This window comes from Monodelphis domestica, chromosome 1, assembly GCF_027887165.1.
Source record: "Monodelphis domestica isolate mMonDom1 chromosome 1, mMonDom1.pri, whole genome shotgun sequence".
Taxonomy (NCBI): Eukaryota; Metazoa; Chordata; class Mammalia; order Didelphimorphia; family Didelphidae; genus Monodelphis; species Monodelphis domestica.
Window position 1 is genome coordinate 89,280,313 of NC_077227.1, and position 72,089 is coordinate 89,352,401.

The window sequence follows — 72,089 nt, forward strand, 5'->3', positions numbered from 1 at the left end:
AATATTCTGAGGAGTTCTTTTTTTAAAAATTAAATTATATTTTATTTTTTAGAAAATTTTATTTAGTCAATTTAGAACATGATTCCTTGGTTTCAAGAATCATATTATTTCCGTCCCTCCCCTCCCCCCATCCTTTCCTGTAGCTGACATGCAATTCCACTGAGTTTTACATGTGTCCTTGATAAGAATCTATTTCCATGTTGTTGATGTTTGCACTAGGATGATCATTTAGAGTCTACATCCCCAGTCATATCCCCCTCAACCCATGTAATCAAACAGTTGTTTTTCTTTGGTGTTTCTACTCCCACAGTTTTTCCTCTGAATATGGACAGCATTCTTTCTCGTGATTCCTCTGAGTTGTTCAGGATCATTGCATTGTTGCTAGTAGAGAAGTCCATTACATTCGATTGTACCACAGTGTATCAGTCTTTGTGTATAATGTTCTACTGGTTCTGCTCCTTTTGCTCTGCATCAATTCCTGGAGGTTGTTCCAGTTCCCATGGAATTCCTCTAATTCGTTATTCCTTTTAGCATAATAGTATTGTCACCAACATATACCACAATTTGTTCAGGCATTCTCCAATTGAAGGGCATCCCCCTATTTTCCAATTTTTTGCCACCACAAAGAGCACAGCTATGAATATTCTTGTACAGGTCTTTTCCCTTATTATCTCTGAGGCCAGATTTGAACCTAGGATCTCCTGTCTCTAGGCCTTCTTCTCAATCCACTGAGCCACCCATTTTCCCCCAGGAATAAATATTTAAAGAGGGATTTCTCAATGATTTCCAGCAACATGGCTACATAGAATATTATAATGCAACACTGAATTGGGAGTTGGGAAACCAGGGGTTCTAGTCCAAAATATAGGAAATGGGTTAAATAACTTCATATCTATGGATTTGTTTCCTCATATATCAAAGAAAGTGAGTGTACTAGATGAGTGAATGGAGAGCTTTCCATTTATACTATTTATATAATTTCTAAGAAGGGGAGAAGACAGTGCTTTAGAATTAGGCAGACTTGGGTGGCATTGTGTAGTTTTGACAGTGAGAAACAAGGAAGACAACAAAATCATGTCATAGAGCTCATTAATGGAAGAAAAGTGAGAGTCAGGGAATTGCAGCAAGCTTAAGGCCTCAAAGCATACAGGTCATGTTAGCTGCTAGTCCTTTTACTGTTGTCCTTTCAGGACAAAAATAAAATTGACTGATCACAGTATTATTTCCTTAGAAGATAATTTTTCTTAGTACTTGTTTAGGTTGTAGTTTAAAAAGTTATTATTTGACTTTAGAGCAGATAACACTGGCATCTTCGTAGTGACCGCAGTTGTGGGAGAACCAACCTCTGTGAGAACAGTCAATGAGATTATATTCTTTCCCTGTACACTGGACATCATCTAGGGCAATGGGTCCTGATCCTTGGCCAAAATAGGCATTTCCTGGGGCAGAAACAGCTGCCCCACAGCCAAGTTGTCTACATACTACTTGGGCATCCTGCAGATCCCAGTCATCATCACAGATCGTCCCCCACAGTCCACTGTGATAAACCTCCACCCGGCCTTCACATCTGTTGGAGGAATCTACTAGTCTCAAGGTGCCATCTAGAAAAGAACAGAAATAACTATAAATAACCTAATGAAAAAAAATGCTCCAAATCACTTATAAGATAAATTCAAATTACAGTAACTCTAAGTTTCCATTTCTTACTTATCAGATTGTTGAAAAAGACAAAAAAGAAAAATAGTAGTTGTTGGAAGGAATATGGATAGATACATTAATGAACTGTTGATAGAGCTAAGAATTTCTCTATTCTGGAAAGCCATTTCTGGAAATGAATTCTGGAAAGCACTAAACTGCCAAACTCACTAAACAGTATTCCCCTTGACCCTGTTACCTCACTACTAGGCATATATACTCCAAAGAGATTTAAAAAAATATGGAGTAAAATGATCTGGATATACACAATTTTCAGAACAGCATTTTTTAAAGCAAAGAACTTGAAACAAAATAAGGATGTAAGAGTTGAGAAATGACTAAATAAATTATGTTATGTCAGTATAATAATCATATAAACAATAATGAAAAATTCAAAAGAAGCCGGGAACACATAAATGATAATAATAATAATGATCTTTGCTAGATTGTGATCTATGGATATTTGGGAACATAAAACAGTAATTTTTGCATGATTTTACATGTAGTCATTTTATCTAGCTGCCCCCCCCCCCCATACCAAACTGCTTTATATTCCATCTAATTCTCTATCTTGGCTATCTTCCTTTCTGTCCTGTTGTCATGTGTGTATCCCAGCCCCATCCACTTTTTACCTTTTGCTCTGGGCATAGAAGTCATCCTTGGTACCACCATGTCTAGAAAGGGTGGAAGTGATTGTTCTATGGATGAACTCATCATCTCTACAACTCTCCAGTCTAAAACTCACTTCTCGAACCATTGCACTTTTATCTGTGTCCCTTTAAGTTCCTTAAAGGCTGGAACTATCTCCCTTTTGTATTGACAGTTCTCATTCCTTGAGACTCATTTACTTTTGTCCCATTGTGAGGTATATATGATGATTTTCATAGGAAATAATCAGTTCTATCAAGTTTAATCTGATCCCCGAGATCAAGAGTCCAATGACCATTACAAATTAAATCTTTTGGACTTAAACTTTGACTTTGACCTGGTTCAGATCAAAGTGATAGTGTAGTAGTAGTGATAGTGTAGTAGTAGCATAAGTGGTGGTATCATATCCTTCTGTTGGAGAAAGGAGATCAATGAAGATCAATCACATTTGGAGTCTTTGCTTATCCTATTAAGCCCATTCTTAAAAAAAAACAAAAAACTCTAAGGGATGTGGTTCCTTATATTTACTTTTCTATATTCTTCTTGTGTACAAGAAAACTTACCAAGATATCACCTTAGGTACTATTAGTCTAGTGCCTAGCACAAGGAAATACTGATTAGATGCTTTTCCATTCATTCACACAAGAGAAGATTGGACTTACCTTCTGTAGGAGGAATCCCTGTATCACATTCTGTTGGAGAAAGGAGTCAAAAGTGAGATCAATTAAGAAGATACAAAAAAGGATTCCTCTTGATAAGTCTGAAAATGTGCCCAAGTGCCTACTGACCCACATGGAGAGAAATGAGCATATGGTGTTTCCCCCTAGAAGAATATAAGGTTCTTGAGGGCACAGACTATTTCTGTTTCTGAAACCTGAACAGTTACTCACACAGGCTTAGGACTTTCTCCCTGTTGTTGACTGGAGTACAGACACTGGAATCATGATTTAGCTGGTATAGGAAACTCTCAAGTGTGGGATCTCTTTTGAACAATACAGACTGGCACATTCTTGGCAACTTCCATCCTCTTAGCTTGGAACAGTGAGAGCCTCTGCTCAGTCACATGGCCAGTATGTATCAGAGGTTGGTGCCTTGAATTTGGGTGTTTTTAGCTTTAAAACTCTCTCTCTCTCTTTTTTCTACTTCACCACTCTGATTTTCATTTATTATCATGGAATTTGGAGAATATAATGTCCCTATTAATTCTGAGGGTGTCTAGGAGACACAATGGATAGAGGGCTGGTCCTGAAGTCAGGAAGAGCCATCTTCCAGAATTCAAATCTGGCCTCAGACACATATTAGTTGTGAGACTCCAAGAAAGTCACTTAACCCTATTTCCCTCAGTTTCCTCATCTGTAAAATGAGTTGGAGAAGGAAATGGTAAATTACTCTAACATCTTTGCCAAGAAAACCCCAAAAAGAGTCATGAAGAGTTGGACACAACTGAAAAACGACTAAACAACAAGATTAGTTCTCATTTCATGAGACCCATTTACGTTTGGCCCATTGTGAGGTATTTGTGGTGATTTTCATAGGAAATAATCAGTTCTATCAAGTTTAATATGATCCCCGAGATCAAGAGTCCAATGACCATTACAAATTAAATCTTTTGGGCTTAACCTTTGATTTTGGCTCTTAATAGAGCCTAGACAAGCTCTTAAGACCTACCTGGTTCAGGAGTTGTAGTGATAGCTGTAGTAGTAGCATAAGTAGTGGTATCATATCCTTCTGTTGGAGAAAGGAGATCGATGAAGATCAATCACATTTGGAGTCTTTGCTTATCCTATTAAGCCCATTCTTTTTTTTTTTTAATCACTATGGGATCTGATTCCTTACATATACTTCTCTATGTTTTTCTTTTGATACATAGTATACAAGAAATCTTACCAAGAAATCACTTTAGGCACAATTAATCTAGTGCCTAGCACAAGTAAATACTGATTAGATGCTTTTCCATTCATTCACACAAGAGAAGATTGGACTTACCTTCTGTAGGAGGAATCCCTGTATCACATTCTGTTGGAGAAAGGAGTCAAAAGTGAGATCAATTAAGAAGACACAAAAAAGGATTCCTCTTGATAAGTCTGAAAATGTGCCCAAGTGCCTACTGACCCACATGGAGAGAAATGAGCATATGGTGTTTCCCCCCTAGAAGAATATAAGGTTCTTGAGGGCACAGACTATTTCTGTTTCTGAAACCTGAAGAGTTACTCACACAGGCTTAGGACTTTCTCCCTGTTGTTGACTGGAGTACAGACACTGGAATCATGATTTAGCTGGTATAGGAAACTCTCAAGTGTGGGATCTCTTTTGAACAATACAGACTGGCACATTCTTGGCAACTTCCATCCTCTTAGCTTGGAACAGTGAGAGCCTCTGCTCAGTCACATGGCCAGTATGTATCAGAGGTTGGTGCCTTGAATTTGGGTGTTTTTAGCTTTAAAACTCTCTCTCTCTCTTTTTTCTACTTCACCACTCTGATTTTCATTTATTATCATGGAATTTGGAGAATATAATGTCCCTATTAATTCTGAGGGTGTCTAGGAGACACAATGGATAGAGGGCTGGTCCTGAAGTCAGGAAGAGCCATCTTCCAGAATTCAAATCTGGCCTCAGACACATATTAGTTGTGAGACTCCAAGAAAGTCACTTAACCCTATTTCCCTCAGTTTCCTCATCTGTAAAATGAGTTGGAGAAGGAAATGGTAAATTACTCTAACATCTTTGCCAAGAAAACCCCAAAAAGAGTCATGAAGAGTTGGACACAACTGAAAAACGACTAAACAACAAGATTAGTTCTCATTTCATGAGACCCATTTACGTTTGGCCCATTGTGAGGTATTTGTGGTGATTTTCATAGGAAATAATCAGTTCTATCAAGTTTAATATGATCCCCGAGATCAAGAGTCCAATGACCATTACAAAGTAAATCTTTTGGGCTTAACCTTTGATTTTGGCTCTTAATAGAGCCTAGACAAGCTCTTAAGACCTACCTGGTTCAGGAGTTGTAGTGATAGCTGTAGTAGTAGCATAAGTAGTGGTATCATATCCTTCTGTTGGAGAAAGGAGATCGATGAAGATCAATCACATTTGGAGTCTTTGCTTATCCTATTAAGCCCATTCTTTTTTTTTAAATCACTAAGAGATCTCATTCCTTACATGTACTTCTCTATATTCTTCTTTTTGTACATAGTGTACAAGAAATTTTGCCAAGAAATCACCTAACTGGCAACCTTATCTGTCAATAACCTAGCCACAAACCATATAAAAAGGCAAACAAGCAGCCAAGTTAGATAGGCTAGAGCAAGTCTACATGTAGTTTACTTACAAGAGAGACTTTTAGGCCCTCATTCAGTGTTTATTAACATGTAAGCCAAGGTAACTTTAATGGTAACTTCTCTTTGCCCTCCAAACCTTCAGTTCTGTTTTTCCTGAAGCTTTAACAAGTTTGTTTTTCTATTCCTCAGGTTACAGGAGATTTACTATTCTAATATTATTTAAATAATATATAATAGATAGGAAATCTTTCAATTTTGACTTTGTATCCCTAGTTGGTGCCTAATAAAATACTTGGTGAATAAATAAATGGAAGGGTTTAGAACTGAGAAAGAGACTTAGCATTGAGGAATGACAGCAAAAGAGAAGAAAGTGAAATTAAAAGGCAGCAACAAGAATTCACACCCTACAGTACTTTGGAAACTTTATTGTTAAGGATAAGCAACCCTGCCCACTTCAATAGCTCCTGAAGCTGTTGTCATCTAATTACCATGGAATCTTCAAGAAGTAGTTCTATTAGGTATCCTTTGCTCAAGAAGATAGGGAAGTGTGTAAACGATTTTGGAAAAAAATTCTATGCAAAAATGGCTAACATTTTGAGAAAAGAGGGTAATTTAAAGGGGAAAACTTCAGTTTAATTAATAATTTACCAAGATTTTGTTTTGTGCCAATGGCTATGCTGATCTAGAGACTCAAATACAAAGAATGAAATAGTTCCCTTTTCTTAAGGAATTTACTTTCTCTCATGAAAGTAATAAATAGTAAAGCTGGAAAATTATATTAGAAGCATATTCATAAAGTGTTTTATAGGGCAAATGAAGGAGTTGATATTTTCTCTTAGAGACAGTGGGAACCAGGAGAGTTTGTTGAATAGGGAAGTGATATGGCTAGATCTTAAAGAATATCACTACCAAAAAAAAGGAAAAAAAAAAGAATATCACTACCAGCCATGCAGAGAATAGATTGGGATATGAGAGATTAAAGGCAGAGACTATATGAGCCCATTATAATAGTTTAGGGGAGATATAATGAGGGCAGAAATTAAGATAATGGTTTTATGTGAATAGAGAGAAAGGGTCAGATAGGTTAGATATTGTGTAGGATTGGCTAACTGGATATGTGGGCTAATTGAGAGTGATATTATTAAAGTTATACATCTATGAGACTAGGAAAGTAATGGTGCCTTTGATAAAAATGTGTAAGTTTGGAAGACACATGGATTTTTGGGGAAAAGATGAGTTATGTTTTGGGTGTGTCTAGATTGAGATACATCAATAATAACCAGTTGAAATGTCCAGTGGGCATCTAGTGATTTGGAATTGAAATTCAGGTAAGAGGTTGAGGCTGGATGTATTGGTCTACCATTTATCTGCACAAAGATGATAATGCATGGGAAATGATGTTATCAAGAGAGAATGTAGAAAGATAAAAGAAGAGTACCTTGGAGAGAATCTTGGGGAAGACTCAGAGGTAAGGGGTATAATACAGATGATGAACTAGCAAAGGAGATAGAGAAGTAGTCAGACAGACATAGGAGAACCAGGAATGAGTTATGATGAAAACTCAGAAAGGGAGATGATTCAGAAGAGAGGATAGAAAACAGTTTCAAATCAGCAGGGTGATCAAAGAGGATGAGAAATGGGTTATTTCATATGGAATAGGATTTTTCAAAAAGGATGTTATTGGAATTTGGTTCCTAGAAGCTTCTTAATTTCATTATTTGCTGTTTTGATAGCATTAGATCCACAAAACCAAAGAATTTTGGAAGGGATTTCTGGAGCTATCTAGATCAATCCACATACCTACAGAGTCCCTGCCATAACATTATGGATGACTAGTGTCATATATAGGCTTTGATAGAAGGAAATCTCATTTCATTTTTAATAGTTTTGATTGTTAGCAAGTTTTCTTTCTACATTAAAGCTTAAAATTTCATATTCCTTCCATTGTTATCCTTCTCTATAAGGCCAAAAAAAAAGACGTCTAAGCCTTCTTTCACTTGATAGACTTTTAAGTATATGAACACAGTTTTCCTGTCCTTCTTGAGTTTTCTCTCTAGGTTAACCATCCTTAATTCTTTTAGCTTATCTTCATATAATATGGTCCCAAGGCCCTTTATTTGGTATCTATCTTATCAGTATCCTAACTATATTATCTCAAAAAAATGATTTTCCATATGTGAACTAATCAGTGTGTTATTTTGCTATACTCTCAATACCTTATTCTTGAAGGTATACCTCTCTTGGTACAATTCAAGACTGTATCTGTTTCTTATTTTATTTTTTTGGGTGGGCTGTCATAGTAAACTGTCGACCCACATTGATCTTGGAGTCCCCTACATCTCTTAGACCTTTTTTTTTTGATAAATTGATATTTAATGATGCCTCCTGCATCTTGTATTTTTGCAGTCAAATTTTTCTATCCAATTATAGAACATTAAATTTATCTCTTTTAAATGTTGGTTGTAATAAATATGCACATGTCATTTCCCAGGGAGAAACTCTATTCCATGATGGGGAAAAGACGTTACCTGAACAGATGACACTGGCATCTTCCTTCATGGTGGTTACAGTTATGAGAGACACTATGGGGACACTGCCAAAGATAGCCTTCGGTTCCTTTACACTGTACTTCATCCATTAATATGGGTCCTGAGCCCTGGCCAAAATAAACATTTCCTGGGGCCAAGGGAGCTTCCCCATAGCCCAATTGTCTGCAGACTACTTGAGCATCATTCAGGTCCCAGTCATCATCACAAATGGTCCCCCTACATTCCATTATTATAAATCTTCACTCGGCCTTCACACTTATTGTTGGAACCTTTCAATGTCAAGGAACTATCTGGGAAACACACCAAAAATATATTGATTGTTTGAGTTGCTGTCCATTTTTTGCTGCTTTAAAGATCAGTAGCAATATTCTTATAGGGAGTTTTGTGCAGGGTGCTATTTCCAAAAATCTTATCTTTAGGTTAATTAATTTTATAATTATTTTAGCCCTTTGTTACATTTTGATTGATGAGATATGGCTTGGGATATGGCCACCTGCACATGGAAAATGAAGAGAATTCTTCATTTTCTAAATTTAGCTCCAGTGAAAGGGGAACACAATGAACAATAATAAGTGATTAAATCAGTGACACATTAAAAAAAGCAAGAACAGATAGTTATTCTACTACTTATCACATCAAGATATCAGTCCTGGATATTTCTTACCTTTGTGGCTAGTACTATAGGAAGCAGAAAACCCTCGATTTGTGATACTGCCATCAGTTTTAAATAAAACTGTCATTTGGTGGGTGCTTGATGTCAATGTCCTAATGGGACCTTTGCAGAATCTTCCAAATGAAGCACCATCCAATGAACCATCAAAAACCTCAATGTAGTCATAAATACATACATCTTCAAGTTCCAATCTGCAGAACAGAAAAAGGAATGTAGGAGAAGAGTAGGGTTCCTTGTAATATACTTTGACAGCACCTGTCTTTATGATTCTCACTCTGACACTCATTGTACTTGTCTTCATAACAGGAAAAAATTATGGGAATTATCCTATACCATAAAAATAAGAACCTGTAGTTTAATGGAAAACATTTTTCTAACCCCAAATATATTCCCATAATCTGTAGATTTAGAAGGAAACTTTTCATAGAATGCTTCCAAAATTTGGTAATGAGCTGAAAATACCCCTGACTTCAGTGATTCTCTGCTGTTCAAAGAACTCATTTGAAGTAACAAAAAATCAGTCAGATGATTAAAGTATATCTTTGGACTCTTAAGAGTCAAGAGAGGCCAAGTCAACAAATTTAATAAGTACTTATTAGGTAGTGAGATATTAGTAGTAGGAACAAACCTTATAACTAGAAAATACCTACAAGCCTGGTGCAGAATTCTGAAATATTAGAGTAAAATATGGGCCTGTGCTTTTACCCATAAGCCAGAGTTTTCTTGACTGAAGAAGTGAATTGTTACAAAGCAGCTCAAGTTCATAAGTATCTGTCTACTAAGGGGAGGTGGTACAATGGGGTAACCAAGGACTTACTTACTGTAGATCATCAATGACCAGGCTGATTTGGAAATCAATGTCGGCTTTGATTTCCCAGATGCAATTTAGGAGATTGGGGTAGTTTTCAGGATAGTTTGGACTGGTAAATGATCCACTAGGATTGACGAGGATACCCCCACAACTGATTTTACTGTCTGTAAAACAAAAAAGAAAAAAAAGATCATTTGTGGAGACTCAAGAAGTTAGACTTATTTTTCATGGTAGTTATTTATTTTTAGAGTTTTTTTTTTTAGTTAATGCTATATTATTGGCATTGTAGGAAGCCCTGTTGTCCCATATGGGTCACTATGATTATGTTCTTTGATGCTCTGCTCTGAATCAGCACTAAATTGATGCTACTATTGCTGTGGTATGCTGGAGAAGAACCTTTGCTCCTCTAACAATAAGATTCAAAGATGGCCTCATATAATGGAACTGGTTCAGATTCTCAGCCTATAGAACTCTAATCAAAATGACCCTTATCAAGTTGGAGAAGACTACAATGCAATCAATTTATGTTCTTCCATTTTGAATATAAAGGCTCACCAGCACCTACTATTGTGGACAGTCAAGAAAGAGGATGTAAAAAGATACTTTGAAAAATTCACAGTGCAACATAAGTAGCATGCACAAGAGCATTATTATTACTTCCCTCCCCCATTTCCTACCTTTAGGTTGCCCCGAGACCTTTTCTGCTAAACATGCTAGAATGAGAAGGAAAAGAAGGACGAGACTTCTTAATGTCACCATGTTGTCAATGAATTGTTCTGGGCTATGCACACCTTTTATACTCACACTGAATTTTCCATCCTTGGAATTTATGCCAACTATATATTTTTTTTTATTAGTTTCTACTTGACAATTTTAGATAACCAATGCAGTGGGAACAAGTGAGAAAACCACAGATGTGCCCGATGTTGAATAGCTCATACTTCTTTCACATGCAGGTGGACATTATCAAAATCCACCATCCAAATATACATATTCAGAATTTCTATACTAAGGAGACAGAGGAAGAAAGGGCAAACTTTTAAAAAATCTTTTGGATCATTTCTTTCAGGAATATCAAAAAACCCTCTGTAGTTCAGAAGGTTAGATTCTTACTGGAGCTGTGGTCAACGGATCTAAAGTTGCAGTGATGGGAGTGGGAAGGAAAAGCATGGAGAAAAAGAATTAGAGGTCTAGAATATCAGTGTTAGAAGGAACTTTTTAATTTTTATTTAAAAAATGTTTGGAAAGGACTTTTGATATAATCTACCCCATTTTCTTTTACAAACAAGGAACTCAGGCTGTGAGCAGGCACTTACTCAGGTTCACATCAGCAAAGACAGGCTTAACATCTAGGTTTCCTAATTTCCAGGACCAGAGCTTTTTCCACTGCTAAAATTGAAGGCTAGAGGCAGCTAGGTGGCTCAGCGTGTTTTAATAATTGTTAGTTATAGTTCCAAATTGCTTTCCAGAATGACTGGATCAATTAAAAGCTCTACCAACAATGCATTAGTATGTCTCTTTTCCTATAGCTTCTCCATCATTTGTCATGTTTTTCTTATGTTCACTAGCCTGATGCAGGTAGGGAGGAACCTCAAAGTTGTTTTAATTTGAGTTTATTTATTTATTTTAATCTATCCTATTTATTTGTATATTTATTTATTATTTGCTAATTTACTCTCATTTATTTACTAGCATTTATTAGTAATTACTAGTTGTGCGACTATGGGTAAGTCATTTAATCCCGTTTGCCTTAGTTCCCTCAGCTGAAAAATTAACTGGAGAAGGCAATGGCAAACCGTCTATCTTTGCTAAGAAAATTCCTAAAAGGATGACACAGAATCAGAAATGACTGAACATAGTCGCAATCCTTTCTGTTGCTTATTCATCATCTACTCTTTCCCTCTCCGGTCTGAAAGACAATTTCATCCAGGCTTCTGGAATTTATTTATGTGACCTTTCCTATCTAGGTCCTGTATCCACTTGGTATATTGTGTGAGGTGTGGGAATAAAGCTAATTTTTGCCAGACTGCTATCTAGTTTTCCCAGGAGTTTATGTCAAGTAGTGAATACTTCCTTCCTTCAGTTATTGAGATCTTGGGGAAATAAGCAAGACTCAAGTTTTATATATACACACACCTTTTTGTCCAATGATACCTTAATTTAATTAACAATAAAAGAGGGATTGAGGGAGTTACCTGGGTATTTTAATATAACAAATAGACAAATTTGAACTTAAAAATTATGCTGCTATATTTGTTTGCTTTGGCATGTTTTGCAACTAATCTGATCTATTTTTTACTTCAATAATTACTGCTTTTTTGTATAGTTTTAACTTTGATACTGATAGACACCCTTCTTTCCCAATTATTTTTCATTATAACCCTTGATATTTTTGACCTTTTATTCCTTCACATGCATTTTATTATTTGTATAGTTCTATGAAATATTTATTTGGTAATTTGTTCAGTATATTTATTAAATAAGCAAATTAACTTAGGTAATATTGTCATTTTATTATAGTTGTTTGGCCTACCTGTGAACAATTAAAATTTTTGTAATTATTTTGATCTGTCTTTATTTCTTCAAGGATTATTTTATAGCTAAATTACTATAGTCCCTGGGTGAATCTTGGTAGGATACACTCTCAAATATTTCATATCTTCTGAGGTTATTTTCTCTTACTAGGTTTTGTTGGCTATATTTAGGAATGGAGATGGTTTATGTGATTTATTTTATATCCTGCAACTTTGTTGGAATTAATTATTTCAGTAATTTTTTATTAGATTCTCTAGGATTCTGTGGTTATATTATATCATATACAAAAGCAATAATTTTTCCTCTTTCATGTTTATTTCTTCCCCTACTTTTTTGTATTATTGCTGCAGTTAGCATTTCTTGTACTATGTTAAAAATCAGTGATGATAATGAACATCCTTGATTTACCTTTGATTTTAGTGGAAAGTTCTTTAACTTATTCACAGCACATATAATAATTTCTTTTGGATTTAGATAATTATTTTATGTTTACAAGAAAGACCATTTATTACTATGCCCTCTAGAATTTTTAAGAGAAATTGGTGCTGGATGATTGAGTAGCTTTTTCAATATTTATTTAGCAGTAATATAGATTTTATTATTTAAAATTATTAAACTTTAGATGACTTACATGGTTTGTTATTTTTATATTCTTCCTAATGTTGAACTAACACTATTTTTCTTGTATAAAAATGAGCTGATAATAGTTCTTTCTTACATGTTATTGTAACCTATTTGCTAATATTATATAAAATTTTGCATTGATATTCATTACTTTATCTGTTTGGGCTTTTCTTAGTTTAGATATCAAAATAATTATAAAAACAGATTGGGAGGTTGCCCTCTTTCTTATTACTCCAAATTGTTTATGTAGTATTAATTAATTATTCTTTTAATGTTTGATATAATTCACTTATGAACTCATGTGTTCTTAGAACTTTTTTTCTTTGAGAATTCATTATGACTGCTTCAATTTTTGGTAATTTTAAAATTTTATTTCTTCTTTTGTTAATCTATATATTTATATTTTATGTAAATTTTAATCAATTTTCTCTAAGTTATTCTGTTAGGATATGATCAGGCAAGATAATATCTAATAATTATTATTTCTTTTAATTGTTGTGTTCATTCTCTCTTTTTATTAACATTTTAATGTGAACAGTTTGTATTTCCTTTCTTTAGATCTGTTATTCATTTTAGTAATTTTTTTAAGCTCCTGATTTTATTTATCAATTCAATAGTCTTTTTGCTTCACATTTTAATCAGCTTCTCTAATTTTTGGAATTTCTGCTTTGCTATTTAGTTGGGCATTTTTATTTGTTGTTGAAGTTTTTTTAATTGCTTGCCAAATCCATTAATTTATTATTTTTCTCTTTTGTTGATGAACATGTTTACAGCTATAAATTTCCACCTCAGAATTGCTTTAGCTGTATCCCATAATATTTTCCTTTTTTCCTTTAATTTGTTCTTTAATCCACCAGTTCTTTAGAATTATGTTATTTGATCTACAGTTACTTTAAAATTATTTATTGAAGGACCTTTTATGGAATAAAATTTATATTGAATTGTAATTAGTAAATGTGCTTAATTGTTTTGCTTTCTAAACTTTTTGGTGAGATCTACATGCTCCAATACATGGTCAGTTTTTAAAAAAATACCTCTTACCTTTTGTCTTAGATTTGATACTAAGGAGCAGTCCTAAGGCAAATGATTGGTTAAGGCTAGGCAATTGGGGTTAAATGACTTGCCCAGGGTCATACAGCTAGGACCATGTTTGAATCCAGCTAATCTTAACTCCAGGCCTGACTGCACTGAGCCACCTAGCCACCCCATACATGGTCCGTTTATGTAAAGGTTGTCATTTGCAGTTGAGAAATATAGATAATTTTTTGAAAAGCAAAAAAAGAAAAATTTTAGATACAATCATCTGATCTGTTTTTACTCAATTCCTTAAGGGCAAATTCTAAAATAATTCTAGCCCAGGTACAATTCCCCTAAGAAAAAGAAAAGGTTAGATAAAATTAGATTTTTCTCTTTGCATCTGGGAAGCAGTGTAATCTCATGCAGATTTTTAGGTTTCCTGTAATGCAGCATAGATCCTGGAAATAGGATGGGAAAAAGAGCATATGAGCCCTTGGCACCTTGGAAAAGAGGCTTCCTGGGTCTTTGGGTTTCTTGTAATTTGTAAACTTCTCGGATTGTGCTTACACAACACCCAAATGGTTATTTGATTCAGCCAGTTCAGGGAAGAAATCTAATCAATTTTGTGATAGTTAGCAGTAATGGTGCTTTAAGGTTTGTAAAAGCCCCTTGCTTTATTTCATTTGATCCTCACAAAAATCTTGTGAAGTAGAGGTTATTATAATATTTTATTACTTAATATAATATATTTTATTATTTCTATTTTAGAGCAGAGGAGAATAAGACTGGGGAAATTTAAATGACTTTTTTAGGGTGACAGCTAGGAATTTCCCTAGGCAGACTATGGACTGAGGTTTTTCAGCATGTTTAGAGTATTATTCCTACAGCCATTATCAATTAAATATCATTTATTGAAAATAAGAAAAAGAATATTTGACTTTAAGTGAAAAGAGCTTTGGGTTTAAAACCAGAAGCTGTGATTTACTGCTTGGTGATTTTGGTGAAGTCATTTATCCATTTTGGGATTGTTTAGTGATTTTTTTTTGTAAAATATGGGAATTGGAGTAGGTGGTAAGTGTTATTGATTCCCATTCACTAGGTCTATTCAATTAAGTCTTTTAAAAAACACTTATTTTCTATCTTAGAATCATATTCCATTATGTACCATAATTTATTCATCCATTCCACTGCTGCCTATCTGATAGGTATCAGATGGAACCCCAGAGTTGTTATAATTCGAATTTCTCTATTAATGACTTTGAACATTTTTCATATATATACATATTGTTAGGTAGGATTTCTTCCTTTGAGAACTTCTTTATGTTGCTTGATCATTTCTTTATTGGTGAGTGACTCTTTTTCTTACCTATTTAAATCACTTCATTAAATATTTCATATATTAAACATTTATCAGGGAAATTGTGGCAAATATTTTCCCAGTTATTTATTTTCATCTAATTTTAGTTGCATTGATTTTATTTATCCAAATCTTTCATTCTATATATCAAACTTTTTGATATGTTGCTTTGCTAATATTCTATGTCATATTTTTACATTAATATTCATTTGGGATATTTGCATACAGTGTTCTTTCTCTGATTTATTGAATTTAGGTATCTGGCATCCTAGGATGGAGCATTACAGACCTCAGAGCTCCTAGACCTAGGATATGGCTGTCTAAGAGCTATAGTACTATGCTGATAGATAGCACACTGGTCAGTGCCCCTGTTCTCTACTAGTACCACCCCCTGAAGTTCCAACATCTCTGCTCTGGGGTTTTCTGATCACTCTGGATATTTTTGACCCTTCTGATGTTTTCCCAGAGGCTAGTGAATTTGCTTCAGTGGTTCCCTTTCCTACTGCCCTTTGCTGGAGAGGATGCTGGAGAGGGAGAATTGACTTACTATAGTTTTTCATTCTATTTCTTGATCATTATTCAGTTTGGTATGAAAATTTAGTATTTTGCTAGAGAATAGGTAATGGGAACTGGGCAACATACCTTTTCTTCAGGTGGCTGTCAGTAATCTTTCTAATCAATTCTGCTACCCTCCTTCAATTTATAGGTGATTTCTTACCATTCACATGCATAGTAAAGATTGTTATTTACATATATAACACACATATATACAATATATATATATATATGGTATAATTTGCTACCTTTCTACTGCTCTTTTCTTCTTTCATGCAGCAAGTCCTAATCATAGGTTCTCATTCTTTCTTTCTTTCCTTTTGTTCTCCATTTCATGGTCTATCCTCTGAAATGGAACTAATTCCTTCCTAAACCTAACCTCACTCTTAATCCCTGCCTCCTCTCTCTGAGTTCCAGTCCAATTCCCTGTTGGGTGTAGTATTTATTTCTACACCAAACCTTGTTGTATACTGTAAATAAATACTTGTTTTCTAGTTCAGATAAAAGGAAATTTTATGTGTAACCCTTTCCATCCCCCCTGTTATCCATGCTTATGGAACTTCCTTCTCTTGTATCTTACTCCATCTTCCTCTTTCTTCCCTAGGATATTCTTTTTCTCTCATTTTTAAAATCTTAAAATAAGAAAAAATACAGACAAACTGCTTCCAGGTTCTCTGTCTTATCTATTCCCTCAATGATCCTTGAAGCTATTAGAGTCCTTAGGGATCCTATTTTTCCTCTCTCTATTAAAATAGAAATCTATTAATAATCACATGGTCTCTTCTATCTGCTCAAATACATTTACATTTCAATATTTGACTTGTTTCCTATGTTTTCATTTCAAACTATCTACTCAGCACTGATCTTTTCTTCAGGAATAATTGGAAGACTTTTATTTCATGTATGATACATTTCCCCCTGGAAGATAATAGTCAGCTTTGCTAGAGATTTTCATTTCATATAAGTAGATTTTTATTTGTCAGATATTATTGCTATTATTGGCTTTGTCCTTTCCCTTTTGTAATTATGTGTTTTGAAATCTCCTCTTCTTTATAGTAATAACATTCAAGTTCTGTGTGATCTTGGTTATTGTTCCTTGTTATTAGAACTCTTTCCTTCTGATAGCTTTTTTCTTTGATATAGGAGGTCTGGATTTTGTTTCTGATGTTTTTGTTTTGAGTTTCTTTCAGGAGGTAACTGGTACATTCTTTTTATTTTTTACTTTGTCGTCCGGTTTTAATAAATATGGGAAGCTTTCCTTCCTTCTTTTTTTAAAAAAAGCTTTTATTGTTATATTTTGTTTATTTACATAACACATTTATCCTCAGTGTATCTATATCTCTTACATCATCCTTAGAGAGAGCCATCCTATATAATATATAATATTGTTGAATAGAAGAAAAAATGAAGAGGAAAATAAACATCAAAATATAAACTCAGCAAAAAGTCTGAAATTATATGAAACCACATTCATGGACCTCTGCAAAAGGTAGGGGGCATTTCTTCATATCTCCTCTCGGAAGTATACTTGTTCTTTATAATTTTGTCACATTCACTTTTAGGGTTTTTTCCTTTTAATTGTTTTGGTTACATGGTTCTGGTCATTGGGTATATTGTTTTCTTAGTTCTACTTTGTATCAGTTTACACAGATCATGCTTCTCTGTATTTATAACATTTATAATTTCCTAGGATATTGTCAGATAAATCATCACACAATTTGTTAAGCTTTTTCTAATTGACAGATATGTTCCTAGTTTCCAATTTTTTGCTGTCATGAAAAATTCTGCTATAAATAATTTGTGTATATGGGGATTTTCCCCTTATCAGTTGCTTCTTTGGAGTATAAACCTGGTGATAGAATCTTTGGATCAAAAGGTATGGAAATTTTATTCACTTCATTCTAATAATTCCAAATTACTTTACAAAATCATACTCTACCAACACTATACTAATGTGCCTGTCTTCCCACAACCTCCCTAACATCAACTCTTCCTGTCTTACCATCTTTATCAGTTTGCAGGGTTTGAGGTGAAACCTCTGAATTTTGATTTGTATTTCTCTTAATAGTGGTTTGGATCATTCTTTCATATGCTGTTAATAGTTTCAAATTTGTTTGAAAATTATTTGTTCACATTCTTTGATTCCTTCTCCACTGGGGAGTATAAGGGGTGAAGAAGGAGCTCTAATCTGACATCGGTTAGCTTATTTCATTAGTTTAGGTGCTAAGCACTGTTTTGCTGCTGAAGGATTATAAATTCTTCCAACGTGTTCTAAATTTGGCACCTTGGGACAAAGACCATGTCATCCTGCCTTAGTTATAAAGCCTTAAAGAAACCAAAGGGATTAGGATAAATCTATTTAGATTTTAGGTTACAGTCTTGTCTGAGAAATCCTCCTATTGCCAAATAGAACATATTTGAAGCCCATAAATGAGCAAATAGTAAAGCAATTAATTTGAGGGCAGAACTATTAAAGATCCTAGAAAGATGAGGTAATTGTTGCCTTTTGAGGAAAGCAAAGGTCTGAGACTATGAATGCTCTGTAAGGTGAAAGCCTGAATTATAAGGATCAGTCACTTAATTTCCCTGTGGTGGCTTCTAAATGAGGACCAGGGGGCAGATGACAACCTATCTAACTAGGACTAATAAACTACTATTTTCAGTGTTTACTAAGATAGGGCAGAAGATTTTTAAAAGCACCAATTCTCCAAGGAAAAGGCATGTACCCATTAATGATTATTAAGAAGCTATTAGTATTTTCTTTACCTTTTGGATTAAAACATTTCACAATTGAAAAACTTCACTCTACAATGAGGTTTAGGGGCAGATTGGAACAATGAATTTAATTTATTCATTAAGATATCCTATTTTTTAAAGGTTCTTAGATTAAAGAAATAGCAGGACACCCTGAATGAAATGAAGTCTTTCTCTGTAGATTTCATTCCCCTCATCAGTGGTTAAGGTTAGGGTTAGAAATCGGTGACGTATTTAGGGTTAGGGTCATGCCAGTAGACCCTAATGTGGCACCTTGACCTCATATTCTCCTTACTTTTCTCTGTCCTTGTGGTTTCACATTTGGTGCAGTGGATCATTCAAAGTCTGAGTTCCTTTAAATTAAAAGCATTCAAATATCCCCAGGTAAAATTAGTCTCTGAAGTGGTTAGCAAGCAGTTCTCAAGAAGGTAAAAGGAGATAAAAGCTATCAGGAAGAAAAATAGAAGCAGTCAGCAAGGAAGCTCTCTGAGATCTAAGGAGTTCTGTGAAAATCCTCAAAACCTCTTGTATGTTCCTTGTCCAAACTTTGGTCAATTGGGCCCCAAATCATTCCCTTTATGGGCAAAGCTAACTAAAATTCTACCAGGTCTTCTTCATAAAGTTACTCACAGCAGCCTCATTGATGCTCTTGGGTCATGAGTGGCCTTTCTAGTTGCACCAGTGTCCTGACCCACATCTTTCTTTCATGATCTTAATTTTCTTCATTTTTTGAAATTCTTTGTTCTTTCTGTTATTCCTTCTCTGTGTTTTGCCCTCAGTTTCCCATATTTCCTCCCTATTTTTACCTTTCCTGTTCTCTTTCTTTCTTTCTTCAGTAGATACTTTGGCTGGAAGGGACCTTAGAGATTCAACTTTCAATAATGTAATAAACATTATTGTAATATAATATAATTTTGAATATCCTACATTATTGTAAAGATGTAATTTTGAATATCCTACTCAATATGGTGTAATTCTAAGGAAATTATTTGGAGGCCACTACATTTAGCATAATCCTAATGGTTATTATTTTTCATTTGTGCAATTTTAGATCTAAACTACATGCCCTTTTTTAGCAGAACAACAAAGGCTGAAAGACTGAGTTCCAGAACTTCAAGAGGTAAAACCAATTTCTTGCCAACTCTATGGGGGTAAAATCAAGCCTGCTTTTTTTTTTTTCAAAATAGGTAGAACATTTATAAAGGGGACAATATTTTCATTAAGGAAAAAAAACCTTGCTTTTCTTCCATAATCACCAATAACCTTGTTGTTTGTTGTTTTGTTGTGGCCCAGATTTCTAGAAAAAAAATTCAACTTAGCTCTACTTATTGTTATTTCTTTAATTCCTCTCAATTCTTAATATTTTAAGTCCTCTAGATCAAGGGACCAATTCTTCATAACCATTTTTATTGACTCATGTACCCTTTCGGCAATTGGGTGAGGTCTACTAGATCCTTCTCAAAGTAATGTTTTTCAATGCATAAAATAAAATAGAATTACAAAAGAAATCAATAATATTGAAATTATTATATATTATTATTTATATGTATATACTCACACATATATTCCAAGGTTAAAAGCTTCTGCTCTAGACTATCTGTCTTGAAGGGGACATGTGGATAAGGTTTTTATCTTTACCAATCCCAGTGTCTCACCTATTCTGGGCTATCCTCCAAGAGTGCAATTTTGACCCTGAGGCTCGTAACTGAGGAGGGGGTTGCTTTTAACATGAGGTAATAATTAGTGTCCATTGGTATGCCTTCCATTAACAATAGACACAACTAGCTCTTGGCAAAGGCATTTACTAAGCTGATAAAGTAAAAGTGGTAGCTTAAAAATATTTTTCTTTTCAAATATTTGGAGCATACTTTCTCCCCTAACATATTGTATCTATAGTAAGATTGATTTCAAACTTAGAGGATATTGGTTGTAAGACATATAGGTAGACTTCATGTGTGCCAAGATAACTCATAGCTTTTCGTACTCTCAAGCCAATAAATTCTTTTAGACTTGATAGAGTAGCCCCTCTCCTTTGGAATTTTGGAGGATTTGTCCCAGAACATGGCCACTCTGCTTAGACCATACCTTCCTCCTCTTACTAAGTGTTCTAAGAGATATGACATTCCCTTGGTCCACTCCACTGCTCTTCCCTTCATTCTGGAACACCTGCCACTCTGAGCCACCTGAACAATTGTTACTTATAATATCAGGATGAATGGTCCCAGAGTCACCTTTACTATTTTACTTGGGATAATTTTAAGGACTTTTAATTCAACATAGAATTCAGATAGGATTGATTGTATTGATTCCAGAAAAAGATCTGGAAGAGGCATTCAGTCAGAGAAGGGAGTGAGAATTCAAGACCCTAAGTCTTGTTTCCTATATATTTATATAGAAGATGATGACTTATTTTTTAGATTTCTTTAACTTATTAATCTTTCCTTGTATTATTTTATCAACTTTCATTTTTCTTGGCAGGAAATATTAATAACCATATGGGATAATTTATTTATTTATTTCTGAAAGTTCATTTAATTAATTAATTAATTTAGAATATTTACCCATGGTTACATGATTCACCCCCCTCCTGTAGCCAACAAGCAATTCCACTGGGTTTTACATGTGTCATTGATCCAGTCCTATTTCCATATTGTTAGTATTTGCACTAGGGTGAACATTTAGAGTATATATTCCCAATCATATCCATATGGGATAATTTAAAACAACAGAGAAGGGATTCAGAGATTATAGTCTCAGATCTGCCAATAATGAGCTGAAGGACCTCACCTCTTTGGTCTCAGTTTCTCATCTTTCAATTAGAGGGTCAGACTAGATAATGATGTAGAGATTCCTTCCATTTTTAACAGTGAGCAACTATACAATTTCTATATATTGAAAAACTTGTGTTCCTCAGAGTCAGATAAGCTGTGGTGGAATGGAGTGGTCCTGGAAATGAGAAAAAATCAGGAGGAAAACCCACTAAATCAAGTGATGAGGTTCTCTACTGTAATAAATTTGGAAGTTTGGGAGCTGCAATAAGCCTAAGATACCAAAACACTCAAATCATCTCAGCCTCTAGGCTTTTATATTTTAATTAATCAAATTTATTTTTTAGTATCAGAGACAATTTTTAATATGTATTTCTTAAATTGTGGATTCAAAATGACTATATAATGGAGCAGATGACACTGGCATCATTGAGGTGACTACAGTTATGGGAGAACCAGTCTTTGTGAGAACACTCCCTTAGGTGGGATTCATTCCCTGTACACTGGACATCATATAGGGAAACTGGTCCTGAGCCTTGGCCAAAATGAGAATTTCTTGGGGCAGAAATAGCTGTCCCACAGCCCATTTGTCTGCAGACCACCTCAGCATCCTTCAGGTCCCAGCTGTCATCACACACCGTTCCCCATTGTCCATCATGGTAAACCTCTACACGACCTTCGCATCTGACTGAGGAAGCTGCCAGTCTCAAGGAGGAATCTGGAACAAGAATAGAAATGATTAATATAAAATTACAATTAATTGAAAAAGTATTGAGCATTAGGGGACCATGATGATGATCAGCAGTTGATCAAAGCTCTCTCCTCAAGGTTAATAGCCAACAATATCCAGTGTATCTTCATAATAACTATTATGTAAAGGGAGCAAGAATTGCCCCCATCTAGAAAAGTAAAATAACTTGCCCTGGGTCAAGCAGCAAGTTAGCATTAGATGAAGGACAAAAACCCTATTTTTTATTCTCTTCTCTTATCATTGCATTGCCTTCCTCCCAGATCAGACATAGGATAGAAGCAATATACTCTTTTGGTGAATATTTACATAGTCTCGAAACCATGGGCTGAAGACCAGGGTAATGTGATTATTTTTGGAGGGAAATTCTCTAATGGTTTCTATGAAGTCCTTTAGAACAGGAACATGGGACTATTTAATTCTAGGACAAATAGACCCATCTATTTCAGTACTTCTTGAGACTGTCCCTAATAACACTCACTGAAGTTTATAATAATGACCTTGAATCTTCAAAAATGTTGAGATTATTTTCAGCATCCTTTTCTTGAGATGGCAGGGAAGTGAGTAAAAATGTTTGGAAGATTTTTTACTCCAAATGGTTAAATGTAAATAGGGATAGAACACTTAAAAAAGGAAGATTTAGTGACATGGAGAATTCACTTAGATGGAATAGCTCATTCTCCAATGATATAAGGTGTTAGTAAAATTTTGTCACCAGAATTTTCTTAATCCATCTTAAATTAGATATTCCAGTTTACCTTCTTTGTAACATCACATTCACAGAATCACAGATTTTGATATTTGGAAAAGGCTTTCAAAATAATCTAATTCATATCCCCAAAAGAATTTGCGCTGTAACACACCTGATAAATATTCATGTATCCTTGTCTTGAAGACACTCAATAAATACCCACTTTTTTTAGAAGTAGCCTTTCCATTTTTGGATAGCTCTGATTTTTAGGAAGTTGTTCCTTATGTTAAGTCTAAATTTGGCTTTTTACAACCCCTGTCCATTTGCTAGTTCTGCCCTGTGAAGCCAAAGAGAACAAATTTAAATCTTATCTACAGGACAGTCTTCCAAATATTTGAATGCAACTGTCATTCTCTCCCTGAGTCTTCTCTAGGTTAAACACCATTTCTTTTCAACTGATCTTCAGGACTTCCGGTTAAGATGGCGGCTTAGAGAAAGCTAAAGCTCAGATCTCCGGAAAACCCTTCCTGACCGATCTCAAACGATAAGCTCCTAAGGCGCCGAAATTCAAAACGATCAACAGCACAGACCCTGGGAACCCTCCTCCTGGACCTGGACCCGGTTCAAAAGGTACGGCTCCCCTCAAAAGCCAGAACCCGAGATCCCTCGGACCTCAGGGGTAGGAGCACAGAGTCCAAGGCTCCCGGAAGCCGCAGCCCTGCGGGGCTCAGAGAGCAGAACCCTCAGGGCCTTCTACAGTCCGGGTGAAAGTTACTGCCTGGGGCTTCCGCTGCAGAGAGCTGGTCGAAACAACAGCAACCCTCAGGGCGGGCAAGACAGCCTCACTGGCTGGATCCTGCTATCCAAGTCTCAGCGAAAGTCCCTGCCCTCAGAGCTTGGGCTAGCTGCAGCCCATCCCCCCGCAGGCTGACGAAACAGCCTCACGGCCAGCGATTCTGAAGGCAACTTCCGGAAAGCGAGCTAGGGGGAGAGTGTGGCCTCGTGGTCTGACCCTTCCATTCCAGTTCCAGTGAGGCATATTCAGTTTAACCCAGGGAAAGCTCATAGAACCATCTGCCCAGGACTGCCTCTGAACACCAGACAGAGACAAGAAAAACTAATCCTCCACATTCAGAAATGGCAAACTCCACAGAACCACAGAAGCCCCAAAATACCAAGAAAAATAAGAAGAAAGGGGCGACTTTGGACACATTCTATGGAGCCAAAATACAAAATACAGAGCAGACAGAAGATAATATAAAAGAAAATGCTCCAAAACCTTCCAAAGGAAATGGAAACTCTCCACAAACCTATGAAGAATTTGAATCAGAAATGACCAAAAAGATGGAAGCCTTCTGGGAGGAAAAGTTGGAAATAATGCAAAAGAAATTCACGCATCTACAAAACCAGTTTGACCAAACTGTAAAAGAAAACCAGGCTTTCAAGGCCAGAATCAGGCAGCTCGAAGACAACAATCGTGTAAAAGAGCAAGAATCAATAAAGCAAAGCCAAAATACCAAGAAATTAGAAGAGAACATAAAATATCTCACCGACAAGGTGATAGATCTGGAAAATAGGGGGAGAAGGGATAATTTAAGAATAATTGGACTCCCAGAAAAGCCAGAAATAAACACCAAACTGGACATGGTGATACAAGATATAATCAAAGAAAATTGCCCAGAGATTCTAGAACAAGGGGGCAATACAGCCACTGACAGAGCTCACAGAACACCTTCTACACTAAACCCCCAAAAGACAACTCCCAGGAATGTAATTGCCAAATTTCAACTGATCTTCATTTGATATAACTGGAGGTTTGCCATCATTCTGATTGCCTAACTTATTAATGTCCATTCTAAACTGCATATTCTGAACTGAATACAATTTGCCATATGTGTCCCAACCAGTGCAGAAAATCGGCAGGACTATTTCTTTCTTAAGTTTTTTTTTTTATGGAGTCTGAGATTGCATTGGCATTTTTTTGTTCACCATCTTATATTGTTGGCTCACACTGACCTGGTAGTCCATCAAGACTCCCAGATATATTTTTAAAGTCAAATTACCATTTAATCATTTTATATTTGTGAAGTTAATTTATTAAAGCCAACTATAAGACTTACATTTCTCTTTATTAAATTTCTGGTTTCCATAAATGTATGAGAATATGGCATTCTCTAGAAAGATTCTAATTCTTTTAGAAAAATTAGAAAAAAAAAAGAAAAGATTTCTAATTCAGAGACAGAGAAGATAGTAGGTAAAAGATAGTACCTGAGCAGATGACACCAGCATCTTCATAGTGGCCACAATTGTGGGAGAACCAGCCTCTGTGGGAACACTCCCAAAGATGGTGTTCATTCCCTGTACACTGTACATCGTCCATTGCAATGGGTCCTGAGCCTTCTCCAAAATAGGCATTTCCCAGGGAGGAAACAGCACTCCCACAGTCCAGTTGTCTGCAAACTACCTGAGCATCACTTAGGTCCCAATCATCATCACAAATAGTCCCCCACTTTCCATCATGGTAAATCTCTACCCGGCCTTCACACTTGCTGTAGCTGCTTATCAATCTCAGGGAACCCTCTGGAAAACACATCAAGAAATTTGTTTTATTTGAGTATTTATCTATTTTCATGTTTAGTAGTCAGGGTTAACTCTTCCCCAGAAAAGTTTGGGAAGGGTCCATCTCCCAAAGGGCATATTATTAGGGAATGATTTATCATGATTTTTTCCAACCCTCTGCTCCATTTTGATAGAGGAGATGTGACTTGGGAGGAGGCAACTGGAACACTGGAAATGAAGAGAATTCTCCAATCTCCAAATTTAGTCCCAAATGAAAAAGGAGTACAATCATCTACAATGGATGACTAGACCCGCAGTTAGACATTGTATGATTTTCCCCACTCCACAATTCATCTTGAATGTATCTTACCTTTATGGATAGAGCTATAGGAAGCAGAAAACCCTCGCTCTGTGATGCTTCCATCAGTTTTAAAAACTACTGTCATTTGGTTGGATTGTGATGTTAGTGCTTGAATGGGACCTTTGCAGAATCTTCCAAGTAAAGGACCATCCATTGAGCCATCAAAAACCTCAACATAATCATATTTGCAGGAATTATCAAATTCTAGTCTGTGGGACAGAAAACCAAGATGATAAAATTTATTATTCCACTCATCCCAGTTGCATTTGAAGCCATGCCAGTAATGGAAAATGGCAGAATTTCCTGTAGCATACCTTGGCAGTGCCTATCTTTTTAGCTCTCACTGTGACATTTGTTGTTCTTTCCCATGTAAGGGAGGAAATTTCCTACTAGTAATCCTATGTGAAAAATAGCAATAAATTGTTGACTTAATTGAAAATATTTCTTCAACTATATTTTTCACACAAGCAATAAATTTAGAAGAATTCTTTATAGAAAATGAGTCTGTTATTTTAAGGAATCACTGCTTTACTGAAAAGATGTATATATTAATATTTTTCAGGCATTAAATGTAAGCTATTTAAGTGATGCAAAGAGGGGCAGCTAAGTGTCTCAGTGGATGGAGAACCAAGCCTAGAGACATGAGGTTCTAGGTTCAAAACTGGCCTTAGATAATACCTGTGTGATCCTGAATAAGTCACTTAACCCAGTTACCTCACCCTTAACATTTTTCTGCCTTGGAACTGTTACTTAGTATTAATTCTAAGACAGAAGGAAAGAATTTAAAAAATATAAAATACATTACTCAAAGTAAATTATTTTATAAAATGAATATTGATCCTTTAAATTAATCTTTTGTGTCAATTCATATTTTCATGGATCAGCATTGTTTAAGGTAGGTTTGTCTATCAAGGTGTCTGAAAATGAGTTCAAAATTCTTCCAATGTAAATTGTTTTCCTGTTGATCAAAGAATGAATTGCAAATGAAACAAGTGTCCCAGAAAGCCAACTGGAACACATATGAAAGGAAAATTGTTTTATTTCATCTTTGAATTCTAAGGTCTTATTCTTCCTCTTTCCTTATCATTAAATCCACTTCTACCATGACTAGGTGAAGCACTGGCCAATGATGGCAGATTTAGAGTCAACTTTTCAAGTTGTAAACATGTTTAACCATCAAACTCATGAATTACTTTTGGTTTATTGATGTTTTTTAGTACTTTATTGTCTTTTTTCTTCATACCAATAGAATTCTCTCTAGAAACTCAGAAGTACATTTGAGAAAAACATTGATCCATTGGTCATATTTGATGTATACTCATTCTGTATTTATAATCTACCACTCTTTCTACCAAGAGGAGAGAATGGGGTCATGAGAGTTTTCCAAGGTCATTACCTTGTGCCCAAATAAGACTACTACTCAGAAAAAGAAAAATGTTGCATATAGCATCATGTTAAATTGTACCAATAATTAGGTCACATTAATTAATTAAAATGTAGGTCACATATTATAAAAGCATCTTGGAATCATGTTTTTCCTTCTCAAGAAGCATATTGCTTCAAGGAGCAGCAACCTAAGTATGATTTAAATAGTTTATCTACTCAGGAAGTAAATATTCAGTCTCCTTTCTCTTTCTCAGAGAAAATTCCCTCATTTTTTTCCTAGCTTCAGAATGGATTATAGATCTCTTCTCCCTTCTATCCTTACCCTTTACCCCATGATCATAAGAAGTAATATGTCTGAGTCACTAGCATCTTGCAATGACTGTTCATGAGAAAAATGACACCTAATCGGAGCCAAGAGTAATACATCTCATCTTTACAAGAATCCTGATAGATAAAACTGAAAAAGAAGACCTATAACTTTATCCATGAATTAAAGATCACTAGCCTCAGCCCTTGGATTACCAGACTAAAGCTCAAGCTAACATCAGGTTATCTAGGAGAAATTATATTACTAGGCTACCAGGGTTTTACTTACTGAAAATCATCAAAAACCAGAACAATATGGAAATTTTTGGGTACTTCTATTTCCCAGATGCAGTTCAGAAGGAGAGGATAGTGTCCAGGGTAATATGGACTGGTAAATGATCCACTTGAATTGACAAGGTGACCCCCACAGAGAGGTCTTCTAACTGAAAAAAACCAGAAAGGAGAAAAAACTGTTATTTATGAGGAATTGAGAAGTTAGGCTTGTTTTCCGTTGGTTGGTTATTTACTCTCAGAGCATGTATTCAGTTCCTTCTATGTTCTTGATCCTATATCACCTTCTACAAAATCATATAGTTATAGTCTTTAATGTTTTATTTGAAATCAGTACTTAACGGTTTTCCCAAGTACCTGTGGAATGTTACAGAGTAAGTCTCTCTTCCCCAGAGAATTAATTTCAAAAATGACCCCTTAGTATAGTTAATACTATACTTATAGTATTATAATATATATATTATTATATATTACATATATATAATATATATAATATAATATAGTGCAGATTCTTGGTCCATATACCTATGGAAAAAGTGATCTTTGTAATGTCTGTAAAGAGAATAAGATGATGCATAAGATACACACACACACACACATATATCCTTTTGCATTTTGAGAAGACATTGAAGGGACTTTTAATTTAGAAATCTTATATCAGAGAGATTTTCTTATACATCTTTAAGACAAACTACTTGTATTCCAGTCTCCCCATCCTCTTCCTACCCAAAATAGACATCCTGGATCTAAGCTCTGATTGGTGAGTCTTCATTTTACCTAATCTAGGTTCTGGTCTGTCATTCCATTTCCTTGGCTATCTCTAAGCCACGGTGATTTCTCCTTTGTCCTCCACCCCTACTCTAACTCTTATTTTCTATGTATATTGGCTTCTCCTTTATGAAGTAAAGAAAGAAAGAAACATTTAAAGCATCTACTGTGTGTCAGACATTGTACTAAGTGATTTACAAATAACATGATAATGATACCATTATTGCATCCATTTTACAGTTAAAGAGAATGAGGAAGACAGAGGTTACTTGCTCCAAGTCACACAATCATTAAGTGCTTGGTTTGCATTCAGGTCTTCCTGACTACAGGTCCAGTGCCCTTTCCACTGTTCCACCTACTTTTATAATGTAAACTCCTCCTGAATTAGGGATTGTCTTGCTTTTTGCATTTGTATCCCCAGCACAATGCATTGCACATGACATGCTTAATAAATATTCTTTAATTGTTGTTAGTGCATTTTCAAAAAAGACCAAGGACATTACAAGGTGATGTCTTGACTTGTGCATAAATCAGATTTAAGTGAGTCAGAGTTACATAAAGTTATTGGTCTCACACTTCCAGAGATATTGAAGTCCAATGGCAAGTAATTACCAATTGATTAATTTCTGGTGACCCAAGTGAGGGAGAACACTACACTGGGAAAAGAGTATTAACTATGATGTTAGCAATGAAAAGTCAGTTTTGCTGAATTAGATTTGCTTTTATCATAGTAAAAATTAATATTTATATAGTACCTACTATGTGTTAGCACTATGTTAAGAGCTTTACAAATATTATTTCAATTTACCCTCACAAAATCCCTGAAATTTAGGGGCTACTATTAGTCCCCTTTTGTATATGAGGAAACAGAAAAATAGAGATTAAGTGTCTTGCCTGTCCACACAGCTAGTTTAGTATCTGAAGCTACATGTGAATTCAGATCTTCCTGGCTCTAGGTCTTGTGCTGAGAAACCACTGAGAAACCAAGTTGCTGCTTTACAAACAACTTTATTTTTTTTAAAAGCTATTGCTTTTTGTCTTAGAATTGACAAACAACTTTATAAAAGTTATTTCATTGAATTTGGAACTAGAAATACCCTTAGAGCTTCCCCTTCCATCCTTTCATTATACAGGATAGGAAATTGAGGATGTTGAGTGAATTGACTTAGATTATAAAGCCCAGTAGAGGCAGTTCAGAAATGAAATTCTAAGTGCCCTGATTACTAATCCAGTATCCTCTCCATTTTACCAATGGGTCTTGAGATTGTGGAACCCCTCCTCACCCCCAGAAAAACTTACCAATTGATGGAGGATAGGAATCTGGGTCCAATGGCTTTTCTGGAAAGCAATCAGTACCAAAATTAGATAACTCAAATTCATAGCCAGGAAAGCAAATAACAAGATTTGAGATCATATATTTTTTTAAAAAGCAACTCTCAATTTCAACCCTAACTCATTTTCCTTACTCTAAAGCCAATATTCCCTTAACTAAGGGATGAATCTGTGAACGAAAAACACAGGTCTTTGGTTTTGAAGGGTATGTTAGCAAGCAAATCATCTGTATTTCTACAGAATCTCTAAGAGGCTTTTACAGCCAGTACAATCCATTTAAATCTTCTTCTTTCATGGTTTCATTTACACTAATAAGCTAAAGTGGTCACAAACTCTTAAGGGCAACCAACTCTTAATGCCATTAAGTGAATGCATCAACAAAAGGGAGGGCAATTTTATTTCTCTCTATAAAACATTACTTCTCTTGACATAAATGGAGATAAGAGCTCCCATTTGAAAAAAATATCCAAGTGTCAACTAAGAGGATCTGTAGAGATGTTTTGGAAAAGGTACAGTACATCACAAATGAGAGGCTTGGTGGTGTAGATATTATTTATTCCTACCTTTAGGTTTCCCCACATCCTTTTCTGCCAGGCATGCCAAGATGAGAAAGGTAAGAGTGAAGAGGCTTCCTAATGGTGACATGTTTGCCCCTGAACTGCACTGAGCTATCCAAGACTTTTATACCTACACCGTATTTACAATCTTTGAGGGTTATGCCAACTATTCTTTACTTTGATTAATCTCTACTTGACATTTCTAGATAACTAGGGCAATGGGAGCATGTGAGAAAAATGCAGATGTGTCCAGTGTTATTCATGGCCATTCACTGTGGAGTACAAACTCTGAGGTGACTTTGCCAACCTTAACTTCATGGATAACAAACCAACTAACACATTTGGTTTGTCTAAAAAATGCTCAAAGTTTAATTCTTAATTTGTGGGCAACACAAAAGCAGAGGCTCCTGTAGACTTTAAGATTTAGAAGTGCATCTTCTGGAATAAAGCTTATGAGTGTTTTTCAGGCTGATTTCCTAAGTATCCATAAGACTTCTACTTAGAAATGAAAAAAAAAATTGCTGATAGAGCAAGAGGATCATTGATTATGGGGTTTAGGGAGGAAAGGTTGAAGGCAGGCTGGGACATCTAGTCAAGAACATGAAGTGATCATCAAGTCCTTGGAGATCTTTTTTTTTTGCCCACTATCTCCTCTACAGAAGGGTGGAAGGAGGCATATGCTTTCAGTTGCCATAGTTTGTCCATTTCTTTTATTTAATCTGCTATGTAATGGGATAGAGAAGAAGGATTAGGAAACAATAATTAAGTTTTTAAATGATCAATATAATATTAAATAGTAATAGTCATGAGTTTTATAGTTTGGACATTCACAACTCAAGGGTCAGACTCTAAATCTTCTTGGAGAAATTCTTCTATTTCTTATTTTTCATGGAGAAAAATATTTTTTTCTGGTAAGAAGAGAGATTATATAAGCCCTTAGATTCCAAAGATGTTCTTAAGAGGTCTTTCTAGAATCCCTGGATCACCTAATATGCCTTCTTTGAATAATGGGAAGTATTTTGGTGGGGGAAATTTTCAGTTCATTTCACAACATTTTGACAGTGTTCTACAGAAAGCTTTAAAAAAAACCATTACTTATGTAAATACATGTGTGCAGAGGGTCAATTAAATTACTGATTTGTTATCAATATTTTAATTGTGTGGTGATTATAATTAATTTTTTTACTGTTAAGTGAATGTCACAATGAGAACTACAAAAGTAGATAGTGCCAAAATATGCTCAAGTAAGCCCTATCATTCTCCCATATTGCATGGCTTCCCTAGAAATTGAGATTGGTAGAATAGAGAATTTTATGATCTTGCTTTTTCTTTTCCACAGAGTGGAATTTGGTGATTCTTGTTTTTATTATTACTTTGAGATTTTTGATTGCTTGCTTAATGGTTTTTCATTTGAAAGCTATTATAATTATTCTATTGTCATACTAACTAATCCAACCAAATAGCAGTTGTACTTAAAAGTGATGACATTATTGCATATCAAGGGATTTTTTTCTTCTTAAAATTCCTTTAACATTGATAAGACACTTCTAGTACTAATGCTTTTGGTGGGGGAAATGGTACATTAGCTATCAACCCAAGTTTAGGACTTTAGCTTCATCTCTATTATATTTCATCTTGATAGATTCAGATAAATATTGATATCTTTGTGATTATTTACTCTGTCGTTGACATGTTAAATATCCCTCTTCTAGCATCAGATCATCTGAAAATTTGATAAACATATTATCAATGCCTTCACCCAAGTTTTTTATAAAGACTTTGAGAATTAAGTCTTTATTACAGAGGATAGGAAACCAAGGCTTGGGGACATTAAGGCTCTTTTTCAGGTTGTAAAGCCCAGTAGAGGTAGAGCACGACTTAGAACCAAAGTGTCCTGGCTCCTAGACCATCTCCTCCATTCTACCACTGTGCCTTAAGATTTTGGGAAAACCGCCCACCAAAACCTACCAAGTGGTAGAGGATTTGAATCTAGATTTAATTGTTTTTCTGGAAGAAAAGCAATATCAAAATTAGGTAACTCAAATTCAGTCATTGGAGCAATAGGTAAATAAAATTAAACAAACAAATAAATAAGATTACAGGTCACAATCTTTCACAATTCAGAAATTCAATCCAAACTTAAAATCTCCCAAGTAGAGCTATTTTCCTGCTCTGAAGCCAATATCTGCTCAGCTAAGGAATGGATTGTAAACACCAGCCTGAATTCAAAAGTCTAGTTCTGATGGGTATGTTAGCAAACAAATTATCTCCATTTCTTCAGAATCTCCTAGTCTGGAGACAGGGCAATCAATTTATATCCTCCACCTTTATGGTTTCATATCTAACAAGAACCCTCTTAAAGGCTCACAAACTCTTAAGGCCATCCAACCTTTCATGCCATTAAATGAATGTGTCAGCAAACATCACAAAGATGTCTTGAAGGGCATTTTGTTTCTCTTTACAAAAGACAAAGTTGCTTCTAAGCCAGACAGATATGATAGCTCACATTTAAAAAATGTCCAAGTAAGAGGATGTATGGAGATGTTTTGGAAAATGTAGAGTACATCACAAATACAAGACATGGGGCATATGGGGAAGGAGTGTAACCATTTTTTCCTTTGAGGCAGACAGAGGATAAGTGGCTTGCTTAGGGTTATCAGCTAGCAACTGTCTGAGGTCATATTTCAACTTATTTCAGACCTAGTGCTCTATCCACCATGGGATCTAGCTGCCTATGATGTACCTAAAAGCCAGTCTCTCTCCTGTGTGGTGTCTAAAATCCCTATCTTTACCATTGCCCTGTCACAGTTAAAATAAAGGTAGACTGAGGCACAAAATTCTGTGTATGAAAAATTTATTTGTAAAAATTATTAGTAAAAAATTTATTATTAAAAAAATTACCATAAATAGTTTCCTCAGCAAAGCTAAGACACCAAATGAGGCAGACTCTTTTTAGTTTTAGGGAGTACAGAATAAGTAGCGAGTAAAGAACAAGACTTTGTAGGCAGGGAACAAATTATGACTCATTTCAAGAGCCTGACATCTTGAATGGCAAAATCAATATGATTGATTCAGACAATCATCATCCTTGGTTACCGAGAGACTACTACCAACCAACATATGGGGGCAATATAATTGTTTAGAAATTACAAATAAGGGGCTAGCAACAACTCTCCTTCCCTACTGTGATGGGGAAATGTTCATTGTTCAAGTCTACTTGTAGGGTTAGAGAGTATGAACCATACTTCTTTGGATAACAAACCAGATGTGCTTGATGGTGTAAAGACACGAGACCAGATTCCCTATTATCTATCCACATCTCCCCAAAGATGACAGATTTCTTTGAGTAAAGAAGAGAACAGTAATTAGCTGAAGAAGTGGATTTCTAAATTAACTCAATGCAAGTTAGCTGAATTTCTGAACTAAAAGCAAAGAACATGATATAGTTACAGGACAAAATCAATAGATTATAAATAGGATAAATTAAAAAAAAAAGAGACATGGAATCAATCTGATAGTTTCAGCTCCCTGTAGCACTTCCTGAGTATTATGGGAACAGAGGCTATTAAAGTTGGAAGAGACCTTGGAGAAAACCCAAGATGAGCAAACGAGGCACAAGACCAGAACAAATCCCAAATTAAATGATTTAAGGTTATAGGTGTAGAAATGAGCAGGTCTGGGATTTGAAACTAAGATCCTTAACTATAAATCCAGCATTCTTCCTCCAACACTACACTTATTTCAGGTAGCAAAATGCAGCATAATGGGGAATTGAATTGGGAGTCAAAAGACCTGAGTTCTATTTTCTTCTCAATCACACAACATTTGTGTTATATGTAAGAAGGCAGGGGTCCAGAAATGAACTCTAGCCTCGGAGAAGAAAACTTGAAAAGTTGTGGGACCATAGGCAAATCTCTTTGCTGCTTTATAATCTGTTTCTTCTTCTGTATAAGTAGGAGAAAATATAAAGAACTGCAATAAGAAAAAAGAATAAAAAATATTCTCAGAGTTCCCTACCAGCTTTAATGTTCTATGATTCATTCTTTTACTTGATCAGGGAAATTTATTAGAAGAAATTAACTTATATGATAGACATGACTCATTATCATTTATTATTTGTTCCCTACTAGAGAGCAGGTCCTGAAAGAAATCTCTACTAAGGACAATGATCTTATTGGGAAGGAATGAACAAAATTTGTTGTGAGAGTTGAAACCCTAGATAAATGAAGAGGTTTGTAAGAGATCCTTTGTTTGCCTTTGTTGAGTTCATCCCAGAATTCTGAAATGACTAGAAGATGTAATTGCTAAGTGGGGCCACCAGTGATCTTATACAGATAATAGAGAATAGGAAAGGTTTTTGCAAAAGTAGAGAAAGGAAAATGTTCCAATCTTTTTAAATGAGAAGAAAGTGGTATTTGTAAACTCTAGTCTCCTGAGTTAGGATTCTATTCTTGGCAAAATTCTAGAATGTATTGTCAAAAGGAATATTTGTGAGTTTTCATACAGAGAAGCAGTAATCACTATGAGCCTTGATAGTTTCATAAGAAATAGGCTGTTCCAGACTAATGTCCTTTAATTTAAAAAATAGTGTTAGGTGACTGGTAATGCAAGTAAACGTTATGAACTTAGAATAAAATGCAGTTGCATTTTAAAATCCAAAGTTAAAATGTAGAGCAACAAGTTACAGTTAGTCAAAATTACCCTTGAAAATCTTTTAAATTGTCTAAAAGGGAGTATACAATGCTGTGATTTTTAAAGAGTTGTATCTGGAAAGTGCTAGACTCTTTAAAAGACTTAAAAAGACTTCTTTAAAAGAAGGCAGACTGCACAGTGGTAGAATGGAGGAGATGGTCTAGGAGCCAGGACACTTTGGTTCTAATTTGTGCTCTACCTCTACTGGGCTTTACAACCTGAAAAAGAGCCTTAATGTCCCCAAGCCTTGGTTTCCTATCCTCTGTAATAAAGACTTAATTCTCAAAGTCTTTATAAAAAACTTGGGTGAAGGCATTGATAATATGTTTATCAAATTTTCAGATGATCTGATGCTAGAAGAGGGATATTTAACATGTCAACAACAGAGTAAATAATCACAAAGATATGGGAGTAATGAGAGGCAGATAATTTTTGGATTTACAAAATCCAACTGCCCAACATTGCTTATAAAAACGAATTATGGAATATGAACCACTATCCATCAGTTGGAGGAAGCTGAGATTAGTGCACATGTAAACAAAAATAGGGTCATATAGTCTGCCCTTTCCATTTAAGTACTTTATTTTCACGTAACGTTTTCACCTAGTGGACTAGAAATCCTGTCATTAGATTCTACCACTCTTATCAAGGGAACTATGCCAAAGGGAATATCCAAACCATGTTTTTAGTCAACAATGCTTGTGATACCATTCACAATTAAAATTTTTACTTCCCAAGTTATCATCAAAGAAGGAGGCAGCATGATAGATGGATAAAGCACAGTAAAATGGAATAAGAAAAGCTTTGGAGTTAGATGACTCCAAATTGGATTTAAATACCAATTCATTTCCAAAAGACTCAGTTCCTCATCTTAACAATGAGAAAGATGGTCCAGATGATCATCTGTAAGATTCATTTCTGCTCTATGTCTACAATATTCTTATTCTAGATTACTCCTTTGGTCCAATTTTTGGACTCCTGGCCATAATTTCTTAAAGAAATTATGGGGAGCTAAAAAATCAGCCTGCCATGTTATGTGTACTACTTAAATGTTGCATTTTTTCTACACAAATAGCTCAAACAGATCATGTAGGCAATTGTATATCTGTGTTTCTAGTTTACATATGCTATTTACTGGCAAAGTACTAACATAGTTTATGGGAAATAGAAGTTTGAATTCTTTAAATACTTTTACTTCTCAGAAGCAAAGAAGAAAAGTAAGAGAAAAATCTCACTACAGTCAAATATGATTTAATTTAATTCAATTCCTAAGACACATTCTAGCTAGGATAGCAGTTCTTTGATCTAGCACATTTTCCTTAAGAAAAAGAATTAGATAAAATGCAATTTTTTTCTCCATTTCTGGGAAGCTATGGGAATATTTTAAGTTTTCCTCATGTACTTTTTTTTTAGGTTTCCTGAAATGCTAACTAGATCCTGGAAACAATCTTGGGGGAGGGGGGGGAAGCACATGAACTCTTGGCACATTGGAGGAAAAACATCCTTGGTCATTCTGCTTAACTTTCTCAGGTTGTATGTACATGATAAAATACTTATTTGATTTAGTTAACTCAGGAAAAAAATGTGGTCAGTTCCATGAAAAAAAAAATATCCAGTTGTAGTCGAAAGAAGCCTGGTTATAATTTATGATCTGCATCCTCTTAACTATGTAATTTTGGACAAGTCACTTCATTCCTCTGGACTTCTTCAGTTTCTTTCTATGGAAAAATTAGACCTGATAAAATCTAAAGTGACTTCTAAGTAACTACTAGTCTATCTACTAGAAAGATTAGAATTTTAAAATACTTTGAAAAACTAAGCAATCAATTAATTGTTTTTTTTTAATTGACATGTCTCATCCTTCTAGTGTTAAGAGTGCTGGACTTGGAATCAGGAAAACCAGAGTTCAAATCCTACCTTAGACACTAGCTCTATGACCCGGGGCAAATGAGTTAGCTTCTATTTGCTTGGCTTCCTCATCTGTCAAATGACGACTGGGGGATTAATATCAACCTCACAGGATTGTTGTGAGGATCAAATGAGATCCATAGTACTTTGCAAAATTTTAAATTATTATTATTATTACTTTGCCTCAAAGTGACTACAAGGAATTTCACTGAATTGAATAGTTGGTTAAGAATTGAGCCAATGCACCTATATAGATATATAATCTTGCTTAAAAATTTTTTTTCAGGATATCTTTTGTTTCTATAATACTTTAATCTCCCAATATATCCTTTCCCTTCCCTACTCAGAAGAATTTTAATGAATAATAAAAAAAGAGAAAAAGTAGGTTGACAAAAACCATGTCACTTAAATCACAGACAGTATTCCACATTCATTGTTCCCCATCTCTGAAAATAAGAGGGGGAGTTTCCATTCACATTTCTTCTTCAAGGCCAAATTTGGTCATTGTAATTACATAGCATCCATTTTCCAGTTTTAAATTTGCATTGGTTGTTGTTCTTTGCATCTATGTTGTTGTAGCCATTGTTTTCCTCATTATTCTTTCTTCGTTTTGCCTCAGTTTATGTCCTATGCCTCTGTGTATTCTTCATGTTCTTTATTTATATTGTAGTGATATTTTGTTGTGTTCACTTATCCCAGTTTACTTAGGAATTCCTCAGTCAATGGATATCTTCTTTGTTTCTGGTTATTTGCTAGGACAAATGCTACTACACATATTTATATATATATTGAATTTTTATTTTTATCTTTAATATTTTGAGGGTATAGTCATAGGAACAAGATCTCTGAGTCATAGGATACAGACACCTTAGTTCCTTAGCATCATTGCAAAATTTTTCCTGAATGGTTGGACCTATTCACAAACCTGTTACAAGTGCAGTGGTGTGGCTTTCTAGTTATAACCACTCCAACATTGACTATTTCCACCTTTTGCCATTTGTATTTGCTTAGAGCTTTTTTGATTTTAATTTATCTTATTAGCACATCATTTGGAACAAGGTTTCATATGGTTATCAATTTTCCTTTTTCCTTTTGAGAACTGTTTATATATACTCTATGACCCTTGACCTTAGATATTTGTGAGACCACTTAGTTGCTGAGAAGTACATTTGTTCCTTATATATCTTATATAATAGACCTTTAAGATATTGGATGTGATTGTTTCCAATTGTTCACCATCCTTTTAATATTGTGCTTGAATTCATCTATTTTTTTTTTATAATGACCTCTATTCCTTGTTTGTTAAGAATTCTTCCCCTATTAATGATATCTGGGTTTCTTCTAATTTTTCAATGTTTTGCTCATGTCTCATTTTGAGATTATTGATTATTCTGCTAAACCACTTTCCAACTTTCCCCTCTTGTCAAATTAGGAGTTTTTATTAATTTATTAATTCCCGGTCTTAGATTTATGAAACAAAAAGCATTGAGTTCTTGAGTTCAATTGTTTCCATTTTTTAATTAGCACAAAGTTTTTTTTTTAAATTACTACTGCTTTATAATATAACTTCAGGTCTTAAATCACTATATTCTCTTTATTCCTAATTTTAAAAAATTCCCTTGAGATTCCAGGTTTTTTGTTCCTTTAAATGAATTTCATTATCATTTTATTTGAGTCTGTAAAGTATATTCTTTATACTTTCATTCATTTAGTACTAAATATGAAAACTAATTTAGATAGTATCATCATTTGTCAAATCATATTGATGTGACCCAGCTATGATTACTGAATATCCTTCCAATTATTTAAGTTGTCCATTAATTCTTTAAAGAATACCTTACAGTTATACCTATATCAGTCTTGAGTGTGCCTTACTATATTAATGACAAGCCGCTTTTTCTTCTTTTTTTCCCTTTGATGATTTTTTTCTCTTTTAAAGAAAAAATCAATAATCTCTAAAATTAGGACAACTATTTTTGTTACTTATTCTTTTCTTAATAATTGTAGCTATCTGCCTTTCTTATGCTTCCATTTGGGATATTTGCCAGTCAGATCTGTTCACTTTTTTCTCAGTAATATCTTAAATGATTTATTTTTTTTGTTGTTGAGTGTATGCCTACCTTTTTTTTTCATTGATGATTAGACCCATTTTGGTTAGCTGCATGAATGCTATTGCTTCTTGGAAGATATCATGATGTTCCCTTTTCAGATTTCTTGTAACGACAGAATAATCACGTATTATTCAAATTGTCATTCTTTTATATGGGAAGGTCTTTCTTCCGGACATTTACAAAATTTGTGATTCATCATGAAATGATTAAATTAAACAACTATGTTTTAGGATCTAAAAGTGAGCTTTCCCTTACTGGTAGAGAGCTATGGATTCTTTTGATTAATGTTTTATTGTCTATATAAAAAAAGTTCTGGACAGTTTTCTGACATTCGTTCCTTCATTAGGATGTTTGAGTTTTATTGTTTGTCATACTCTTCTGGAGACCTATAATCCTTAAGTTATTTCTGTACACTTCACCTTCAAAGCCAGTTACTTCAATTTATATAGAATTTATGTATTTAATGCTCTTGTCCTTCATTTCTCACCTACCAGTTTTCCTTCCATTTAAATTCTACTCTGTTCAAGTTCTCTTTCACATATTTAGAGACATTTTTCATTATGAATTCAACCTTTATATACTTGTTTTTAAATTTTTTTTGCATTGAGCACTCTGGTTTCTACATGAAGAACTCTAGTTTTCTGACTCCAATTCATTCCTAATTTTGCCTTTTATGAGTTTTGTTTCTCTTTTGATCTACTCTGAGGGCTTTACTATTGTTCTATCATTTCTGGGTGTCCATGGGATTTTGTCTTTCATTATTCAGGTATCATTTATTATTGCAAATGTTACTTTGGTTTTGTTTTAGGGTTTTGCTCACCCCCCCCCTTTATTTTTAGTCTTTGTTGTTTTATCTGTTCTTTCATTAAGACTTTTTCTCATTCTATATTTGAGATTTTGGTCTTTGATATCTTGCATTTCACATTACTCACTCTGACTTCTCTCTTGTTTCTGATGCAATAGACTGCTGAGGCAGAGATCTTGAGGTTACTCTGCTTTGTTTTGGGGGGATATGGAGTTTAGTGGGTCTCTGTCATGACTAGGACTGTATGAGTTGTGTAAGGAGGTCTAGAACTTCTGGTGTAAGGTATGCCAAACTCTTGTCAGAGCTCATCTACTTTTGTTGTCTACCTGTCACCCAACTCATACCTGTGCCTTCATGAAGCTGTGGCATGTATTGCAACCACACCTCAGTAAAATCATTTCTTTGATGGACTAAACCAGGTTAAGAATAACTGCTGGGTCTCAAACCTGTTACTACTTAGGGGAATGTCTGCCCCCAGCATGTGAAGACTTCCCCTAGAGGAATGGGTAGGTGAGAATAATTTCTTCCAATCCCCATGAAGGTAGCTGACACAGGTATTATAAATCACCTAGGACGTGATTATATATCAAAGATTCCAAGGTCATTCACTATATCCAAGGCTATCATCAGTTGTTTTGACTTTTGACTTGCTACTGGGCTATGATGACTCTGGAAGAGAGAGTGAGGCTAATAGCTTTGTGCAACTCTACCTCATTTAAGTTCAATTCAGGAAGGTCAAAATATCACTTGTGATGTTATTGGTTCTCTTTGAAAAGGAAGGATAGCAAAAAAAAATAACAAGTCGTGAGAAACTTCTAGGATGTAGAACTGTTCCCAACTAGATTTCTAGCTGCTTTTCCCCAGGCTCAATACATTTATTTATACAATTTTATTTTCAGCTCATTCAATTTTTGTTGTTTTTCTTCTCTTTTCCTTTATGGGAATGTGCAGAATAAGTAGCTACTTCTTGAGGGCCAGGAAGGAAGGTATTTGGAGAGAGTCATTGAAACTGTAGGGCATCCCACCTAGGACCTAGATCTGCACAATTCTTTTGAGTCAACTCTTTGCTGAGGGTTTGTGAAGACAGGTTGTAGGGAAGCAGTGAACAAGTGCTCCATGTACTCAAGTTCTTTAGTGTTAATTCATATGATTTCTTTGCTACCTAGGGTTATTCTGTTTTCATATCTAATGGACTCAATTCTAATTATTTTATCCCTGGCACATAATTCCTTTCCTTAGAGATCCAAGGTTGAAGAAATTTGCAGAGAATGATTAATTTCTTTTTGGCTGGTCATTTTCAGTCTTGCTTTTCAACTATGGTGGGAAATAAGAATTAATTCCCAGTTAGATGCAGGGATAGAAATAGTCTTACATGAATCCTCTGAATATTAGCATAAGGTCAGTCTATGAACAAAGATCTACTTAATATCAAGTTCATGAAATGACTTTAAATTCTACAGTGTATCATAGATAGGATGCAGAAACACAATAACCAATATGATTAAAATAAGGACATTTTATATTAACAGATTAATTCTAGCTAGTGATCAAAATTTTTTTATCATGAATACTTAAAAATCACTTCTAAACTGCAAAGAGTTTAATCACATCAGAATTTTAGAAATAGAGATACAAGGTTTATTTAGAAAGAGACATTAAGTGAATAAATCTAACTTTATTTTTTTCTCTAAAATTGGTAATATCTGACATGTCAAAACACCAAAGAATATTATAAAATGACAGCTTTGTGCAAGACACTTTTCCAGGTATTGAGGATATAAAGATGAGAAATATCATCTTAGCCCTCAAGGAGCTTACATTTTTGAGAGAGTAGGAAGACACAGATAAGGTATGTATGCAAATATATGTGTATGTGTGTATGTGTGTGTGTGTACACACACACACATACACACATATATATAATAGAATGTGAGAGGAACAAAGGAGAGTTCCAAAGCATTCTGGGATAATTCTAAAAGAATCACCATGAAGAAATTTTAAAAAACTTTGTCTCTTAATTTGAAAGCTGATTTTTGTGAAAATTGGAAAAATTATTGTAGACTCCTTCTCTGATGAACACTCCTTTCTGTATCTCCAAAGGTCCTACGAACTCAAAATCTTTCTTTGCCTCTTCTTTTTTCTCCAGGTTACTTGTATCTCTCTTGTTCCGACCCATGCAGCCCTTGTAGCATCGGGAAGAGTTGTCATTTGCTTTGCATACCACAACCTTACATTGCAAGTAAACCACATCATAGTGGATGAGAAAGTTGAAGGCATTGAATTTGAACTGTGCCACGTTCTTGTGGTGGGAGTCAAGGTTTGCATAGGAATTGTCCTTAATGCATCTATAGAAAAGAAAAAAAAATCTCATCATTAGTACAATTCCTAATGATAATGCTTTAATTTCTCTACCACTTTAAGATTATTAAAATTTTGCCTTCCCTGTCCTCAACCAGGCATCCATATTTGAGTCTCTTCTACTGTGCCTAAAGTACCCCCCAGAGATACTGATGGTCAAGACAACCATATATATTTTGTGTTAGATCTGGTAGCAAATGGAAATTGGGGTAGGGGTGTAGTGTGTCACCATTCAGGAGCAGCTATAGGAACCTCACACTTTATATGGTTTGGGCTGAGATTGTGGTAGATCCTTAGAAGCCTGAAGTCTCTTTCTCTATCTCTGCCTCTGTCTCTCTCAAATGAGCTTTTCATTATTGACTTGTTTATATTTATCTCCACTTAGAGGAATGGAAAATTATATAAGCAGAGCCATAGTTAAGAGTTTCTGTGCTGAGGGTAAGTACCATAAATTGCACCCAAGGACTGTTTCCTAGGAAGCCACTGAATGAAGATAAGGAAAGCACAAAAGATAATGAGAAAGTGGCACACACCAGCTGGATATATTAACCTATTTAACAAATTAAATTTTATTCTAGACAACATTCTAAATCCTGTTGTTTATGCTACTAAAGATCTTCAAGTGCAATTAACACCTTCTGAATTCAACATCCTGGAGACAAAAGTTTCAGCAACCATACTCTAATAAAGGATCTCTATCTCTCTCCCTTTCTTTCTTCCTCCCTCCCTCTCCCTCTTTCTTTCATTTCTTAGGAACTAAAAATTGTTTCAAAAACCTTAGGTGATCTAAAGAGATCATTGAACATTTAATTAGAATGCAGAATAAAATTTGGGCTAACAGAACATCTCATTACTGAAGAGAAGCCACCTAGAGTCCAAATATGGACAATTATAGAGCTATAAAAGTTAAGAGAGGTGGAGAAAGAACACTGGATTATTTGTATCAGCATGAGATTATGAGAGCCTGAGTGAACAGCAACTGCTATTTAATACTTGTTTAGCCTTCTTAGTAGGTCCACAGATATGGTGACAGGGCTAATCTCCTCAGCTAAGGCTTTGTATATATTATTTTGTACCATTTAAAAAGGCATTACTGAACTTAAAAAATGTTTCCCCCCAAAAGAAAAGAATGCGTCTGTACTTAGATCATCAAGAAGAAAATTTTATTTTCCTTACCCTTGTTGGATTAAGACATGTTTCACAGTTGAAAAATCATTGGCATCAGGAGAAGCCACACACGTGTCTACAAATAACATTAGGTTTGGGTCTGGGTTATGGAGTGTGGCTTGAAGGAAGACTTCCTTTGTCTTGCCATCATGGTAACGTGTCTCTGGACTCTGGGATTCTGATGACTCAAAAAATGTTATGGATACATCATAGTTGGCAATCTGGCTGTTCTCTTTGGTGGTGGTGTTCCCGTGAATGATTTCAATCTTGGATGTCTGGTCTGTGTTGCAGGTGAATTTCAGTTGAGGCATCCTGTGCTTTACAATTATGCGGCCAGGGTGGATCCGAGTTCTTGTATTGATTGAATTGGAATAACTGACAGTACCCAACTTGCCCTGTGAAGACATAGAAAGAACCAAAGCACATGACCAATGATACTCCAGGACAAAGACCTCTTCAGTGAAGATTAGGTGAAGTAAGGAACACATATGAATAGAAAAGTTATGGTATCCTTTTACTACATGACTAACATAGGTTAAAGATTCTACATTGGCATCCTCATGCCATAGCCATAGCAATCAGATGTAGGGCTATGGCTCAGGCTCCAAGCCTCACAGACAGTGAAGGAAAGGAACCTCTTAGGGAATATTACAAGGATTTTCCCAGGCTGGTGATCTGAGTAGCTGATCTGCAAAATTTTGCTTGGGGCTTGACATTTGGACTTATGCCACCAGTGGTTGTTCATCCATATCTCATGTTGTGGGAAGGGAGGAATTCTAAGGAATCTCTTTTTATATCTCTGGCAGAAATACAATGTTCTTCTTTTGAGTATTTGTGGAACCATCTTCATTTGTGAATCATGTAGGGTAGGTAAAAAGGTAATTGGCTGATTTATTTTTCCTGTAATCAGTGGAACTTGCTTGATTTGGATAAGAGCGTAGTGGACCTAGAGCTAGAAGGAACCTTAGAGCCTATCTAACACAACCTCTTCATCTTACAGATGAGAAAATTGAGGCTGTGTATGATGATTGGCTATACCATAAGAGGAAGCAGGTAGCTCTGTAGTCCTGACCTATATACCTTTATCAATTGCTTTCTTCTCCCTCATTTGGCCCTTGCTCCATCCTCCCTCAGCTCACCTTCATCCTCAATCTTTTCCTTAGCAACTGCTCCAGTCCTGGTTCCCTTTGCCTCTAACTCTCACACTGTATTTCCTTCAACCCCAAATGATCTAGTAGTGATAAACATTAGAGGAGGTGGTAAGAATAGTTTAAGAGGAAATAGGGTGGTAAGGGGGGCTGTTCGCTTTCCCTTTTAAATATTAAAAAAATCATCATGAGTTTAATAATCAACAAAATAAATATTTAATGTGCAAAAAGCAAAACATAAACCAGTGACCTCCTTCTGTAAGGTACAATTTATTATGAAAAATACATATTAAGTTTCAGATAACACTTATAGGTAAAAACATTGCTCTGATTATATAGTCTTCTGAATTTTTTTGTTTCCTTCCATATATTAAAAAAAATCTTATTGATGTTCCTCTATCTTTTTTTCCATTCCATTCGATTCCATTCGATTCCTTCTTTCCTTTCTTTCTTCCTCTCCTTTCCTTCCTTGCTTCCTTGCTTCCTCCCTTACCCTTCCTTGCTTCCTTGCTTCCTTCCTTCCTTGCTTCCCTCCTTCCTTTCTTTCCTTTCCTTCCTTCCTTCCTTCCTTGCTTCCTTTACTTCCTTCCTTCCTTCCTTCTTTCCCTTTTCTCATTCCCTACAAATTCATTTCTCTTTCTAAAAGAAACTGTTATAATGAATAAGTATAGCAAAGTACTCAATTTCTCCATTTCTTTCTATGATTTTAATATGGTTTTGCCCAGAAGACTGAGGCATTTTTATATTACATTTTCACAATAATACTTCATCTTGATATAAAACTTTGAGTTTTACAAGCTCTTTCCTCATAATAATCACATGAGATAGGTATTATAAATATTATTGTATCTCATCTCCATGATAGGAAACTGAGGCACAGTACAGATATGTGACTTGTATAAGATTCCACAGATAATAAACATCACAGCTAGGATTCAAATCTAGATCTCTTGAAAACAAGTCCAGCACTGTTGACACTTATAATGTCTCTCCATCCTCTTTTCCTTGATGTTCTCAAAGAGATCATTACAAGGCTAGCATTTTGTTCATTTTTTTTTCTCTCTGTAGGTTGAGACTTTCAAGTGTGATAATGGATTTCAAATGAAGATCTTGGGGAACACTGACATACTTTACATTATGACAGCTCTCTGGAAAAGTGCTTTGCCTCTAGAAAGAGAAAATGAGTATTTCATATTACAAATCAGATTTTAAAACAGGTGCATTCATGTTTTACTCCTTTGCCAATCACCCAATCTCTAAAAGAATGTCATGTTTTAAATATTATTGAACAAGATCCATACCCCTGGACCACCTTCTAGTCAATTTCTCACCTGTCTGATTGTCCCACACTTGCCAAAAGGTATGTCAAATATGAGAAAACGTCCTGTCACGTGTGGTCTGCACAATCTGTCGTTCAAGTGAACATTCCAGGAAGAGTAGCCAAGTCGCTGAAGATAGCCTCGGTCAATGACAGCTTGGAATCTATCTGGTAAGCAGTAAAGCTGGGCTGGAAGAGGAGAAGAAGGAAACATGTCCACAGAGGGTGGCAGGTCACTGAACTAGTTTATGCATGTACTGTTAATGGGGAGGGCTACATCATGGCAGACCCATCCCAGACCTAGCTCTACTACTAGATCCAATTCGAAGCCAGGATCCCATTGACAATATTCATTGTCATGTGTTAGAAAGAGTATATTTCACACACAGAGCCCAGGCTGACAGAATCTTTCAGCTTCTCAGGGAATCCCATTTCTACCTTTGTGCAAGAAGCAAGCCAGGAGTTGGAAAATATCACAAATTAGATATACTCAGCATCTTTCTTCTCTTCTAGCCACCAGTACCTCCTGATTTGTGGGATGGAATGAGGACAAATAGCAGAGACACCAAAACATGGTCTCTCCATGTAACTGTTCTCTTAGATACTTATCCCATTTGGAAAGATTCAAACCCAGGATGATAAAAAAAATTTACCTTTTTCCTTGGGTACACCAGAAGTGGATAAAGCTGGTAATGGGGAAAACAGATGAAAAAGAAACATTTATCTTTGCTGAAAGAGCCTTGGACAATGTATCATCTATCAATTCAATTGAGTGAATAATTAAATAGCCTTATCTAATTTATAGTTCTGGCTTTCTGAGAATAGAAAACCCAGGCAAAATAGTTCTTGAGATGGGGTCTACCTGGATCAAGGGTCTGTGTATAGATTTCAGGGGGTTTATAACCTTGGAAATGAAAAATACACCCTTTACTCAATACAATTGATTTGGTTACTCAATGCAGCTGATTTCTTTTATAATCTTTGATTAATAGAGACTATTCTCAGATATCTGGAGAAGCTAAAAGAACTTTTGGGAAGATGAAAGTCTCACTATGAAAAGGAATAATATATTATTCATTTAAACATATTATATTGGGAAGGGATTTATTGGTTTTTCCAGACTGCTAAAGGGATTTATGACACAAAAAATTAGGAACTTCTAGTTTTATCAAGACAGTGAGGGTATTTTGCTTCTATGAAATATGAGATTTACATATGATAAGAACTTTTGAGGTCATCAAACACTTTCATTTTACACATTAAGTAATTGAGGACAGAAGAAGGGAAATATCTTAGAGAATGTCACACAGGTAGTAAATTACAAAGCCAGTATTTGAATTCATGTCCTAGGGCAGCTAGATGGACACTTACTGGCTGTGTGAGCCTTAGGTAAGTCATCTGATGAGCACCTTACTCAGCACTTGAGATTTCTTGGCAATAAGGAAGTTGTCAAGGAAGATACTTGGTTTCAAGGTTGTGCTTTCCTGATCTGACATCCTATCATGGAGACTTCAAAAGGTAATATCACCTTCTTTAAAGGCTAAAATAAACATGTATATTTCTGTATTTATAATTTTTAAATTCAATGTTCAAAGAACATGCTGATCATAAATAAGGTGAAGTCCTATATTTCTCTTCTCAGATTATGAGAAAGTCCTCATTTTCCTTAGAACGTTTAGAGTAATTATAGCTCTTTTAAAAAGTCATTTGATTAATAGAGACTTTTCTCAGATACCTGGAGAAGCTAAAAGAGCTTTTGGGAAGATGAAAGTCTCATTATAAAAAGGAATAAATCGAATCCACTGCTCTGTAACCAAAAGAGAAATGAGTCATTAATTACCATTTAGATTGGCTCCTCCATTTTCTCTGGGGTTGGCTGAAAATGTAAGATAAAAACAGCAGTCAAGATGATGGCAAATAATGATTATGATGTAACTCAATACTGATTCACATGATAAATGTTTTTCATTGACTTGCCAATTTTAATGATTTATTTTCGATTACTCATCCCTTTCTAAAGAATCATAGAATCTTGCACTTAGAATTTACCTAGTTCATCTCCTTTTGGATGCCTGAATTTTCTCTATAAAATTCTTGATATGTAGTTATCTCATTAGCTTTTGTTGTTCATCTTTTGTTTTCAAGGAGGACCAGTGGCATCTTTGGTAATTAGTTGAACATCTTCCGTGATTTTGATATTTAGAGATCTTCCTAATTATTATGAACTTTATCTATCTCTAAACTATCTGATGCTAATAATACCCACTGGGGATAATCCTAATAAGGCTAAGCCTTTTTTGGCATGGTGGTCTTTCAAAAACTTGAAGTCAGTTGCTCTGTTTCTCTGAGTCTCTTATTTTTCATGCTAACCATACCTATTGCGTTCAGTTTTTTCTCATGTGACAAGCCATCAGATTCCTCCACCATTCTGAGAACCCCCTTCACAATTTGCTCCAACCTCTTAATATTCCTCTTAAAATGTGTAACAAAATGGCTAATAGCAACAAAATGATTAAAGCCTACTAATTCATAAATAGTATGGCTACTTATGATTATAAATAAGTATAAAAACATTTGTTCTCAGGAGAGCAGAACAAGATAACCATGGGGTGTCCTTGGAAACTTGAGAGAGGCTGTTGGCTGAGGAAAAATTAAATATGTACTACTTCATATAATAGGTGATAAGTATATAGGAATTATTTTAAGAAGTGCCATAGACTGAAAATGTAGTTTAAAAAATATTTGGATAAAACTATGGGTGATAGCACTATACTGAATAGTGAGAAGAAGGCAAAGATCTTGGGGAGAGTTAGCTAGTTTTTGGTAGTGATATCAGAAAACAATTATGTTCTTCTAAAACAGAAATAACATTCCATATTATATATTTCATGGTATCCTTCAAAAAAAAAACAATGGTCTGGACAAACTATTAGTCTAAAGTTGAATGGCAATTCTTCTAATATTATGAGTATTGCTCTGTTCTTTTAATATGTTATTTTGAGATGTAATTCAGGATAAATTAAATACTTCTTCCAGCTCCCAAGAGTCGTGTAGTGGTCTAATAATTTCAATGCATTCTTTAAAATATACTTCAGAATAGAAATTCTAAAATCAATTTTATCTGTTAAGACCTATCCATGATATCATTTTCTTGGATTTTATGAAATTTGTGTTAACACATGCTTGGTGATGAAAACCAAAATGACACTCATTCACAGTCCTTGGAAAAATGAATCCATTTTGTTTTCAAACACTTTGAATGGCAAATTTAGGGGGAATAAATGGGTTTCTGTCTTCAATAGGACAACCTCACACATACCTGTACAGATGACCCCTGCATCTTCCTGGTGTTTACAGTTGTGGTTGCCCCAACCTGCATGATGACATTGCTCCAAAGAAGCCTCATTTCCTATACAGCGCACATCATCTAGCAATATATTCCCCTTTCCTGCCCCAAAATGACCACGTCCAGGGGCCCCTACAGCCCGGCCACAGCCAAGAAGCTTGCAAACGACCCGTGCATTCTTTATGTTCCAATGATCATCACACACAGTGCCCCACATGCCATCATAACGGACTTCAATCCGACCCTCACACTGGTTCCGTCCATTCACAAGTCTGAGTGGCAAATCTTGAAAAGACCAAAGAATTGTTCAAAATGAGAAGGAATCTCAGTTATTTATATCATCTTGTTCAGCACTTTCATTCAACATTAATGAACATTTACTAAGTACCCAGTATTTGTGTGAATCTCATTTTTACATATATCTGAAAAATAGGTGAAAAGAGAACATCAATTCCAGCTTTATGACACAGTATTGTTCTTTTACATTTTGTAAAGTAAGATCTCACTTTCCTGGAATACTAAGAAAATGAGTCTTTCTGGTGGCAGACGTTTTCAGATAACTGAAAGTTTACCCCTTTAAACATAAGCCAAATATTTTAAAATTGTAAGCATTTTGGATGGAAAGTTTAAAAAAAATCCTAAGCTTTTGTACATTCTTAAAAGTATATGGCAAATGTGATTAATTTTTTTCTCCATGAATCAAAGTCCTCATGAACAAGTATTTTATGCAGTGATACATTCCCAGATCTTAGAGATCATCTAGTTCAACTCCTTTATTAAGGAAAGTCAGGTTCAGAAAAGTTGGCCTTTTCCCCTCTTCCTCAATCTTAGAAGCTTAGAGCACAGAGACTTGGGGCCAGCTCTATACATCAAGGAGCCAAAGCACACATAAAAAAGTCTTATGTATGGGGAGGCTGTTCAGAAGTTCAATATTTTGTCCTTCCCTAGAGAAGACTAGAGTACAGAGTCATGAAGCTGTTTTCTTTAATTATAAATCCAAAGCAAACTTGAAGAAGAAACATAAAGATTCTGGACATTCACTCACTTGGGCTTTGTTTCTTCAAATTAAGGAGTCATAACACCTGTTGAAGGTTTTAAATTCCATCTTGAACTTTGGGGAGGACAGACCCTACAAATCCTAATTTGGTCAAGTTGACTTGAGGAAGCCTGACAAGGCAAATGTTATCCATTTGTACTGTTTTTTCAATCTTGATCAGCTTGTTTCAGAGCCTGAATTGCAATTGGAATGCCCATGCCACATCCCTGAACCCTCAGTCCCAATTTAATTGTCCATACTCTTCTATAGACTAACAGTGGTGTCAGTCATGACGTGACCCATTCTGTTGTGCTCTTTGAAATCCCTATTCTATTCTCCACAAACCATCTTGAATCTTTGAATTTTTGGGCAAATATTCCTTTCTTCTTTAAACTTTAGCAGAAACCTGGTTCTTCTCTATCAACATCATATGATTTATAACTGATTATATTTTATGTCAGTCTTTCTCCTCCTCCCAACTCACAGGGCCAGAAGGATGGAATGAAAGAGGAAAATTATATGGGGAATGAGGGATTAAAAATGGAAAGGAAGATATTTACCAGGTGTAGGGACTGCTTCTGCTTTAGTGGAAATTGTAAATGTAAGAAATAAAATCAAATGTTAAAGAACTGACTTAGGAAAGATATTATCAGCCATTAGGAAGTCTCAAACTGACTAATGATTTGGATCACTTCAGACAAAGATGACATTGTCCTGTTTTGATTTGGTTCTGGAAACTGACTACTATTAAACAGAAAATTCTCTAAATGTTATTTTCTTGACATTCATAATATGATACATATATTATTATACAGTGTTAAGTCTTGGAAAAGAAAATATTTCTCTTAGAAGTATTGGAAAAGAGAGTCAATAGGAATGTGAAAGTGCTGGAAAGTGGCACCAAACATCTGACCTTTCATAGGAGTTACTTCTGAAGGTTCTAGAAAACAAAAAGAAATCAAAGTCAAGTTCCACTTGCTCTTCTCTGTGCATAACATCCCACCTCTCACCTCAATACCTCTGTAAAAGTGTTCCCCATGTTTGGAATGGTCTCTTTCCTGTCCTTTGCCTCTTGAATCCCTACCTTTTCTTTGAGGCTCCAATCAAATACTCCCTCCTACAAGAGATCTTTCCTGATTTTCACAGTGGTTAGTGCTCATCCTTTAGATAAAATTGTATTTATTTTACAAACATTTAAAATGTACTTGTCTGGGGCATGTTGTTTGCTTCTAGAAGGATGTGAGTTCCTGGAGAGGAGGAACTGTTTCATTTTTATCTTTGTGCTATCAGGGCCTCCCAGTGTTGGGCATATACTTAAAAATGTCCAAGTAATCCCATTTAATCTTGTCTCCTCTAGCAGATTGCCTCTTCTATTATTCTTACTCTGACATCTTCAATCTTTCCCTTTCAGCCAGCTGTTTCTTTACTGCCTACAAACATGCCCATGTCTCCCTCATGGATCCCAAACCTCATTTGATCCATCTATCCATGCTAACTATCATTCCACATCTCTTTTGCCTTTGGTGGTAATTTCTTGAGAATTTCTTTAGAAGGTTATTTACCCTGGGTGCCTCTACTCTATCTCTTCTCACTCTCTTCTGTATTCTCCTACAGTCTGACTTCCAAGATTATCAACTGAAATTGTGCTCTCCAAGGTTACCAGAGATCTTTTAAATGCTAATTTAGTGACTTTTTCTCAAACTTCACTGTTCTTGATGGCTCTTCAGCCTTTGGCTTTGTCTGTCACTCTCTTCTGGATACTCTTTTCTTCTAGGTTTTCATGACATGCCTCTCTTCTAGTTCTCCTCCCAACAGCCTGACTATTTCTTTTTAGTTTCCTTTGTAGGATATTCATCCAGGTCATGCCAGCTAACTTTGAGTATCCCTTAGGGTTTTTTTCCTGGATCCTCTTGTCTTGTATAGTCTCTTATCCTATCTTGTCTTGTCTTGTCTTGCCTTACCTTGTCTTGTCTTGCCTTGCCTTACCTTGTCTTGTCTTGCCTTGCCTTGTCTTACCTTGTCTTGTCTTGCTTTGCCTTGCCTTGCCTTTCTTGTCTTGTCATGTCTTGTCTTGTCTTGTCTTGTCTTGTCTTGTCTTGTCTTGTCTTGTCTTGTCTTGTCTTGTCTTGTCTTGTCTTGTCTTGCCTTGCCTTGCCTTGCCTTGCCTTGCCTTGCCTTGTCTGTCTTGTCTTGTCTTGTCTTGTCTTGTCTTGTCTTGTCTTGTCTTGTCTTGTCTTGTCTTGTCTTGTCTTGTCTTGTCTTGTCTTGTCTTGTCTTGTCTTGTCTTGTCTTGTCTTGTCTTGTCTTGTCTTGTCTTGTCTTGTCTTGTCTTGTCTTGCCTTGCCTTGCCTTGCCTTGCCTTGCCTTTCTTGCCTTTCTTGCCTTGCCTTGTCTTGCCTTGCCTTGTCTTGCCTTGCCTTGCCTTGCCTTGCCTTATCTTGCCTTGCCTTGCCTTGCCTTGCCTTATCTTGTCTTGTCTTGTCTTGTCTCGTCTTGTCTTGTCTTGCTTGTCTCTCTCTGCCTATTAGACATCTTGAACTAGATTTCCCACAAATATCTTAAAGTTAATATGTCCCAAAACTGAACAGACTTTCTCTCCAAACTCCCCTTTCTCCTTATCTTTCCTATTACTGTTAGGGTACCAGTATTCTTCCAATCACTCAGGCTCAGAACCTAGGCATCATCTTCTACTCATTTACCTTTATAACATATCTCCTTCACTGTCCCCTTCTCTGTAGGTGCTTAGTATGCATTTACTGATTGAAAACTTAATAAGTGCTTATTGAATTGAACTGAATAGAAACTTTTCAGAAAATACTTCTATGTTTAGTACTAGCTAAAGAGCCAGCAGGCCTGGATTAAATCCTGACTTTGCTACTAACTTGCTCTATGACTTTGGACTCTTACTTCCTCTTTTTGGGCCTTAGTTTTCTCCTCAGAAAAATGGATTTGGACCAGACAATCTCTATGATTCCTTAGCTTTAATAGCCTTTGAGATCTGAAAGTCTTTGAGGTTTAAAAGTCTTTGATGTCTGAGACATTCTGAAAGAGAATTGCTGACAGTTTGAATCATCTCTCTTAAAAACACAGAGGGAAAAGCAAAATATGACAGTGTCACAATGAAATGGACCCCAAGCAGGATTTTATTTGAAGCTATTCAATAAGCATTTATTAAGTTTTTATTATATAATGTTGTGTTATACTATACTATATTATGTTATGTTATTATATGATACTATGCTATTATACTATATTATATAGTTCCTATATAGAATATAGAACTTTGTACCACTTTCTGGGGAGCAAACTATTGTAGATAAACCACGCTTCTTATCCTTAGGAGATTTGCAAGGGGATAGTATACACATTCAAATACTGATACTACATAAATATTTGATAAGAAAGATGTCTTGGAAAGATGCAAGCCAAGGTGATAAGTGGGATCTGAGGGAGAAAGATGTCAGCAAGGAGGAAGGATTAGAGGAGGCTTTATGGGGAGGTGGCATTTGAATTGAATTTTAATGAATAGGTAGAAATTCATTAGTCAAGGAAGGGGATAGGAAGCATTCCAGGAATAGGGAATGGTGGGGATGGAGACACTGAGGTGAGGGGACAGATATTTGTATTAGTTTGTTAAGTGTCATAGAGAATAGGATGAATTATTTCGTCAATAGTCAGAAAGTATTACCTGGTAAAGGGGTCACTGCTGTTGACCTTGAAGCTGTAACTGAAAAAAAAAAAGAATTAACTATTATCCTCCAAAACTCACCACTTAAGAAAAGTCTTCAAAAGTTGACTTCAGGTTTTTATTTTTTATTTTATTTTATTTTAAATTTTATTTATGACCTCAGGTTTTTACAGCATTGCTGAAATAGGTATTAAATGTGCTGAGTCTATAAGTAAAATATAGCAGAAACGTGTTTATTTAAACAGATAATTATTGTGTCTTTTTAAGTATGTTTATTACATGGATTAAATTAGGCTCCCTGGAAACTGACAATAGGTTTTCCTTCCTTCAAATAAAAAGGCTTTATAAAATTGTTCCACTGTGGGGCATCTGGTTGGCTCAGTGGATAGAGAGCCAGGTCTCAAGATGGGGAGGTCCTGGGTTCAAATGTGAGCTGAGACACTTCCTAGTTGTGTAACCCTGGGCGAGTCATTTAACCTCCCTTTGCCTAGCACTTACCACTCTTTGGCCTTGAAACCAAAACTCAGTATTAATTTAAGATGGAAGATAAGAGTTTAATAAAAGTTCCTCTATATTTAGTCTAAGTATTTAGATTTTAGTATTTAGTATTTAGATTTCACCCTTGGAGGAGGCAGAGGAGAAGGAAAGAAAGACTTGGTTGTTTTACTTCTTCCCAAAAGGCTCCCTAAGATAGACTTTTCATAGGACAGGAGACATTAGGGAGAGGACACTGACATCATCAAGCATATTTCCTTGTAAGAAAGTCCCAAATCTGTCTTTACTGGAAAAAGTAGCTACAAAAAGAAGCCCAAGCCCTCTCAGTCACACTGCAAACTTTGCGCAGCAGATGCTGAATGAATATTTGTTTGACTGAGTTAAAAGGAAAACCCAATTAAAAGCAGTAAAAAGAAGCTTTACCAGGTAAGGCATAAGAAAAATCAAACATTAATATTATTATTTTATTTTATTTTTAAAATAAAACCCTTACCTTCTGTCTTGTATTTAATACTGTGTATTGGTTCCAAGGCAGAAGAGTAGTAAGGGCTAGGCAATGGGGGTTAAGTGACTTGCCCAGGGTCACACAGCTGGGAAGTGTCTGAGGCTAGATTTTAACCTGGGACCTCTCATCTCTAGGCCTGGCTCTCAATCCATTGAGCTACTCACCTGCCCCATTATTTTTTTTTAACTAAGTAGTGGTTAAAAAGAAATCTTCTTAAATTAAATCTGCTTGACATTTACAGTAGAGCAACACCAATCATTAGAAGAAACACTACTTGGACATTATATGATGGAGTTCTGGTATTTCATGGGGGATTTTTATACCAACTTGGATAGACTTTGTAATCCAGGGTTCTTAATCTTAGCATGTGTCATGGGTCGCTTTGGCAATCTGGCGAAGTCTAGTGACTCGTTTCAGAATAATAATTTAAAATGAATAATATAGGATACGGAGAGTCACAAAGGACATTAATTATATTGAAATACTTATCAAAATATGTGTATTTTTTAAAGTTTATGGGCAGCAAGTTAAGAAACTCTGATGTTAGTCAAATCGCATCCTTGCCAAGAGGAATATAGAAAAAGCCTAATATTGGAAAGAAAAACTGTAGCTACTCAATTAGCAGAACTAATTCTATTACTAACCAATGCAACTGTCTTGTTTTTGTCCCTCTGGGCCCTTGTTTCTTTGCCAAGTGAAGTGGTAAGACTAGGTAACATTCCTTTCACCTCAAGAATTATATTCTGTCCTATCCTGTTAAACAAGAAGGCAGAGCCCCAAAGCCACTATTTGTTTAAATAGTTATTTGTCTTTCACTCAATATTAGAATTGGAAAGGCTTACTACTCTATTTAGAGACATAATTAGGGCAAGTTAGGTAGCCAAAAGAAAAGGCATAGAAGGAACTGGGGGAAGCGAGATGCCCAGTGTTAGCCCAGATCACTCCTCAGTATCTCCCAGGGACAGTTTTCCCAGAGTAGATGCTGAGCTACAATGGTAAATAACAAAGAACCCCCCACAAACAAACCAAAATCTGTACTCACACTTCCCTCTTATCAGAAGCACATAGGCAGCTCCAAACACAAAAACCACATTTTACCTAAATGACTTACATTGGACAGGAAAGTCAGTGACATGAGTTTAAAAAATGAATATAAATAATAAAGCGATTTACCAGTTGAGGGGATCACTTCTGTTGAGGTTAAAGCTGTAGCTGCAAAGAAAGAACCAGGCTGAAATATCAGTAGGTGGGAAGAAAGCCCCAAATGGACATTTTAATTCCTATTTACATTTTTACTGTAGCTGAAATATTTATTAAGTTATATTAGTTCACCACATAAAACAGGAAAGTCCTTGGATGGTATAGTTCCTACTCCATGGATTGGGACCCATTATGAAGCTCAAATCATGACTCCAGAGGAGAAAAACGCCTGCTAGAGTCCACAGTGTCCCCAAAGTCTTGGTGATGTATTAAGCTTGAATAACTTAAACATGCATAAGCTTTAATAACTTAGAGAGGCATAAAACTACAATGACTTTTGGGATGTCTCGTATAAGAGAGCTGGGGAGGTCTAGGTTCTGGTTCTGCCTCTGGGTCTTGCTAGTGGTGGGACCCTGGCCAAGTCATGGTACCTCTGAGTACTCTATGTACCTCTTTGAGACTGTAAGTTGCAGAGAACAGGCTGACCTGCATTGGTTGAGGGAGTTTTATTATTACTATTATAACTATTATTTTTATTTTATTTTATTATCAGAGATTTTTCTATGTTATTGAAATCTCAGATCCAACCCTTAGAGTATAAGATCCATACAGCAGGGGAGACCAGCCTGGATTTCTATCTTCTTTATTGATATAAAGAAAAGGGGAATCCACTGTACTTCAAAATGAAAATTATCTTAACTATTTTATTACTTGTAAATTGGGCATTAGTCTGAGAGCATTACCAGGGGAAGGGATTGATTCTGTTGAAGATGACGTTGTCTCTGTGTCTAAAGAAAAAAAAAAGACCTGATATCAAACATTAAGACAAGTAGAAAAAAAGTATTTTAATGTCTGTTTTCATTTTGGATATTAGTTTCCCAGATATATGAGGAAAAAAAGAAAGTAGGTCCAAATTCTCCTAGTCATTGTTATAACAATGTTTCCCCATCCCAGGGATGTTCTGGGCTTTTGCCTCTTTTCATCCATTGACCTCTACAGTGCTAAATGTCTTCATGCAAAGGAAGATTTTTACCTTTGAAACCTACTTGAATCATAACTTAATATTTTCTTGGCCTTAGAAGTTTTGCAGTGCTGTGGCCCAAAGCAGTACAGTTTGGCTTGACCATTATAGTCAAAATGGAAAAAAAATTTTCAATGAAAAGGAACATTTAAAAAGGAGAGGCAGTGGGGCAGCCGGGTGGCTCAGTGGAGAGTCAGACTTAAGAGAAGGAAGGTCATAGGTTCAAATCTAGCCTTAGACACTTCCTAACTGTGTGACCCTGGGCAAGTCACTTAACCCCCATTGCCTAGCCCTTACCACTCTTCTTCCTTTGAATGAATACACAGTATTGATTCTAAGACAGAAGAGAAAAGTAAAAAATAAAATAAAATAAAATGAATGATTCCTGGAGACTCAGAGTATAGTGTCTTATACATTATAAGTCCTCATACAGATCAGTTATGCGATCATGGACAAATCATTACCTCTCAGTGCTCTAGGAAACCCTTTAAGATTATAAGTGTCAGATAAGTTACCAACATTCATTGAAGAAACCATAGATTCCTATGGTCCCTATTCTTTTCCTTCCCCACAGAAAAGAATTTAAGAAATAATTATTGAATGACTAAATAGGATGAAAACTCTCAATTATGTTATAATTGCTCATTACACTGAAATCATTAGCAATGGAAAGGTCAAAAAGAAGAAAAGGAAGTCAATGCCAAAACCCGGTGAACGATACATAATCTACATTTATGAGGAGCGTCAGTAGTAAGAGCTTTAATATTCTTATATCAAGAAAGTCCATGAGGAGATAAAAAATAATTTCTAGTTATTTCTTGGAAACACACATGCTAATCTGTTGTAATGCTTCATATGTTACCGCAAAGGAGCAAAACTACTCCACAGAAATATATTTTCACATTACTGAAATTAAATCATATTTGTCTATTTAACCCTAATTCAAACTTAATGGTTTCAGTTTCGATTTCAGAGAATATAAGCCCATTAAGGGGGGAAGAGGGATTTCCTGCCCAGGACATTCCTGGTGAAGAATATAATCTTGGTTGAATAAAATCTCTCTCTCTCTCTCTCTCTCTCTCTCTCTCTCTCTCTCTCTCTCTCTCTCTCTCTCTCTCTCCCTCCCTTCCTCCCTCCCTCCCTTTCTCTCCTTCTGTCTGCTTATCCATCCATCTATCTATCATCTATGTACCTGTCTTCCATCTATCTATCCATTCCTCCACCCATTTATTTATCATCTATCTACCTATCTATCTTTCTAACTAGAGAAAGAGACAGAGTGAGTTATAGTTAGCTCTTGCTTTTTAAATTGTTGAGCAGAAGATAATTTATACTACATATCTATTCATATACATATGAATATATATGTTCATATACATATATGCATACATATATGTACTCATACATATCAAACATTGCAGATTGCCTTCTGCTCTGCAATTTATATTCTTAGAAAGCTTTCCAGGTTGAGTAAATCATCAAATGCATTGCCCAACATTAAGGTTAATATGTGTCAGAGGTAGCATTAGAAGTCAGGTCTTCTTCTAACTCTGAGGCCAGCTCCCTATCTCTTATACATATTTATTATATTATACAGTGGTTCATCCCAATTGCTTATATACCTAATTGTTTAATCTTCCTTCTTCTTTAATATTTTGGATACAAAAAGAGGATCAATATCATTTACCAATACCATTGGCATTAGGCTGAGAGCATTACCTGGTGAAGGAGTCAGACCTGTTGAAGCTGTGTCAGTGCCTAAAGGAAAATAATGATAATATTAAACTTAAAAACTAGTGGGAAAAAGAGCTTTAACTGCTGTTTTCATCTAGATATTACCCATGTTTTTAAAAAGATGTAAATTCACTAAATAGATTATGAAAAAAGGAAAGGGGGTACAAGTTCTCTCAGGCAATGCTGAAACATCATCCCCGTGAAGAGCTGGTATGCTGTCTCTTTGCATTCATTGATCCATTGATATTTTTGAAGGAAATCTTCCAAAAATATATCATATGTTTACTTGACTTCTTACTGAAGGACAGGATGAGGATTTCTGGTTTTATTATTATAGAGAGGAATTCCTTCTAACAAGGCAGGTTGGCTTTTTCCTGCAATTTATAGTATTCGAAAATGACCTAGTGCCCCAATTCAGTGTGGTCTGCCCAGGGTTACACAACCATTCTGGAAGCTAAGTAGCACAGTGGATAAAGCACAGACCTGGAGTTAGGAAGACCTGTGTTCAAATCCAGCCCCAGATACTTACTAGCTGTGCATAACCCTGGGCAAGTCAACATGACCCTGTTTTCCTCAGTTTCCTCATCTATAAATTGAGCTTGGAGAAAGAAATAGCAAGTCACTCCAGTATTTTGTCTTTGCCAAGAAAACTTCAAATGGGTTCACAAAGAGTCAGACAACAGAAATTACTGAACAGAAACCTACGGTGTTTATTTATTAGAAACTGAACTTGAATTCAGGTCCTCCTGGCTTTGAGCCCAGCTCTCTATTCACTTAACCATACAAATGAACATGATTTTGGTTGCTTTGGGTCATTGTTATGAGCATCATTTATAGCTGCATGGAATTCAGAGGCCATGGAGATATTGATTCTATGTGAAGTGGCCCTAGGCTATCTTACTGTTGAGCTCTATGTTTCTGCTTCTTACAATGCCTATTTGTCCTTTTTTGGGATATTGATAAAGCCATTGTTGGACTACAAGATGTTACTAATCACTACTGCTAGTTTGCCTGCTTTTAGTAGAATCTTCCCTTTTCCAAAGACCCCTTTCCCCCTTCTGACGAACTACTTTTTTGCTGTAGTTTGAGAAATCAGATGTTTGTGCTTGCTAAAACTGTATATAATAACAGAAAAGAGATCATAATGGGTTTTTTCTAGGCGAAAATTGCATGAATGGATTTCTTGGCATCTATAAGGGCTTCATCACCTCTGGCCTGAACACTTACACAGACTCCTAACTGGTTTTCTTACATTTGATTTCTTCTCTCTCAAGTCCATTCTCCCTACTGCTATCAAAATAATCTTTTTACCATATAGGCTGTGTCACCCTTTTAGCTAGCTAATATTTATATAGCACTTACTATGACCAGGCTATATGCTAATTATAATTATTATCTCATTAAATTCTCACAACAACCCTGATTCTCATATTACAGATGAGGAAACTGAGGCAACAGAATTTAAATGATTTACTCAGCGTCACAAAGTAGAAAATGTCTCAGACTCAATCTGAACACAGGTCTTTCCTGATTCCAAGTCCTGACTATCTAGCTGCCCTTTTTACTCACAAATCTTTAGTGAATCTCCTTTATTTCTAGGATAAAATATAAACTCTTCTGTCTGACATAAAACCCTTCATGATACAATTTTCCTCATCCTTTCAAGATTTATTTCATATTACTTCCTTTCTCCCATTGTATATTTTAACCAATTAACTGGTCCATTAGCTGTCTCTTCAACTTAGCTTTCAATACTCTCTCTCATTCCTTTAATGCAGGGTCCTTTCAATCTCTTCCTCCACTCAGCAGCAAGTGCTATTCTCCTCCTAAAATTGTCTTCTATCTACTTATTTGGATATGTGCTTTATTTCCCCAGGTGAACATAAATCACCTCTAGCAACAACTTGTTCCTTTTTGTCCTTAGATACTTTGTCTAGACTATATCCGTGGCATAAATAGTATGTGCTTAATATGTGTTTGTTGAATTAAATTTCCTTGGTTACTGAGAAATATTTTACTTGGTTCTATGTTTTCAGCTGTCATCTCTGTCTCCTGTATTCCTTGGTTTCTTCAGGTCTCAATTAGGATCCTACCTGCCTCAAGAAATTTTCCAATCTCCCCGCTACTGATTTCTCTGTAATAGTATCTTCAATGCATCTTGTATATTCCTTGTTTGCACATAGTTGTTGTTTGTGGCCATCTATTTTATAATGGGAACTCCTTAAGACAGATCATTTTTCTTGTCTCTCATTTTATCTCTAGTGGTTAACTTGGTTCCTGGAATAGTAGGCACTGAATAAATGTTTGTTGACTTGTCCCATGTTCCGATTAGTAGAGTTAACCAAGTAAATGACCTCCAGATAAGTGAGGTGTTCCTATTCTATTGTAGATTAGTTTCCATATTTGGATACTCATTAGAAGCTCAAACATAGAGAAATAAAACAATTATATAAACCAAAAGAAAAATTTACCAGGTGTAGGGCTCATATCTGTTTCTGTAGTGGAATCTGTGAATGAAAAAACAATAAGAAAATATTTAAGCTGCATGAAAATATCCTCTTTGACCAAAGAAAGCTTTAAATTCTACCAATATTAAGAGTCTTGTGGAAATAATTGAAAAATAGTTCAATACACAGACTTTGCCTCGTCCCTGATTATATTGTCCAATACAATATCCTTATCCTCCTTACTACTCTACCAACTTTCATTAGGTTCACAGAATAAACCAGAACACATGCTCAAGTTGTACGTTTGGGAGATCAGGGATATGGAACACAATGGAAAGATATGTCAGGAGATAGAATATGGAACTTGGAGTGATGAAGACCTGAGCTGTCTCTCCTTCAGCTGCTAAAAATCTGTTGGATCCTGGGAAAATCACCTGAACCCATTTAGAAAATGGTGATAATAACACCTATGCCAATGATATGTGTGAAGGGCACTGAACATCATAAAGTACTATATAAATGTGATTTTTATTCTGATTTACCTGAAATCTAGAATAGGTGGTACTGGAGTCAGGAAGAACTGGGTTAAAATTCTGCCTCACACACTTATTGGCTGTAGGTGACCCTGGGCAAAGCTCTCGACCTTTGTCAGCCTCTGTTTCATCTATAAAAATGAGGCTTAAACATTATTTTTTTAAAAAATGAAATCAATTTTATTTAATATCCACATTCCATAATATGAGAAAGGGTGTATGTGGGGAAAACAGCACTGATAAAGGGTGCTTCTGTGAATGATGCTGAAATTTCAAAAGAGAGATGAAAAAAAATCATTATCTAAGCTCTATTTTGGATGAATAAGAAGTTTCAGAGTTTTGTTTTCATTTACCAGGCTTTTTCACTTTGGATGGTGAGAAGAAAATTGATATAGTGGGTAAGGAGCTGACCTTGAAGATCTGGGGGCTTGAGTTCTATCTCGGACAGTTTCTGGCTGTGGGACCCTAAACAAAAACTTTTCTATGCTGTAGGCAATTCTCTAAGATTCTCAGTGCGCGGATAGAGCAGGTTTCTATACCAATGAAATTATAGGTCCACTTCTTATTCTTATCCCTTACAGTTCAACCATATTAGTCACAGACATAGGACGTTGACTTTTGAAATGGGAAAACTAAAAATTGGGAAGTTTTTCATCAATGAAATTGAAATAGAGGCAGAAATTCTGAAAACAAGAATTTTTCTTGTTCTTAAAGATAGCAAAATCTTTCTTTTTTATTAGAAAGGCAACTTCATCAACCTGAATCATGAAAATAATAAATAATAATTATTATTATATTTAACATGTATGTAGCATTTAACATGTTCCAGGAACTGTGTTAAATGCTTCATAAATATTCTAATATTTTGATCTTTACTACAAACTTGAAAAGTAGGAGCTATTATGATGTCAATTTTATAGATGAGGAAACTGAGGCAAAAAGGTTAATTTACTTGCCTCAGGTCAGATAGCTTTTAAGTGTCTGAGGCTGAATTTGAATTGAGATCTTCCTGAGTCAAGGTGCTCAATTTCTTGCATCACTTGAGGTTTGAGGGAATGCAACTAAGAGCTGTTGGTTTTGATCATTATGGAAGAGTTGAAGCTGCTGGGTTTATAAAATGTGTATTTCCCTGGAGATAAGGGACATAGAATTTAGAATGTTCTAAAATTCATTTTAGCATTTTATTGGAAAATTAACAGTAAACATTAGAGAAAGCAATCTTGCTTAGTAATTGTTTATATTTGTTATTTCAATGCACAGTATATCCTAGGATTTTCATGGAGCTTTGCTTAATTTCATGTCTATCCAGCTCTCTCAATTTTCCTTATCAACACCTCAACTCCACTAGAGAGTTCACATGCATAGAAAAACAAAGGCATTCTAAGGATCTTTTGTATTTCAGGGAGTAAGAATTCAAGAATTTAATCAAATACCAGGTGAAGTCTCTTCTTCAGGGGTTGAACCTGAAATTGCAAAAACACAGCAAGGTCAATCTTAAAAGCTTATCTTTGATGAAAAAAAGTTTATTATATTTTAAATTTATAAGACTTTTATTTTGGTTATATTAAGCACCAACATAGCATAGTATAGAGGTCTTGGAGTCAGGAGACCTGAGTTCAAATCCTGCTTCCAGCACATATAGGCTGGACATATATGCTAGCTAGGTGAACCTGGGCAAGCCACAGCTTTTCTATGCTCTATCAACCCAACTCTCTGAGAATCTAAATTGCAAAGAAAGTCTTGCTTTGCTTTGGAGGAGAGGAGTTTCCTCATTTGGAAGGTCATTCTACCAATGAAATCACAGATCTTAATTTCAGACACAAGATGTTAGCTTTTAAAATGGAAAAGAAAGAAACTTTACTTAAATGAAAACATAAAACATGGAGAAAATTAATAAGTCAGACTCAGAACTTTTCTTATTTTCTGATAAGCAGTTATCATAGACTTTTCCAACCCAAATATTTAAGTAACCCATGGAAATATTTCCATTCTTGGCAAAGTACAAATTGAACTGATCGTTTTATTTCTCTTTTCATATGGATAGCAATAAAACTTTAGGTTGTGGATCTCTGCCTCATAGAATATTTTCTTCTCCCAGCTTTATAGCCTAAAAACTAGATTCAAGATAGAATTAGATGAATTAATGGATAATAGTGAAGACATTGGTAAATCAAAGGAACTAAGGGTGTCTGGTGATCATTTCTAAGTTTTGTTTTGTTTTGTCATGAGGAACCACTACCTAACCCCACAAAACATCTCCAGGCATTATGAGGGACTCACAGTACCAGATGCTATGAAGTTATTTGATAAACCCTCCAACAAATGAAAATTGATTGATATATTCCTGTTTATGGCCACCGGCAAACAAGTTGGATGAGCCTACTTGGGAGAATTCTTCCTATCTTTAGCTAGACTATCCTCAGAAAGGCAGGATTATCGATTGCTTCTCATCACTCTCTGTTTTATTCTACCTTTTGATAGAGGTGAGATTGAGCATCAAGAAGGAGAGGAAGTCCAGGTGAACCACTAGTTATATAGACCAAAAAAAAAAATTACTTCAGTCTTAGAATCAAAGTCTTCCAGAATTTGAAAAGACTAGGAAGATAAGCAGCTCTAATATCCTTATTTTGAAGATGTTAATCCTGAAGCTAAGAATGATAAAGATATTTCTCTAATCTTACCTGGCCAGTCAAAGGCAGAACTGGTATTTTGTCCATTTAAATGACCATTTTATACTTTGATAGAAAGAATATTAAAATGAGTAATATGGTCAAAATAACACATTTTAATACTTTTTCATCAAAGTTCATATAATCACGAAGAAAGGAATCTGTCCATTAAATACCAGAATATCAAAACTAGGTGCTTACGTTTTGAAGTTTGGGAAATATAAGCTATGAGAGATTAAAGAGCATAGTATATTTAATTTACTTTTAAGGGACTTGCTTTTTTTACGTAGTGGTAGGAAATGAAGAAATTATGTGCCCATTACCTTGAAGAGAGCAGATGCTCAATAAATACTGACTAATTTCATTTGAATTAGACATAAATTTCATTACTTTTCAATAATTAAAGCATTCTGTGGCATGTCTGCATTTTGTAAAGAAAACAACAGCATAAACCAATTACCAGATAATGTGGTCACTTCTGTGGTTGATGCTGAAATTGCAAAAAGACAGTGTAAATAAAATATGTATCCCATATTTTGAACTATGTTTTTTCTTATAAGACATATATTTTGGTTGTATTAAGTAAAGGCACAAAATGCTGGTTTTCAAAATGGAAAATTAACAAGTTTTTATTTTAATGAAATTATGAAATGGTAGAGAAATACTAAGGCAGAAAATAAAAATTTTCTTTTTTGCTTATGAAAAGTTATAAGATCTTTTGTCATTGAATGGTGAGCAAAATATTTCCAGTAATGGCAGAAATTGCCTTAGTAACTGGAAGACTGTCATGCAGTCATAAAAAATGATGAATTCTTGAGGTGTTGAAATGACAATATAAGCTATTGTCAAGTAGCCAAGGTAATAATTTACCAGATAGGTAGTACAAATGATAGACATTCACAGAAAATTTCAACAATTTTTTAACCAATTGTTTCCAAATCCTTTGGAATTGCAAATTAGGATTACTATAGTTAGATCAATTTTTATTTTAACAGAGAGGTAAGTGAGTAGTAGGAAGAAGGGGAGGCACAGAATAATCACACATTACATTGAAAAAGGAAATTGTATAGCTTGGAAAATCCCAGAATGTAAGAGTAGTAAGAGACTTTAGAATTCATCTCCTTGTGCTCATGTTCAATTCTTTGTGACCTGTGACAGAGGCTGGCACTAGAGAAAAAGTGCCAGACTGAAGAGTATGTGAAATTGATCACCTAGATGGGGGAGGGGCCCCAAGAGTAGAATCTGAATGAGGAGAAGACTCTGGCTGGGAGAGCAGTGAGGGTCTCTGGGTCTTGAGAAGCCAAAGAGAGAAGGTGGGAAAATACTTTCTTCTTAGAGTTACCCGTTTTTCCTGCTGGTGACTGGGAATCTTTCCCCCCAACACTTTCCAAGTGTTGAAGGGACTTCTGAAGAGAAACCCGAGCAGACTGCCTCAGCTCCTGTTGCCCAGGGGTGAGTCAACCTGACTTTCTCTCAGGGAGCTCAGGCTGTCAAGGCCTGAGTTCCCCCCACAAACTCGATGAGGGAGGGGAAAGGGTTTAGATAGAAACAGGGACCCTTTTCCCCAGTTTACTTTTCCCATTCTTCCCTGCCCATTATGACTTTTGTATTACCTGATTGAGTTGACATTAAAAGTTATCTGTTCCCCAAGCTGAGTATGAGTGAACAGATCAAGGGGAGACCTTTATGGTCTCCAGTAATGGAGGGCGGACAAGAGGGACAAGAGTGAATTGGGGAGAGCAGCTTTAGCTAAGGAGGGAAGACAGAAGGAGGAAAATCTTAAAACCCCCTCTCCTCTCTCTGAGCCAACCCATTATATCTGCTGTCTTCCCTGAACCCCACTTTGAGAAGAGGGTTCTCCTCTCTTTCCCCCTCTCCATACCGAAAGTCCAAGCTTCCATTGGGGTACAAAACTTCCCTTCTTTTATCTTTTTTAACACAAACCCTGTGAACCATATTATTCATGGGATTTACTTGACAAAGATACTGGAGTGGTTTGCCATTTCCTCCTACAAGAATCAAAGCTTAGTATTGGTTCCAAGACAGAAGAGTGGTAAGGGCTAGGCAACTAGGGTTAAATGACTTGCCCAGGGTCATACAGTTAGGAAATGTCTGAGGATAAATTTGAACCCAGGATCTCCCATCTCTAGTATTGGCTCTCAATCCACAGAGCCACCAAGTTGTCCCCTCTCCAGTGAATTAAGGCAAATAGGGATTAAGTGACTTGCTCAAAGTCACACAACTAGTAATTGTCTGAGGTCACATTTGAACTTGGGTCTTTCTGACTCCAGGACCATCTAGCTGACTGTCTAGTCTAGTTCATCTAGTCCAAGATTTTAGATTACAAATGAGGGAAATGAGGCCTAGGAAAATGGAATAACTTGTTCAAGGTCCCACAGCCAATCAGTGTTAGAACTGAGACTTAACCACAAATTTCTAGACTCCTATTCCAGAAACCTTCCTCTCAAAGTTTATAAAATAATGAAAATATGGGGAGGGTAATATGAATTTGCCCACCAAATTCCAGAATATCAGAACTAGGGATTAGCTTCTGAATGGGCAATTCTATAAGAGGTGAAAGAAAATTAAATATTTAACTTGGTTTCAGAGACTTGATAATAAGGTGTAGTGGAAAAGGGAAACAGTATGTACTCAGTGTCTTAGAGAGAGCAGATACATTCCATAAAGCAAGAAAGCCTTAATAAAAGTTACCAGGTGACATGTCCACTTCTGAGCTTGATGCTAAAATGACAAAGAGAAAGTTTAAAATTCATGTCTTCTCTTCAGGGAACAGGAGGTTGAAGGTTTATGTAGTTTTCATTTATACAACATGTTTCAGACATAATCAGAATGAACATAAATATGAACATAAAAACAAAAAATGTAAGGAAATTTTTATTAAATGAAACTAAAAAAGAAATAGAAAAATATCAAGGTGGAATTTTCTTGTTTGATTATAAAATATCATTATAGATTATCATATCTTGGATAAACTAGTGAAGATCTCTCTAGTCATGGCATAATACATTTAGACGTAGTGATGATTGTCTATTTCAGCACAAATACCACATAAAATAGTACTTTGAAGCTCTGGTCTTGACTGGCAAGCAAGGAAAGAAAGAAAGAAAGAAAGAAAGAAAGAAAGAAAGAAAGAAAGAAAGAAAGAAAGAAAGAAAGAAAGAAAGAAAGAAAGAAAGAAAGAAAGAAAGAAAGAAAGAAAGAAAGAAAGAAAGAAAGAAAGAAAGGAAGGAAGGAAGGAAGGAAGGAAGGAAGGAAGGAAGGAAGAAAGGAAGGAAGAAAGAAAGGAAGAAAGAAAGGAAGAAAGAAAGGAAGAAAGAAAGAAAGAAAGAAAGAAAGAAAGAAAAAAAGAAAGAAAGAAAGAGGCTCATGGAAAATAAATAGATTCAAGAAAGAATTAGCTGATGTCATAGATGACAGATCCATAGAAGAGACAATAGAAAATGAAGAGAGCTAAGGTTGTCTGAGGAATTTTCTTCAATTTTTTTTTTCCATAGAGGAAAGATAGTATATTTTATAACAAAATAACCCTTGCTGCTACTTTGAGTGATTGAACTAAGTGGAACACAAGCCAGTGTGGCACTTAATGACCTTTATGTAACACTTTTGCTTCAGGAATTCTTTGGTCATAGTAATTCTAAAGCACTTGTTAAGACTGCTAAGCATAAGCCTCTCCATACTTTTATTGGGTTGGTTCTCTGACAGTAAGCAACATTTGTTGCTCAGATTGTACCTTCACATTACTTCCTATCTTGTTATACTTTTTTACAGAAATTTGATGATGATCAGGAAGAAAGAGAAATCTGAATGAGCCACAAACTAGATAATCTGAATAAATCACAAACTAGATAGACTGAAAAGAACTCTTCAATCTGAAAACAATTATACCTAAGATAAAAGAAACCTTATTGACAATCTATTCCATCCATTCATTAAACAAGCATTCAAAAAACAAGTCCTATGTGTCAGGCACTGTGCCAGTTGATGGGTTCACAAACACAAATAATGAAACAATCCCTCCTCTAAGTACTGACAATAATTACCAAGAGAATCAACATTTATATATATATATATATAAATATAAAGTAGTTTGGGCAGTAAGATATTGTGGAGGACCATGAAAGAATTTAAGTAGAAAGTAATGTTTTAGCTACTGCATCTTGGAAAAAGCTAGGGGTTGTATGAGCTGGAGTTGAGAAGAAAGTGCATCTTAGGAATAGGAGATGGACAGTGTAAAGGAATAGAAACAGGAGAGATAGATGTATGTTTTAGGATCTTACAGAAGGCCAATATGGTTGAAGTGTAGTGTATGGAAGGGAGGTTTATATACAACGATCCTGGAAGGGTAAAATGGGGCAGCTTGTGAATAGATTTCAAAACTTTTTATTTTTTAGGTAATAGGGAATAACTGGACTTGATTGTGTTAGAGAGTGACATAATCAAATCTGTGCTTCTGGAAAATCACTTTGACAGCTATGTGAATGATGGATTGGATTGGGGAAAAAATGGATGCAGGGAAACTAATGGAAGCCAATACAATAGTGACAAATTATGGCTTAAAACATAGTGGTGACTGTGGGAGGAGAGAGAATCAGGCAGATGGGACAAAAGTTGAAGAGGCAGGTATGGCAAAATTTTGCAAATGATGGATGGTCTGATAATCAGTATGATTGGCACAACTAGGTAGTATAGTGGATGGAGTCCTGGGTCTGGAGTCAAGAAGACATGAATTGAAATCTGGCTTAGAGACTAGCCATGTGACACTAGGCAAGTCACAACACTGTTTGCCTCAGTTAAAAAAAATTATTTATAAATATGAGCTGGAAAAGGAAAAGGCAAACTAGTATTTTTGCCAAGGAAACCTCAAATGAGTTCATAAAGAGTTGGACATAACTGAAATGACTGAATAACAAAATTAGTAAGATTGAGTGATTTCCTCTAGTTCTATTGAGTATCATGTGAATACAGGAGCATCAGAGGAAGCAGACAGTAGGAATAATCTAGGATTGGTGTTTGGTAGAGCCCATGTTACTACAGGAGGAAAGGATGAGATATTTAAGAAGTTGAAGAGAGGCTTATTGTTCCCAAGGTCAAGATTAGGAAGGTTGGAAAGTATAATAAGAGGAGGAAGTGTTTTTTGCCTAAGAAAGTGTTTTTGGGGTAGAGAATTTAACACTATTCAGTCAGTCAGTCAGCAACTATTTATTAAGAATTTATTATACTCAAGAGCAGAGTCAAGATTGAAGGCTAAAAGTCCACAACTGACATTTTTCTTCCAAAACCTCTCCTACAAAATGACCACAGGAAACACTGAACAGAATTATGTATGGGAAAGTCAAGAAAAGATCATGAGTTACTTTTTCAGCTCTGGAAAGCCTGAGGAGACAGAGAGGTATGCAGGCATTGGGGTAGGGACTAGCCAAAAGCAGTAAGATAGAAGTGGATTGTGGTTGAAGTATCACCAGATATGGACTGTGGGACAGCAGCAGTGCTCAGAGGTGGTAAGGGAATTGAAAATCTGGTCAAAAAGAGGTTCTATAACTGTACTTGGTGCAGAATTAGGTGCTGTTTGGTAGCACTTTTGTCCATTACACATAGACCAGGAGGGAATGACCAGACTTCTCTGTGGAACACTCTTTGTTGGAAGTAAATATTGTTCTTGAGCTATGAAAGCAGAACATAAAAGACAGAAGCTCAAACTTGAATTTTCCATCCTAGAAGTTATCAGAGCCCAACACTAACAAAAAATCCAAATTCAAGGAGTGGGGGTGAGAGGGAAGGAACAAAGAACATCCTTAAAAAGCTGTTATAGTGAACAGAAAGTTCAAGACATAAACTCAGATGTCATTACTTGAAATATTCTGTAAATAAAGCCTTAAAAACTACAGATTGGATATAAGCCCCATAATGATTCCTAGAAGAGCTAAAGAAAGAGATTTAAAAGGGAAACTAAAAAAAATCAGAGTAGTTTAGTAAAACTTGGTAAAAATGAGAACAATACAAGAAAATTATGAAAAGAGAGTTAAGCCTTTGGTAAAAGAGGCATAAAAATACTGAAGAAAATATCTTCTTAAAAATCAGAATTGACCAAATGGTAAAAGGGGTTAAAAATATTGAAGAAAGAAACTTCTTGAAAATTAGAACTCATCAAGTGAAAGCCAATGACTCCATGAGACATCAAGAAACAATACAAAAGTCAAAAGACTAAAAAAGTAGAAGAAAATGTGAATATAGGGAAAATGACTAACATGGAAAATAGACTGAGGAGTGGAGAAGTACAGCCATTCTAAAAAACAATTTGGAGTGCTGTCCACAGGGTTGTAATTTTGTGGATATACTCTGATTCAGTAATTCTGCTACTAGGTCTATTCCCCAAGGATGTCAAAGAAAAAGATACAAGACTCACATGTACAAACATATATATATATATATATATATATATATAAAGCATATATATATATATATATATATATATATGCTTTTTTGATGTGGCAAAGAATTGGAAACTGAAGGGATGCTCATCAATTGGGAAATGGTTGAATAAATTATAATATAGGAATGTGACAGTATACTATTAGGCTGTAAGAAATAATGTATATAGTTTCAAAAAAAACCTAAGAAGACTTATATGAACTGATACAAAATGAAGTGAGAACCAAGAGAACAAACATACAGTAACTGAAATGTAGCAGTAATCAACAGTGAAAGACTCAGTAACTCTGATCAATTCAATGATACACCATAATTCCAAAGGACTCATAAGGTAAAAGGCTATCCACCTTTAGAGAGAGAAATGATGGACTTGCAGTACAGACTGAAAAATCTGTTTTTTCCCTTATTGTTCATTCCCTATTTTTTTTAGCATGACAAATATGTAAATATTTTCCCTTATTTTATATGTATAATGGACACCATATTTCTTGCCTTCTCAATGAGTGGGGAAGGGATAGATGGAGGGACAGAATTTTTAATTAAATATAAAAAAGAATTATTGGACTACCTGAAAGATATAACAAAGAGAGACTAGACATCATATTTCAAGAAATTTTAAAGAATTTGCTATTTATCAGATCTTTGCCCAATAAGGATAAAAAAGGCAGGCAAAAAAGTAGTACTTACCCCTAAGGAACTTTTATTCTAATGGATATTTGTAAAGGATTAGATATACAGAAGATTCATATAGAAAAGATAAAGATAATCTGAAGGGGGGAAAGACACTCACATTTGTAATCAGTGGACACCAAGAAAGATCTGTAAAGTAAGTAGGATTTGAACTGAGCTTTGAAGGAAGCCAGGGAGATTAAGAGGGCAAGACAGGTGGTTAGACCCTTCCAAGAAGAGAAGAAATATATTGCAAAGATGGGGGGATAGAGTGTCTCATTCAAAGATTTGTCAAGGTATTTGGATTTCAGGGTATGTAGAAGGGAGAAAGGTGTAAGAAGCTGGAAAAGAGAGTGAAGAACAGCTACAGGAGGGATGAGACATAGAGAGAGATGGAACGATAAGTTATAGTCAGAAAAATGAATGTTGGAATTTTTGATTAATAAAGTAGAAGACTTGTGAGAAAAATTGTGAGATCTAGGGTGCAACCACTTCATTATGTAACTGGATAAATTAAAGAAAAAGA

General features: G+C 35.4%; 1 protein-coding gene across 1 annotated transcript; it reads right to left on the minus strand.

Annotated features, from left to right (window-relative positions):
• Positions 1-1,215: 1,215 nt before the first annotated feature.
• On the minus strand, positions 1,216-25,296 carry LOC130457090 (deleted in malignant brain tumors 1 protein-like). Its single transcript, XM_056815476.1, has 5 exons — positions 24,972-25,296; positions 23,160-23,190; positions 9,665-9,814; positions 8,835-9,034; positions 1,216-1,601 (listed from the first exon to the last, which is right to left on the minus strand). The coding sequence occupies exons 1-5, from the start codon at positions 25,294-25,296 to the stop codon at positions 1,279-1,281; spliced, it is 1,029 nt and encodes a 342-aa protein (XP_056671454.1). The 3' UTR covers positions 1,216-1,278.
• Between the last annotated feature and the right edge of the window lie 46,793 nt (positions 25,297-72,089).

Coding starts and splice junctions, on each gene's coding strand:
- LOC130457090 (XM_056815476.1), bottom strand. CDS start 25,296: ATGTGTTTTCCAGAGGGTTCCCTGAGATTGATAAGCAGCTACAGCAAG. Junction 23,191..24,971: donor TGCTGGTGTCATCTGCTCAG/GTACTATCTTTT, acceptor GCTTTCTCTAAG/CCGCCATCTTAACCGGAAGT. Junction 9,815..23,159: donor ACCGGAAGTCCTGAAGATCA/GTTGAAAAGAAA, acceptor TTTTACAGACAG/TAAAATCAGTTGTGGGGGTA.